Raw genomic sequence first — 72089 nt, 5'->3', positions numbered from 1 at the left:
GGAGACACTTGTAAGATTCTCCTCAGCAGCCATGCCCCAGCGATCTCACAGCCACTGGAGAGCACCATGCAGAAATACTTGAAATTGCAAAGACGTTTCTAAGACAGACAGACAAAGCACAAAAATAGTAATTGATGAAAGATATCTTGTTATTATTTATCCTCACAAAGCACAGAGAATGCTCAAAAATAATTAGTTGACAACTTTAAAGCTTTGCCCTTGAGTGGAAATACGAGACTGTTTGACATGCTGATTTGATTTATTCTGGCATGTGTAATCTGAGCAAGATCCACTTCAATAGGAAGGCAAATTGGGAACTGTGTTACAATGGGGATTTGGGTTTCTCTATATCTATTATTTGTATGCTCTAGTAGTAGATGGGAGGAAAGCATGTATTGTTCATTCCTAATAATCATTAAAGGGATCTCTTCCTAATTTGCTGCAGTGCGTTGAGCATTGCAGATACAGATCATCTCCACTGTAATGAATGAACCAAAGATAAGGGGAAATATAGTTTCAGGTGAAGACGTTCAAGTTGTTTGCTGATGTTAGAGTACCGAAATTAAAGTGGTACAGGTCAAGTTGACAACTTGCAAAGGGGATGGTGCTTTGGTGAGCTGTTTCTGTACATTTGTTAAATGGCAATTATAGCTGGCATTGTTCAGCCTGAAACTGCAATGTAAGCTCAAGTGGCTAATGCAATTTAGCAGATGGATTTTGCTAGATGAGGGAGAGTGTTATTTTGTGGATTTATAGTTGTACACCATGAGGATTCTTTATTAGTCTCTGTTGCTGCACTTTCTATACTATACTCTTGTTATAATTTCATTAATTGATAGAAAAGATCCTGTTATTATTTACAGTATCCTCACAAAAAATTCTGTTCACCACTCTTCAGGTCTAGTAGTTCCTTTCTTTTCAAGCTTGCATTCTACGGACATTGTGCTTCCTTGAGTGTAAGACAGCACTGGCACAGATAATCTCAGTGTGACCGTGAACATGGAAGGCCTGGAAATCCAGTGGTGAAATGAATTGAATTGACTTTATTAATTACATCCTTCGTATACAAGCGGAGTAGAAGTCTTTACGTTACATCTCCGTCTAACTGTCCAATGTGCAATTTATAGAAATTTGTAATAAATAGTATGCACAACAGGACAGTCAATGTAACATCAAAATACAACTGTATCAGCATGAATTAAGCAGTCTGATGGCCTGGTGGAAGAAGCTGCCCCGGAACCTTCTGGTCCTGGTTTTTATGCTGCGGTACCTGGATGGTAGCAGAATGGTTTGTGGTTGGGGTGACTCAGGTCTCCAATGATCCTTTGAGCCCTTTTTACACACCTTTCTTTCTAAATGTCCTGAATAGTGGGATGTTCACATCTACAGATGTGCTGGGCTGTCCGCACCACTCTCTGCAGAGCCCTGCGATTGAGGGAAGTGCAGTTCCCATACCAAGCCCAACCTATACCCAACAAGAAAGCAGCAAGGGAAACAAACTCAAATGAGATGAAGGGAAGTTTCTGAATTGGATTGTTTGTTGAAGTGGCTAATAGGGATGCAATGAGCTCACTGTCACTTATCTTCCCTTTTAATCATAGACATACATCTGGTAAACAGGCACTCCAGCCTGCAAATCCAGACTCCCTTATGCTATTTATTTGCATAATTTCTGCCTCACCCTACAGGGTTAATTCGTGGACCACTACCAATAACCCTGCTCCCCATGCTTCACCTTGCAACTTATCACTGTCACACATTCCTGGGTTAGGTGCCCCTTCACGCTGTCCACCTCTGCTTACATGATCTGCTCGGCTCTATGCCTCTCAGGTCTGTGTGACCGCCATCCTGTCGTTATCCATTCAGGTTTGCCTGAGCTTCACCCAGCAAGGTGGGTTGCCAGATCTACTCTGGATCATCCCATTGTCTCTGCACCAGTGCCTCTCTGGCCTCCGTGATTTGTTCTCCCTTCTCAGGTTGTTTATGTTCCCACTACTCCCACCATATGTGCTGGCTCATCACCCCACTACTCCTCATTTTTGTGGCCCATTTCCAATCCCCTGGCATAATCTCTCACTTGCTGTGTCCACCCCTGATCCCGGTTCACCCTACACCCTTCACCCTCCCGGTTCTGCACCATATTTGCCAGAACCACACTGGATCAGCCTGCTTCCTCTGTGCTTCTGCCTGCTTACCAGCAACCTCACAGTCCTACGTGGGCCACTCTCACATTGCTCTGCCTTGCTGCACCTAACCTGTCAGCCCACACCTCTTCACATTTCACTGTCCGTTATTAATCCCCCTGCGGTGGATCACTACTGTGCATTCCTTAGTCAGTTATCTCTCATTCTGTTCACTATGCACAGTCCTCTAAGCCATCTACCTTCAGGTCCACAGAAATTCCATTCTGCTATGACACGCTAGTGTCAGTATGACACATTTCAGTCCTGCCTGGGCTCCACCTTTCCATCTTCCTTTCAGGTCCACTGGAACACCTCCCTGCTGGGCCCCCAGCCAGTTGATCCACTCGTGACGGTCCTGTTGCCTCTGTGTTTCTCACTGTCGCCTTTGACCTCCGTGTCCTTGGTGGTTCATTTCCACTCTGTTCATCCCTTTCACATTTTATCCCGCATGGTGCACTGGCTCATAACACTGCACCTCCTCACATGTCATGGTCCACTTCCAATGAACCAATCACTGCTGCACATTCTTTGGTTTGTACTCCCTTCACCCTACACGGTCCGCTAGGCCATTAACCTTTCAAGTCCATTTGAATTCCAATTTACATTCATGTCTGCTTCACTTCCCCCATTCATTTTCCTTTTCAGGTCTGCTTGATCCACTGCCTTCCTTTCAGGTCCGGTTGCACTGCACCCGGTTTGCCAGATCCACTTAGGAACATCCTCCGGCTTCTCTGTCCAAGCTTCGCTCTCCCTTCTCAGACTGCTCATGATCCACCCCACCTGGGCTGCTGATCTCTCTGCTCTCCTTACCTCACTGTGCATCAATCACTGTTGCCTATTTCTCTTTAGATTAAAATCCTAACAAACGTTAACATAAACGTAATTAGAATGCTCCATTTTAAAATTTCAAACACTGGCTATGAGTATTTCAATATGCAGTCAGACTGGGAAAATCAGGTTGATGCTCGATTTGAAGAGAAAGATTTGTAGAATGCATTTGAGATGGCTTTTTAGAGCAGCTTGCAGCTGAGCTCGCCAGAGAAGGGGCAATTCTGTAAAGGGTATTGTGTAATGAACCAGATTTGATTAGGGAACTTAAAGTAAAGGAACAATTCAGAGGCAGTGATCATAATATGATAGAATTTACCTTGCAGTTTGAAGCTAAAATCGGATATATCAGTGAAGTAAAAGTAACCTCAGAGGCATGAGAGAGGAGCTGAGCAGGATAAATAGAGTCAGCAAATGATGTTTACTTGGATTTTTAGAAGCCTTTGAAAGAGTGCCACACAACAGGCTGCTAAATGAGATAAGAGCCCATGGTATTACAGGGAAGATACTAACAGGGACAGCAAAGCAACTGATCAGCAGGAGGAAAAAGTGGGCATAAAGAAGGCCTTTTATAGTTGGCTGGCAGTGACTAGTTGTGTTCCGCAGGAGGTGGTGTTGGGCACGCTAATTCTCACCTAATATGTTAATGATCTGGATGACATAATTGATGGCTTTGTAACAATGTTTGTGGATGATCCAAAGTTTGGTAGAGTGGCAGGAAGTGTTGTGGAACCAGGAAGTCTGCAGAAGGACAAGGAAAGTTTAGTAGAATAGGCAAAGAAATGGCAGATGGAATATCACTTTGGGGAAGTGCATGATCAGGCACGTTGGTAGAAGGAATAAAGGCATAGACTATTTCTAAACAGGGAGGAAATTCAGAAATCAGAGGTGCAAAGGAACTTGGGTGTTGTGTAAACTATGTATACCTGTCTGGACACACCCCTCTGCTGACTGCTCCTGTGGCTCCTCCCACAGACCCCTGTATAAAGGCGATTGGGGCACTGCCCATCCCTCAGTCTTTGAGACGTCGTGCTCCCTTTTGCTGTTAATAAAAGCCTATCGTTCACTTCCAGTCTCCGAGAGTTATTGATGGTGCATCAATTTTGTTAACAGCAATTTTAAAACATGGAGAGCATTTTACAACCCGACCGATTGGATCTCGACCCTCAATCCCAGGAAGCCGGTGACGCTTTCGAACTCTGGCTAGCATGCTTCGAATCGTACCTGGAGGAGATTCAACTGACTGAGCCTGCCACGATGCAGAGTTTTCCTCTCCAGGATCAGTCCAAGGATCTACTCCATGATCAGGGACCAAACGAACTACCAGGGCGCGATGGACGCCCTCAAAAGACAATACCTGCAGCCGGTGAACACCGTCTATGCAAGACATCGTTTAACGACACGGCAGCAGCGGGCCGGAGAGTCGAGCGCTGAGTTTGTCCGGGTCCTACAGACACTCGTGCGGGCCTGCGATTGCAGGGGACTGACGGCCGAACAGCATACGGAGCTCCTGGTAAGAGACGCCTTCGTCACGGGGATCAGGTCAGTGTACGTGCGCCAGCGGCTGCTGGAAAACACCAATCTTACCTTACAGTCGGCGATCGAGCTGGCCGACATGCTGGAGGCCACTCTGCACAACGCTGACACGGTCCAGGCGCGCGATCTCCCGCAGGCCCCGTGGACGCCGCAGACCCTGCAACCCACTAGCAAGTCAACCTCGGCTGCTGCCAGTCGCGAATCCGTGAAGTCCCTGCAACCTGCCGGCGAATCGACCACAGCTGCTGCCAGTCTCAAGTCTGCAAAGTGTTACTTCTGTGGACTCAAGAGGCACCGTCGAAAACGCTGCCCAGCCCGAGATGCTACCTGCTCCAGCTGCGGAAAGAAGGGCCACTTTGCCAAGGCCTGTAAGTCCAAACTGCGAGCAGGGTTGAACAGTGTTGCGTGCGAGGCATGCGGGTCGCCATCTTGGTCGCCGCCATCTTGCCTGCCTGCCGTGTGCGAGGCATGGGGCGGCCATCTTGGTTGGCGTCACCTCGCACCGCCTCCGACCCACGGGTGCTTACTGGGCACCAAGACAGCAATTCAACTCTGGCCTCCGTGACCCTCAACCAAAGCACTCCACACCAGCTTGCAAGGTCAATGATGGACATCCTGGTGGAGGGGCACAGGACTAGCTGCCTGTTTGACACGGGCAGCAGTGAGAGTTTTATTCACCCGGACACGGTGCAACGCTGCGGACTCGTGACACGGCCGGTAAGCCAGAGGGTCGTCATGTCTTCTGGGTCGCATACAACAGACATCCGGGGGGTTTGTGTAGTGACACTGGTGGTGCAGGGCACAGAGTATCAGGACTTTGTCTTACTGGTCATGCTGCAACTGTGTGCCCCTGTGCTATTGGGCCTTGACTTCCAGAGCCACCTGAAAAGTGTGACTATGGAGTATGACGGGCCCCTCCCACCAATCACTGTCAGGAACCCTCAGTTTTGTGGGACTTCGTCATATACCCCGCTACTGACCACACACACACACCGACCAACACATCCCACCCGGCACCATGCCGACAGCTGCGCTACTGACACCACTTGCAGCCTCTTCACCCTCAAGATCCCTCCCCCACCGCTGTTCACCAACCTGACCCCTGACTGTAAACCTGTGGCAACTAAAAGCAGGAGGTACAACGCGGGGGACAAGGCCTTCATTCAGTCAGAGGTGCAGCGGCTGCTCAGGGAGGGGATCATTGAGCCAAGCACAAGTCCTTGGAGGGCCCAGGTGGTCGTTGTTCGGACAGGGCAGAAAAATAGGATGGTTGTGGACTATAGTCAGACCATCAATAGGTTCACACAGCTTGACACGTACCCCCTACCCCGCATCGCGGATATGGTCAATCAGATAGCTCAGTACAAGATGTACTCGACCATAGACCTAAAATCTGCTTACCATTAGCTCCCCATCTGCCCTGAGGACCACCCCTACACCACCTTTGAGGCGGGCGGCAGGCTCTATCACTTCCTGTGCGTCCCCTTCAGTGACACGAATGGTGTCTCTGTCTTCCAGAGGGAAATGGACTGGATGGTGGCCAGTGCCAACTGAAGTCCACATTCCCACATCTGGATAACATCACCATCTGCGGTCACAACTGGAAGGATCACAACACCAACCTCCAACAATATTTACAAGCGGCCAAAGCTCTTAACCTTACCTATAACAGGGACAAGTGTGTTCGGAACCACCGGACTTGCTATCCTTGGGTTTGTTGTGGTGAACGGAGTCATTGGCCCTAACCCCGACTGTATGTGCCCCCTGTAGGAATTCCCACTTCCTAACACCCTCAGAGCCCTCAAACGGTGCCTGGGCTTCTTTTCCTATTACGCCCAATGGGACCCTCACTACACAGACAAGGCCCAACCCCTGGTCAAGTCCACCATATTTCCCCTCTCCCCGCGCGGCCTTCAGCCGCATTAAATGGGACATTGCCAAAGCAACAATGCATGCAGTGGACGAGACCAATCCCTTCCAAGTAGAGAGTGACGCCTCCGATTTTGCACTGGCTGCTACCCTCAATCAGACAGGCAGGCCAGTAGCATTCTTTTCTCGTACCCTTCAAGGCCCTGAAATTCAGCACTCTGCGGTGGAGAAAGAAGCCCAGGCCATAGTGGAAGCTATTAGGCACTGGAGGCACTATCTCGCTGGCAAAAGGTTCACCTTGCTGACCGACCAGCGCTCGGTTGCGTTCATGTTCAGCAACCAACAGCGGGGCAAAATCAAAAATGATAAAATTTTGAGGTGGAGAATTGAACTCTCTAGCTACAACTATGATATCCTGTACCGGCCTGGAAGGCTCAATGGGGCCCCCTGATGCTCTATCCCGGGGAGCGTGTGCTAGTGCACAGCTCGACCAGCTATACGCCCTCCATGCACATCTTTGCCATCCGGGGGTCACCCGACTCTACCATTTCATGAAAGCCCGGAACCTGCCTTACTCCCTTGAAGAAATCAGGACGATGACCAGGGACTGCCAAGTCCACGCTGAGCGCAAACCACACTTCTACCGACCTGAAAAGGCGCAACTTATCAAGGCCACCCGCCCCTTTGAGCGACTGAGTGTTGACTTTAAGGGCCCCCTTCCCTCCACCGACCGCAATGTGTACTTTCTTAACATAATTGACGAGTACTCGCGGTTCCCCTTTGCCATCCCCTGCCCTGATACCACTGCCACGTCCGTCATAAAAGCCCTTCCCCAGCTCTTCACTCTGTTCGGATATCCCTGCTATGTCCACAGTGTCGGAGGGTCCTTGTTTATGAGTGACGAGCTGCGCCAGTACCTGCTGGCTAGGGGCATTGCTACTAGTAGGACCACGAGCTATAATCCCCGGGGGAATGGACAGGTGGAGAGGGAGAATGCCACAATGTGGAAGGCCACACTCTTAGCCCTTAGGTCAAAGGGACTGCTGGTCTCTCGCTGGCAGGAGGTCCTCCCTGAGGCGCTTCACTCCATCCGCTCCCTGTTATGTACGTCCACCAATGCCACCCCTCATGAGCAACTCTTTTCTTTTCCCAGGAAGTCTGCCACTGGGACCACCCTACCGGCTTGGCTGACATCCCCAGGGCCAGTGCTGCTCCGGAAACATGTGAGGAGCAATAAACACTTCCCGATGGTCGAGAGGGTTCACCTACTTCATGCGAACCCCCAGTATGCCTACGTGGTCTTACCTGATGGGTGGGAGGACACAGTCTCCGTCCGCGACCTGGTGCCCACAGGAGCACCAGACCCCTACCCCGAACACTCCACGGTGACTATGAACCCCGTACCCACCGATGTATGTACCCATGAGACACCGCACATGCCAAGCCCTACACAGACTCCTCACGACACTCCCATACCAGGCGCCAGGCACACGCATGAGGGGTTACTGATGCCTAACAGGCTGGCACCTCAAGTCAGGCCGGAGCCAGCACAACCACCATCACCGGTGCAATCACCACCGGTGCTACGTAGATCGCAGCAACGGACTTGACAGCCTGATAGACTTGACCTGTAAATATACTTGTAAGAAACTTTGCTCTGTGGGGACTCTCTTTTAAAACAAAAGAGGGGCGAATGTGGTAAACTATGTATACCTGTCTGGACACGCCCCTCTGCTGACTGCTCCTGTGGCTCCTCCCACAGACCCCTGTATAAAGGCGATTGGGGCACTGCTCCTCCCTCAGTCTTCGAGATGTTGTGCTCCCTTTAGTTGTTAATAAAAGCCTATTGTTCACTTCCAGTCTCCGAGAGTTATTCATGGTGCATCAGGTGTCTTAGCGCAGGATTCCCTATAGGTTAACTTGCAGGTTGAGTTGGTAGTAAGAAACGCAAATGCAGTGGAGTGGCAGAGTAGAGCAGCATTTAGTGTGATGCTGTTAGGGTGCCAGCGACCCAGGATCAATTCAACCACTGAGTGCTCCACTTTACTCCCAGATTTTGAAGACATACCAGTTTGTAGGTTAGTTGCTGACATTGGGGTAATTGAGCAGTGTGGGATCATTGGGCCATGAGGGCCTGTTATGATGTTATATCGCTAAATTTTTTAAAAATGTTAGCATTCATTTAGAGAGAACTAGGATATAAGAAAGGATGCAAAGCTAAGAGTTTACAAGGCATTGGTCAGACCACTTTTAGAGTAATGTGAATGGCTTTATAGGTCAAAGTCCATTTTATTGTCAAAATATGTATCCTTTATACAACCTTGAGATTTGTCTCCTTATTGGCTGCCACGAAACAAAAAGCCCCAATCAAACATTGAAAACAAAAGAAGACCATCAAACACCCAGCGTGCAGAGAGAAAAAAAAACACAAATAAAAATTGTTCTAACGATTGAAGTTCACAACACCCGGCATCACTGTAGCTGATTCAGAAGGCCACTAGTTAGATAGATAGATAGATAGATAGATAGATAGATACTTTATTCATCCCCATGGGGAAATTCAACTGTAGTTGCAGACTACAGCCTCAGTCCAGAGTTGAGCAAACAAAGTGGGGCAGCGAGCTGGCCCAGTCCGTCTCTCACCTCTGACCCTGACACCCCGACTATTTCAATTTGGCCCGGCACTTAGATCACCCAGACCCCAGGTCATTCCTCATCCACGGGCTTGGCTCCACTGCCTTGATATAGCCAGAAACCTACCTCTCCAATTCGGCTTGGTTCTTAAATCAATGAAACCTCAGATCTTTCCACACATCGCCTCAGCTGTGCCACATTGAATTGCCTCCATCTACTTCAGCAACTCCAGCCCAAACATACTGCACCACTCCTACACCAGCAAGACTCCAGCCACACCACAAAAATGCCAAATCAAGCATACGATTCAGCTCAAATCTGGTAGGGCAGCCACAGACCACTGTTTGCAGTGATTGTTTACCAGGAAAAATTGTCAATAACAAAGTATTTCAGCCCCATATCTAAGAAAGGATGTGCTAGCATTGGAGAGGATCCAGAAAATGTTTAAGAGAATGATCCCTGGCAAGAAAGTTTTAATGCAAGAGGAGTGTTTGATGGATCCGGATTTGTATTCACTAGAGTTTAGGATGAGGGGAGATCTCATTGAAACTTAGTGAATATTGAAAGGCATAGATAACGTCAACATGGAGAGGATGTTTCTATTAGTGGGAGAGTCAAGGACCAGAGTTCACAGCCTTATAGTAGAAGAATTTTCCTTTAGAATAGAGATGAGGAGGAATTTCTTTAGCCAGAAGCTGTTGAATACGTGGATTTCATTGCACATATGGCTGTGGAGGCCAAATCAATGGGTATATTTAAAGCAGAGATTGATAGGTTCTTGATTAGTAAGGATCATGAGCTTTCGGTGTAGCAGTCTCTACTGCTTCATTAAGCCATTCCACTTTAAAAGATCCAGCAGCTCTTTTGCGTTTCACACCCTTTGCTTCTTTGGAATTCTACATAATGAATCAATAATTTCTTCAATAAAAACAGCACAGATAAGTCTGTTCTAAAATCTGCAGACAAATCATTGCAAACTCCATGTTGTCAACCCTGTCTGCATCAGAAATTGGTAAAGGAAAGGTGATTGTGTATGATCATGAAATATACTTCATATGCCAATGAAGTAGAGGGTGACAACTTTTTTGTGCAGTTGAAAGTCCTTTGTGTGCTAGTAGCAAAAGATGTGTGCATGCACACCTTAAAGGGAACATTGGTAAAGATGTCAGTGATTACAGAGAGAAGGCAGGAGACTGTGGTTGATAGGGATAATAATTCAGCCAGGATTGAATAGTGGAGAAGACTCAATGAGCTGAACTGCCTAATTCTGCTCTTTTGTCTTATGGCCTTATGGACTGTTTCCTGCAGGTTTATGGTTACAAGGAATAAAAAAAATGACAGATGATAGCTTGAAGGAATAATTGCAGCTCTATGTTTCATGTCTTAGGCCCTTAGCTTCAGCAGAGCCTGTATTTGTGTTTTTGAAGTGAATATTTTTGATGAAAATAAACTAAAGTTTTTGTCTTTGAGAAAGGTTTCACATATAGAGAAATAAAATACATTCTCTAATAGCAAATAGAAAAGCTTCATTAAAAAGTGATATTAAAAGAGCAAAGCTTACATAGCTGAAGAACCAATAAGTAAAATGCCTGAATTGCATCAATTAACTGGCCCTAATTTGCTTTGGAGAATACTTTTCCAGAAAAGTATTTATTTTTTAATGACTACTCTAAAGCCTTCAACAGTGTAGACCATAATAAATTGTGGCAAATCCTTAAGTGCGGGTACCCAGACATCTGATCTGCCTTATGAGAAACTTGTATGAAGATCAAGAAGCAACAGTTAGAACTGAACATGGAACAACAAACTGGTTCAAGATTGAGAAAGGAGTACAACAAGTCTGCATACTGTCACCATACTTACTTAATTTATATGCCAAACACATCATGAGGAATGCTGCTCTAGAGGACTCAACTGTTGGAATCAAAATTGCTGGATGAAATATTAACAACCTCACATGTACAGTTGATTCCACTCTAATGGCTGAAAGTGAGGAGGATCTGAGGAAGCTTCTAATCAAAGTGAAAGAAGAGTGAAAAAGCTGGCTTATTGTTCAATGTTAAGAAAACCAAGATTATGTCAACCACCTCTATTAACTCCATGGTAACGAATGGAAAGGAAGTGGAAGCAGTGACGGATTTTGTCTTCCATGGTTCAAAGATTTCTATAGATGGTAACTGTAGCCTCAAAATCAAACGGCACTTACTTCTGGGGAGGGCAGCAATGGCAAATTTAGATAGAATACTGAACAGCAGAAACATAACATTGTCTACAAAGATCCATATAGTCAAGTTGATGGTATTTCCAATTGGTGTGTATGGCTGTGAGAGCTGGACTATTAGTAAGGCTGAATACAAAAGAATCAACGCCTTTGAACTTGGATGCTGAAGGAAAGTGTTAAGAGTTTGTTGGACAGCAAGAAGATCCACCAAGGTAGTACTTGAAGAAATACAGTCAGACTGCTCACTAGAAGGCCTGATTATGAGACAAAAGCTAAAATATTTTGGACACATCATGAGAAGTCAGGTTTCCTTGGAAAAGACTCTCATGTTAGGTAAAGCAGAAGGTAAAAAAAGGGGAAGACGACAGAGGCTACGATGGGTAGATAATATTACTCAGACAATGTGTATGACCTTGGGGGATCTTAGAGAGGCAGATTCAAACAAGAAGGCTTGGTGTACAGGAGTCCATGAGGTCACGAGGAGTCAGACTCAACTTAACGACTGAACAACAATAACTTGCTTAAGTGCTCCATTTTCTTTGCCCACATTTCACACTGGTCTTGGGTGAAATGACAGGTGAAGAAAATGTGACCAAACTGGACTGAGTTCCAAGTTTGGTTGAGATTTTCTACTTAAGCTTAGTACCTGTAATTTAAGGACATTAATAGGGACTGTTTGGACATGGAACAGCACTACATGCCTTGTGGTGACCCACTTTCTGCGCAGGCGACCCGGCTCACAAAATCGCGCACCTGTTGGCAGGGAGGCCAGCCTCAAAATGGCGTTGTGCCTTCTTCTTCACCAGCAAGGGGAGAAAGCCCACGTGTGGGAAGAGACTTTTGTAATGCACCTCTGACATCATTTCCGCCCAGAGAGAGCGGGAACGGGACTGCGTAAAAGCCAGTGCCACAAAGTTTGAAGAAACTAGTCTCGAGTGCAATTTACAGACTGCATGTCGTTATTTCTAGCTCTGTGTGTAGCACATCGCTACATTGGTGACCCCAACGGTCCAAACGGGATCTGGACCAAAGATGATTGACTCTTCATCTGTTCACGCAGTTTTGTTAAAATTGCCAACTTTCTGGATGCTGCAACCACGCGTGTGGTTTAGCCAAGCAGAAGCCCAGTTCCAGATTCAGCAGATATCCTCTGATTCCACGTGTTACTATTACGTGGTGAGCTCCCTTGACCAGGAGACAGCCACCCAGGTTGAGGATTTCATACAGTCACCCCCGGAAGAAGGCAAATATGCAGCATTCAAAGCGTTGTTCATAGGGACCTTTGACCTCTCACGGCGTGAGTGAGGTGCCTGGATGGTTTGGGAGACAGGCCACCATCAGCATTAATGAATGAGATGCTGGCCCTGGCTGAAGGACACAGACCCTGCCTTATGTTTGAGCAGGTGTTCCTAGAGCACCTGCCCGAGGATATACACCTGCTGCTGGCCGACGCAGATTTCAGTGACCCCCGGAAAGTGGCGGCCCGGGCAGATGTGCTGTGGAAAGCCAAGAGGGAGAGCGGGGTGTCCGTTGGACAGATTACCAAGCCACGCACCCAACAGCAGGCCAGACCAGGCCCGGCAACAAAGCGCACACAACCCAGAGGTAGGAATGAGGAGGCCAGTGAACAGTGGTGTTTCTACCACTAGTGATGGGGCACAGAAGCCCGCCATTGTCGCTCGCCCTGCAAGTTCACCAGGACAGCCTCTTGTACGTCTGGGACAAACAGTCGGGATGCCACTTCTTGGTCGACACCAGAGCAGAAATCAGCATCTTGCCCCCGACGGGGTACGACACCCGCAACAGGAAGCCAGGACCCACCCTGAGGGCCACAAATCGCAGCACGATACGGACCTACGGCACCCGCACAGTGCAGCTGCACTGGGACCAGTTCATGTGGGACTTCACACTGGCCGCCATGGCCCAACCACTCCTGGGGGCGGACTTCTTGCAAGCTCACAGCCTGCTGGTCAACTTGCAAGGGAAAAGACTGGTACATGCCGAGACTTTCCAGACGTTCTCCCTGGGTGAAGCCAAGTTGCTGGCCCCACACCTGGACTCCATCATGCTGTCTGACAACAAATTCACCGGAATCCTGGTGGACTTTCCATTGATTCTGGCACCGCAGTTGACGGCAGCCATGCCCAGACACGGGGTACAACACCACATTCCAACCCCGAGACCACCCCTCCACGCCCGCGCACGAAGGCTCCCCTCGGAAAAGCTCTGCCTGGCGAAGGAGGAGTTCAAGAGGATGGAGGAATTGGGGATTGTACGGTGGTCCGACAGCTCATGGGCCTCCCCCCTGCACATGAGCCCAAAGCAGCCGAGGGTTGGAGACCATGCGGCAACTACCACAGACTGAATGAGGCTACAACTCCAGACCACTACCCCATGCCGCACATACAGGACTTTGCAGCAAACCTGCACGGGGCAAGCATCTTTTCCAAAGTAGACCTCATCCAGGGATACCATTAAATCCCGGTGCACCTTGAAGACATCCCCAAAACAGCACTCATCACCCTGTTCATCCTGTTCGAATTCCTCTGAATGCCGTTCGACCTGAACAATGCCGCACAGATGTCCCAGCGGCTAATGGATGTGGTGGGACGCGACCTGGACTTTGCATTAATCTATTTGGACGACATCCTCATAGCCAGCAGTAGTTGTCAGGAGCATCTGTCCCACCTCCGCCAGCTCTACTCCCGCATGATCAACCCCTGGCGTTCTTCAGCAGGCACCTACGGTCACCCGAACTCAAGTACAGTGCTTTTGACCAGGAGCTGTTGGCACTGTATCTGGCAATCCGACATTTCAGGTACTTCTTAGAAGGCAGGCCGTTCACCGCATTCACGGACCACAAGCCGTTGACCTTCGCGTTCACGAAGGTGTCCGATCCCTGATCGGCTTGCCAGCAGTGACATCTGTCCTACATCTCCAAGTACACGACGGGACATCCAGCACGTCTCGGAAAAGGACAATGTCGTGGCGGACGCACTCTCCAGACCAGCTGCCCAGGCCCTGTCCCTGGGGGTGGACTATGCAGCACTGGCGGAGGCGCAGCAGGCAGACGACGAGATGCCCAGCTACAGGACCACAGTCTCGGGTTTGCAGCTGCAAGACTTCCTCGTAGGCTCAGGTGAGAGGACCCTCCTGTGCGATGTGGCTACCGGCCAACCTCGCCCCATCATCCTGGAAGACTGGCGGCGGCGAGTTTTCAACTCCATACACGGTTTGGCGCACCCATCTATCAGGACAACTGTCCGGCTGGTCTCCAGCAAGTTCGCGTGGCACGGACTTCGCAAACAGGTCAGTGAATGGGCCAGAACGTGTGCACAGTGCCAAACAGCCAAGGTGCAGCAGCACACTAAAGCCTCGCCACAGCAGTTCGAACCCACCTGCCGGAGGTTCGACCACATTCATGTGGATATCGTGGGAGCCTTCCAGTGACACGAGGAGTGCAGTACCTCCTAACTATGGTAGACCGGTTCATGAGATGGCCAGAGGTGGTCCCGCTCACCGGAACCACCGCCGATTCCTGCACCTGAGCGCTGATTGCAACCTGGGTAGCACGTTTCAGGGTACCAGCCGACATTACCTTCAACAGAGGCACCCAGTTCACCTCCAGCCTGTGGTCAGCTGTAGCCAGCCTGTTGGGAACACAGCTACACTACACAACTGCCTACCACCCACAGTCAAATGGACTAGTGGAACGTTTCCACCGTCACTTGAAGTCGACTCTCGTGGCCCACCTGAGAGGGCCTAACTGGGTGGACAAGCTTCCCTGGGTCCTGCTTGGAACCCGCACAGCGCCCAAAGAGGATCTGCACGCCTCGTCGGCCGAGTTGGTGTACGGCGCACCCCTGGCTGTCCCAGGAGAGTTCATACCAGCCCCAAGGGGGCAAGAGGAAGAACCTGCAGCAGTCCTGGACAGACTACACGAAAGGCTCGGCAAACTGGCCCCCATACCAACTTCACAGCACGGACAGATCCCCATCTGCGTGCCCAAAGACCTGCAGAACTGTAAGAATGTGTTTGTACAAAAGGGCAGACACTGGGCACCACTACAGCGGCCGTATGAGGGGCTGTTCAAGGTGATCAAGAACAATGGGTCCATGTACATTCTGGACGTTGGGGGGAAAGAGGAGGCTTTCACGGTAGACCGACACAAACAGGCCCATGTGGACTTGGCGCAGCTGGTCGAGGTTTAGGCACCGTGGTGCAGAGGCAGACAGCCCAAACAGAGACTGATCCAGACTGTGGACATTGGGGGGTGTATTGCCGGTTTTGGGGGGAGGTTATGTGGCGACCCACTTTCTGCGCAGGCAAACCGGCTCACAAAATGGCGCGCACATTGGCAGAGAGGCCAGCCCCAAAATGGCGCTGGGACTTCTTCTTCACGAGCAAAGGCAGAAAGCCCACGCGCGGGAAGAGACTTTTGTAACGCACCTCTGATGTCATTTCCACCTGGAGAGGGTGGGAAAGGGACTGCGTAAAAGCCAGTGCCGTGAAGTTTGAATAATCTAGTCTCGAGTGCAACTTACAGACTGCGTGTCGTTATTTCTAGCTCTGCATGTAGCACATCGCTACAGCCTCATTTAAATGCTGCTTGTAAGGATACTAGAAGAGCACATACTATCCTTTAGATGCTCTTCTTAGTGAAAGAACCTGGGCTGAAGATTTAAGCCCATGTAATTGTTTTCCTTCCATGAGCAACAGGTCTCAGCTGGAGACTGGATCATACAATAATAATTATAACATTTCTGGGCTATATGAAGTAATTGACCACCCCTCCCAACATAATCAAGCACACTATCTTCAACACTTCTCCACCTTTTAGATTAAATACTTCTTGTACATTGAAAGCTGTGTAAATTGTTTTGGGTATCAAGCTTTATCTACATCAAGTGCAGGCTTTAATTTCTGAAGGGTCATATGAGGCCTTCTCAATCCAAAGTTCAACCAACCAAGTAGGAAAACCAACTCCTATGACTCATGTTTGAATATTCATTACTAATTGCAAACTCTGATTGTTTTAATAATGTTCCCAGGTGCAGTAAACAGATGCCTTTGGTGACTGCAGGAAGTCAACAGATAAGGAGAAGAAGAACCTGAAGAATGAGAGATTATCATTTTAGTATGAATCACGCAGGTTTAAAATCAACAGTGTTTGTCTTGTTCATGCAATTATCAGTTCTACACAGCTCCAGAATCATCATTTGGCTGCTGCAGCCTTATCAGCAATGGCTAGCTTTGAAATGGTTATGCCATTAAAACATAGTTCAAATGATTTAACTACAATACCCATCATTCAGGCTGCATTGTTACAAAGAGTCAACGAACCTTTATAAAGAAAAAAATCATTTTGGTGGGAAGTAATAGTCAAAATGCCTACATTGAGAAATGCACAAAATACACAAAATGTCAATCTGTTGAAACAGCAGAATACCACCATGTCCAAGGATAGAACATATTAGGAAGATCCAATATTTACTCATCAGTTTCCTTTATGTAAAGGAATACATCAAGGTGGGTTTTAGTAAGATTTGTCTCCTTTAGGAAATTAGACCAATACATAGAAAATAGTAACAAATCTGCAGTATAATGATTAGTCTGAGGGTAAGAAAGCAAATTAGGGAGTGTATTGACTATTGAATACATTAAATATTATCGGGGAGAAGAATTCATGAAAATGTTTTAATAACTTAAAAAGGAATTGACCTGAACTCCATTATTCTATTTAAGAAGTAACAAACAGTTTTCATTTTTCTTCTCTGCTAGTGTTAATTGCATCACATCACTTTGCCTGAGAGCAAAATATTTCAATGGAAAAAGCATCCCAAATTAACACACAAAGAACAACTCAGCAATATGAAGAAATGCTAGAATACATCAGTTCAAAAGTCCAAAGTAAATTTATTATCAAAGTACATGTATGTTACCATACACAGTCTTGAGATTCATTTTCATGTGACCATACTAAGTAAGTCCAAGAAAGGAAAGCAGAAGAAGCCAGAATAAGACAAATTTAATGCATTTTTAAATTTAAACATTATTTGGATTATGTGCATTATATGCCTCTCTATGGCTGTAAATTTCAAGAATGTATTTTTTCCAGACATATTAAAAATGATAGAAAAGTGTCTAGATAGATCATTGGTGGGAGATTCTAAATGATGCCTTTGATTTTAGGACAATTTGTACCTTGTAAGTGAGCCAGCCAACTCATTCTCTTGAATCAAATCATAGCTTTGGGCGATCTTCAGTGCCATTATTAAACATGCTTTTTGAATCAACATTTAAGAACTATATATTGTATAAAAGTTTGAAATCCAGCTTTTTAAGACTTAGTTGGAGATAACACCATTGACAATGTTTTTGACAAAACTCTGCTCTCCACCACGATGGTGTCTGTCTTCTACAGGTCCATCAAGAATGAAGTTAGACAATTTTCAAGTTTGGATTAAAATTTGTAGAATATTGTCCACACAACAGATAACAAGCAAAGTGAGTATAAATAGACAAGGGAATGTAGTCTCGACGGAAATGAGCCAATTTCCCAACGAAAGCTGAAGAGGCTGACCACCAGCATCCCAAAGCTACATAGGATTTAGCAACATCCTGTGCAATTAAATCAAACCATGGGCCCCTGGAGCTTGCATCAAACTCTGGTCCAAAATACATCTTTTCCTTGTTCCGTGAATCTGCAACAGGCAATAGAACTGCATTCCAATTAGAGCAGCACAGCAACAGGCCCTATGGCCCATCGTGTTGTGCAAAACTAATTAAGTTAATGATGTCTAATTAAACTATTCCCTTCTTCATTCACATGGTCCATATCCCTCCAGTCTCTGCATATCCATGTACTATTTACGAGCATCTTAAACAGCTCTATCATATATGCCTGTACTACCATCTCTGGCACTGCATTTCAGGCGTGTACCATTCTGTGCCCCACACATCTCCTTTGAACTTCCCCCTCTCAGCTTAAATGGATGCTCATTACTATAAGAATATAAAACTGAGGAGAATAATTTATTCTTCCTAGGGTTGTGTGTCTTTGGTACAGGTTGCCACAAAGAGTTGTAGAGCTGAGTCCTTTTGGGGCATCTAACAGATAGATAGATTTCCAACCAGCAAAGTAATTGAGGAATACAGTGGAAGGGCAGCAAAATAAACCTGAAGATTATCAGATTAGTTATACTCCTACTGAATGGTAGGACAGGCTGTAGAGGTTAAATTCGCTACTTTTTCTTTTTGTTATTGTTGTTTAGTCTTATTTCTAGTTTATGTACTTAGTTTACTAATGGTGTTTGATCAATTTTAATAATATTTTTAAAAGAGCTCTGGCTGTATTGCTTTGTGACTTTAATTAGTTTTTCCCATCTGGATCTGTTCATGCTGAACTCAGTGCATGTGAAATCCAGCCACAATATGTTCAGAATCAGAAGCCGAGATTTCATGGGGACTTGAAAGATGGATGTTTAAGGAACAGCACAGCTGCTCACATGATCTTCAGTCAATTTCTTTGGGCATGTAGCTGTGACTCTCGAGTCTATTTCCAGTAATATCAGGAAATGTTTCTCCTTGTTGCAAACTGGTACACGTGACAGTCTCATTGAAGTAATTAATAACACTCACCTCAGTTAAAGCAAATTCTCTCCGTGACAAATAAAAGCACTGATAGATTGCAGGAAGTGAAAGATTTCGGGATCAGATAGCTGATGTTAGACAAGCCTTTTGACAAAAAATAGAAAGACATGACCTGATGCAGATTTAATTATGGAATGCTTCTACCCCTTGCTACCAATTTACCAGCCTTCTCTAACAATGTGTTGTAGGTGGAAATGCTGACACCAGATAGTAGACATGAAGCTACTTTCAGCATTAGATCTGAACCAAATTCCCGTGGGATAAGGTTGACTCCAGTCCCATGGGCTTATGTACCACAGGAGAGATCAGTCACCACTCACAATACTGAACTAGTAGAACAGGAAACAAAAGGGCAAATTAACACACACAAAGTTCAGAAAGAGTTAAGTTGGGGTCAGCTTCAGTTCACTTCTGAAGTGCATGTAAAAAGGGCAAAGGTAAATTATTTGCATACTTGTCTCCACATGCAGATTATAATTATTCTACAGAGGGTGAATTAATGTTGCACAATGTTATTATTGGATATTATGTATAAATGCAGATTTATGTAGTGTCAAAAGGGCCTGAAGTGATGTGCAGATACATGCTGGATTGAAGGGTTAGTAATTTGAATGAAGGGCCAATAACACTGGGTGGAAAAAGTAAACAATTAAATAAAAGAGCACTTATGAGTAATTAGATTCAGAATGTCTACACTTGTACACAATCACAAACAAGAGAAAATCTGCAGATGCTGGAAATCTGGGCAACACACACAAAATGCTGAAGGAACTCAGCAGGCCAGGCAGCATCAATGGAAAAAAGTATAGTTGATGTTTCAGGCTGAAACCCTTCAGCAGGATCGGAGAAAAAAAAAGCTGAGGAGTAGATTTGAAAAGTGGGGAGAGGGGAGAGAGAAATGCCAGGCGATAGGTAAAACTTGGAGAGGGAGGGGTGAAGCAAAGAGCTGGGAAGTTGATTGGTGAAAGAGACAGAAGGCCATGAAAGAAAAAAGGGGGAGGTGAGGAGCACCAGAGGGAGGTAACATGAGAGAGGGACAATGGAATGGGAAATGGTGAAGGGGGGAAGGGGGAAGTTTGAGAAATTGATGCTCGTGCCATCAGGTTGGAGGCTACCCAAAAGGAATATGAGATGTTGTTCCTCCAACCTAAGCGTGGCCTTATCCCAGCAGTGGAGGAGGCCATGGATGGACATATCGGAATGGAATGGGAAGTGGAATTAAAATGGGTGGCTAGTGGGAGACCCCGCTTGGTCCAGCGACAGATCGTAGATGCTCGGCGAAGCGGTCTCCCAATCTACATTGGGTCTCACCAATATACAAGAGGCCACACCAGGAGCACAACACGCGGTATATGATCCCAGCAGAGTCACTTGTGAAGTGTTGCCTCACCTGGAAGGACTATTTGGGGCCCTAAATAGTAGTGAGGGAGGAGGTGTAAGGGCAGGTGTAGCACTTGTTCAGCTTGCAAAGGTAAGTGCCAGGAGGGAGATCAGTGGGGAGGGAGGAATGGGCAAGAGAGTCGTATAGGGAGTATTCCCTGGAAAGCAGAAAGTGGGGGAAAGGAAAAATGTGTTTAATGGTGGGATCCAATTGGAGGTGGCAGAAGTTTTGGAGAATTATGTGCTGGACGCAGAGGCTGGTAGGGTGGCAGGTGAGGACAAGAGAAATCTTATCCCTGGTAGCGTGACGGGAGGATGGGGTAGCTCAATCGCCAACATCTTCAATGAGACCATACCAAACAATGAACAAACCTCTACTGCCAGCTATCACCTGGCATTCAAAACTTCCATTTCCTGAAAGGTCAACTCATTAGACAAAATACAATCTCATAGCCAGGAGGCAACATTTCCGTCTGAGTGCTGAACAGAAGGAAATCAAAAGTTCACTTACTTTCTGGAAACATCCTCCATTAACCATTTAAAGAAAGGAGGTTAGTACAGAATGGGAACAGGCACTTCAGCCCAACTGGTCCATGCTGATCACAGCATCCTCCCCGCCACTGTCAACTGACTGTGTTCGGTCTATAAGCCTTTAAGCCCCTCCTTACATGTACCTATCTAAATACCTCTTAAATGTTGCAATTTTCCTGCCTTGACCACTTCCTCTGGCAGCTCATTCCAAGTATTCACTACCTTCTGTGCGAAGAAGTTATCTCTTATATCTCTTTTAAATCTCTCCCCTCTTGTATCTGTACCCTCTAGTTTTGGACTCTCCAAACATGGCGGAGAGACAATGACCCTCCAACTTATCCATACCCCTCGTGATTTTATAAACTTCCTTGAGGTCAGTTCTCATTCTCCTGCACTCCAAGGAATAAAGATCTACTGTGGCCAACCTCTCCCAATAACTCAGGTCCTCTCATCCAGGCAACATTCTTGTAAATCTGATCTGCACTCTCTCCAGCTTGACATTGTTTTTTATTATAACAGGGTTACTAAAACTGTACACAATAACCAAGTTCAATCTCACCAGTGATTTAGATAATTACATCATAATGTCCCTACTCCAGAACACAGTGCCCTGACTGGTGAAGGTCAGCATGTTAAATGCCTTCTTCACCACCTTCAGTGAACTGTGCACTTGCCCTCCCAGGTCCCTCTGTTCCACAACACTCGGCAGTGCCCTGTCATTCATTGTATAGGTCCGACACTGCCTTAACTATTCAAAGTGTGTCACCTCAAACTTAACTAAATTGAAATCCATTTGCCATTTCTTTGCCATCTCCCTAATTGATCAAGACCTCTTACCCTGATTTAATATCTTCTATGTGCCTTGTTCTGAAACATTGACTGTTTATTCCTTTCCATAGATGTGGACCTGCTGTTCACTCAGCTTTTTGTGGTTCACAATCTGTAAAAGTTACTCAAAGTTAGATTTGATGATTCCATAGCATGCAAAGCTGTGCAATCATTCAGTGACATCACTTATCTTGCCCTAGAACAGGATACGACCAAATCTCTTAAGAAAATTTAAGACCCGTTCTATTAATTCATATTATGGAACCATAGTATGCTGGTTCAAAAACAGTTTATAAATACAGCATAAAATTCTAACTTGAAAGAAGGGAAATTCATTAAAATCTCCACAGCTACCATACCAGGTTCAATCACTACACAACCCAGGTAGATCTTGCCAATCCCTTAATTTATGAAGAAACCAATGCTATCTCAAATTCATTAAAAGATCTCACCAAGTGAACATTACATGGATAAGATACCTGTCTACTGCTGCAGGGATGAAAGGAATTGTTCACACACAAAATATCATGACAAGATAATTGATCAATGATTTTCTCTTCTGGTTCTCCAAAGAAGCTGCATGGGAAATGGCAAAGGGTGAATAAAAGGAGCTGTGTAATGACAGGCCTGGAATCCCAAATAGACATTAATCATTTCCTCCATAAGAGTCTGGTCATTTGGGTTTATGGGCAGCTGTTGAAAGTTATAAAATTTTACTTTTCTGTGCAGTTTTATTCCAGTTACATACATAATCATAATACAGTATATAATCTGGTCTTTGACTATTCCTGCATTCTTAGTTTGATCTAGATGAGAATCAAATAATAAATGAAACTATTTGTATTTCCTTATATTTACAAACTATACCCCTATTGCTCATTGACCATGGTTACAGATATAATATTTGCAGGATAAAGTGCATATTAAATTAGGTTGTCCATCTTAAACTACTTCAAGCCATGCCAGTGTCCAAGAAGAATCCACTGCGATGAAGTTCTTTGGGAGGTTGGTCATAAAGCATATCAACTCCTGTCTGAGGAGTGACTTGGATCTGCTCAATTTGCCTTCTGCCTAATGGCAGATGTCATTTCATTAGCTCTTCACTAGTTCTGAAAAGCCCGGACAATGAAGGTACATATATCATAATGTTCTTCATTGACTCCAGCTCACCATTCAACACTATCATCCCCTCAAAACTCATCACTAAGCTCCACTAAGGTCCTTGGTACCTCTCTATGCAAAATGATCCTTGATTTCCTCATTTGCAATTCCCAGTCAGTCTAGATTAGCAACATCTCCTCCATTCTCAACATCAGTACAAGTCCACCACAGCATTGTGTGTCTACCATTCTTCCATACCCACTTCATACTTATGATTGTGTAGCTAAGTACAGCTCCAATGCCATATTTAAATTTGTTGATATCACCATTGCTGTTGGCTGAATCAAAGGTGGTGATGTTTCAGCATATAGGAGCAGAGATTGAAATCTGGTTAAGTGGTGCCACAACAAGTCCCCTCAGTCAATGTCAGTAAAGCCAAAGAGTTGGTTATAGACAATGGAAAGAAGAAGTTTGAAATCCATGTGAAAGAGAGGTGAGAGTGGATAGTGGACTGCTGGCAAAAGGTTCAAGAAGACTGGAAAATTACAAATGTCCACTCTTCAAGAAGAGAGAGAGGCAGAAGAAATGAAACTATAGGCCAGTTTATCTAACCTCAGTGGTTGGAATGATGTTGGAATCAATTATTAAGGATAAGGTCTCAGAATACTTGAAGGTACATGATAAAATAGGTCGGAGTCAGAATGGTTTCCTGAAGGGATAATCCTGTCTGCCAAATCTGTAGGGATTCTTTGAAGAAGTATCAAGCAAGATAGACAAAAGAGAATTAGTTGATATTACGTACTTGGATTTTCAGAAGGTCTTTGACAAGATGCCACACATGAGGCTGCTTTACAAATTATGAGCCCATGGTATTACAGGAAAGATTCTAGCATGAATAAAACAGTGGCTGATTGGCAGGAGCCAAAGAGTGGAAATAAAGGGAGCCTTTTCTGATTGGCAGTCTAGTGGTGTTCTATAAGGGTGTATTTCAGGACTATTTTTTTAATGTTATGCTGTATGCCAATGATCTGGATGATGGAATTGATAGCCTTTTGCAAAGTTTGCAGATGATATGAAGATATGTGGAGGAGTAGGTAGTTTTGAGGAAGTAGGGAAGCTACAGAAGGACCTAAATTAGGAGAGTGGGCAAAGAAATGGCAGATGGAATACAAAGTCCAGAAGTGTATGGTCATGCATTTTGGTAGAAAAAATTAAAGGGTTGACTATGTTCTAAATGGACTATGTTCTAAAAACCAAAGCACTAAGGGACTTGGGAGACAATGAGCAGTATTTCCTAAAAGTTAATTTGCAGGTTGAGTTTGTGGTGAGAAAGGCAAATGCAATGTTTTCAATCACTTCAAGGGGACTAGAATTTAAAAACAAGAATCTAATGTTGATACTTTATAAAGCACTGATGTGGTCTCAGTTGGAGTAGTGTGAGCAGTCTTTGGCCCCTTACCTTAGAAGGATATACGAAAACTGAAGAACTTTCAAAGGAGGTTTATGAAAATTATTCCAGGATTGAATGGCTTGCTATATGAAGAGCATCTGATGGCTCTGGACCTGTATTCACTGGAATTCAGAAGAATAAAGGGTGACTTCATTAACACTTGTTGATTGGTGAAAAGCCTTCATAGAGTGGAGAGGATGTTTCCTATTGTGGAAGAGTCTAAGACCAGAGGACACAGCCTCAGAGTAGAGGGGTGTCCTTTCAGAATGGAGATGAGGAGGAACTACTTTAGACAGACAGTGGTAGTTCTTTGCCACAGGCAGCTTTGGAGGTCAAGTCTTTAAGTATATTTAAGGCAGAGGTTGATAGATTCTAGACTGGCCAGGGCATAAAGGAATACAGGGAGAAGGCATGAAATTGGGGCTTAGAGGAAAATTGGATCAACCATGATGAAATGGCGGAGCAGACTCAATGGGCCAACTGGCCAAATTCTGCTTTTATATTTTATGGTCTTATGGAATCCCTCCTTATTAGGGTATCAGAGCTTTAAGTTCCTAGGTGTTAACATATCAGAGAATTGGTCTTAGGAACAACACGTAAGTGTGATCACAAAGAAGGTTTGACAGTGCCTCTAACTTCTTAGAAGTGTAACGCGCTGTATGGTTTCAGTGCTAATGTAATGGCCTCTCTGTAACGTGTCATTGCTAATGTAATGATTTCTCTGTAACAGCAATATTTAGGTTATGACTAGAGCTAATGGGGGCTTTGGAACGTGTGCCATGCAATGAGAGGCATGTTGTTTCTTTCTTATGAGTCTGAGAGAAGGGACTTGTGGTCTTTTTGCCGGTGAGAGATGAAGAGAGAAGGCGTGAATGGAGAGAGTTGGCCGACCGCCGGACAGAGTGGACTTGGAGTGAGGGTCCGAGGGTTGGCGACGCTCGGAGGAGGTCGATGGGAACAATTGACGGAACCGTGAGTACCAATGTTGTGCATTAGACTGTTTCATGAGACTGGGCGCTTTTCCTTTTTTGGTTTCTTTACTAACCATATAGTCAAATTAAGAGTTATAAAGCTCAGTCATTTAATTGTATATTGTGTACTGTTTGTTATTTTGTGCTACTGATTTGTATCAGGGGAACACATCATGCAGCATCCACCCAAACAAGATTTCTTAAGTTTGGCCAGGCTGGTAGCTGTCTTCCCCAAGATTAAGCTGCTAGCCGAACTTAGGGTTACAATTGTGGGGTTACCGTTCAGGATTGATTTCGTTGGATGCGGTGTGATTACCCTGAGTATTTTACCTGTGGGGTAGACAATCGTACTCCGGTTAAATTGTTAATTCACCTGTTAAGTACTGTTAAAGTTCCGACTGTGGGGCAGAGGTTTGATAAAATGGCGGGTGCAGCTCTCGTTTTAATGCAGACCAGCGCTGACATAGCAGCAGCGGGGTGGGCTGAATCTCAAGTTGAGTTTTCCATAGCTGGGGGTGGAGATTTCAAAGACAGAGTTCTATCGTTTCTGAGGAGTGAGGGGAGTGAGTTGTTGGATTTGGAATGTCTATTTAGGCCCCATCCCCCGGCGAGAGTGAGAGCTCTGAGTTAGTATCCACCCTTACCTCTCCGGAGAATAAATGGAACAATGCCCAGGTTCATAGTCCCTGCTACAGTAGGCTCCACCCATTGTCTGGAATATCGCCCACCCCTGCAGGGGAGGAGGAGTATGAGACTTAGGCGGAGCAGACCTCTCAGTTGTTGGACGAGTGGCAGTGCTCCGATGATGTAAAGTGACAGCGATTGGTTGAGCGTTTGAGTGGGCGGGCTGCTGACGTTGTGAGAGCTGTCAGGTTGCGGATTCCCCTAGCAACTCTGAGTGATTACATGCGAGCACTGAGAAACGCCTTTGGCCTGCCAGGAAGCCCAGTGGAGCTCATGGTGGGGTTTCAGAACATGCATCAGGAGAACGGGGAGAAGCTTTCTGTTTACATATTTTGGCTAGAGAGGCAGCTAAATTGCTTGCATTGCAGAGGGGTCATTCAGGCAGCTGAGGTGGATCAGTTAAGAGTGAACCAGATAACCAAGTTCGCCCAGTCCCAGGACCTGATTGCTTGGGGTCTCCGACAGTCTCATAAGACACACCCCCCTCACTCTTTTGTTGATCAGAGAGGTATGGAGGAGGAAAGCTCATCAGAGGTGTAGGAGGGCTCCGTCATCAGGGTACAGTCCTTGGCAGTGGTCTCCTGCCGTGAAGTGACCATGGATAGCCTGCCCCAGGGAGTGGTAGAGAAGATTGTGGCAAAGTTAAGAACTGAGATGTCTCGGCTGTTATCAGCAGGTGTGACCCCTGCCATATGATGGAACTGTTGGGGGTCAGATACCCCAAGGGGACGAGCACTGCGAAGGGCTGCTGGCAGCAGGTGTGACCCCTGCCATATGATGGAACTGTTGGGGGTCAGATACCCCAAGGGGACGAGCACTGCGGAGGGCTGCTGGCAGCAGGTGTGACCCCTGCCATATGATGGAACTGTTGGGGGTCAGATACCCCAAGGGGACGAGCACTGCGGAGGGCTGCTGGCAGCAGGTGTGACCCCTGCCATATGATGGAACTGTTGGGGGTCAGATACCCCAAGGGGACGAGCACTGCGGAGGGCTGCTGGCAGCAGGTGTGACCCCTGCCATATGATGGAACTGTTGGGGGTCAGATACCCCAAGGGGACGAGCTCTGCGGAGGGCTGCTGGCAGCGGGTGTGACCCCTGCCATATGATGGAACTGTTGGGGGTCAGATACCCCAAGGGGACGAGCACTGCGGAGGGCTGCTGGCAGCAGGTGTGACCCCTGCCATATGATGGAACTGTTGGGGGTCAGATACCCCAAGGGGACGAGCACTGCGGAGGGCTGCTGGCAGCAGGTGTGACCCCTGCCATATGATGGAACTGTTGGGGGTCAGATACCCCAAGGGGACGAGCACTGCGGAGGGCTGCTGGCAGGAGGTGTCACGCCAGAACGGGAGTGAGCCCCCGGGTTCCTCAGCAGGTAGAGTCGTTGGAAAACTTAGAGGAGACCCAGTGAGGGAATGGCCTGGTGTTTCTGGGGGAACACATTCCCAGCAATGTACCAAGGAACTCCTGAAAGCAAAGGACCCTATTCCTGAAGGTTTAGTGGGACCATGCTCCAGTGTGTTGCTACGGATAGAGGGTATATATGCTAAAGCCATACTCCACACTGAGTTGCAGATCACATTGTTGTACCATTCATTTTACAACTGAAGCATTTACCATTGACACCATTCAGGGCATCAGTGCTGGTTATTATCCATACGATGGTTATTTGTCAGTGAAGCTGGAGTTCTCAGAGGCTGATGTGGGAGTGTCTGAGGTTCTTGATACAGTGGTGCTGGTTTGTCCGGACCCTGCTGAGAAGGGCCGTGTTTCAATTCTGGTGGGGACCAACACCCCTCTTGTCAGGAGGTTCATAGGGGCCTGCAAGGCGAAGGCTAGTGAGAGCTTTTTGGCAACATTGTCCGTGCACCCAGTGTTTCAAGTTGCTCTTGAGGAAGTTTGTGGCTACATTGGGTTGGATAGCGAATTTAGATGAGGGACTGTGTGGTTCACCTAGTTGAGGCCAATGGTGGTACAGCCCCGGGAAATATTGACAGTGATGGGGACCCCCAAATTTCCTGGAGTGACTGAAGGTGGACATTCCAGAAAACCACCAGGAGGAGTCGGGAATTCCTGTTGGGGTACTGGTGAGGCCCAAACTGCAGAAGCCCTCGGTTGTACAGGAACCAGTGCAGACTGGCAGTGATTGTCAGGGACACTACGAAGAGGGAGGTCACCTTCAAGCGGGGGATGCCCTGGTGCATCTGTTCCCAGTGATGTTAATGGCTAGTGTCCCTGTGAGACAAGCCGGGGAGAAACTATTGGAAAAAGGGGGAAAGTTGACAGCTTTCAGGGACTCACCAGTTCCTATGGGTTGGAAGAGGAGGTTGGTAGAGAAGTTGTGGAAGCTGCAAGGTGTCTTTTCCACTGCTGAGTTTGATGTAGGTTGTTCCAAGAGCATGCGTCACACTATCCAGGTGACCGAGGACACCCGTTTACAGAGGGGTTGCGGAGACTGGCCTCTGCAGAAGTAGAAGATATTTGGCAGTATTTGTGTAAGTTGAAGGAAGCTGGGATCATCACCGAGTCCTGAAGCCCCTATGCATCCCCAATATTAGAAGAATGGGAAGGTACGGCTGTGTGTGGACTATAGGACTCTGAACAGGCATACTGTCCCTGACCAGCACACAGTCCCAAGGATTGTCTAAGTGGCGAGAATTGGTTCAGTGTGTTGGATTTGAGGAGTGGATATTACCAGATCCACATGAGTGAGGCCGACAAAGAGAAAACGGCATTTATATGTCCCCTGGGATTCTTCCAGTTCGAAAGGATGCCCAGGGCATAGCGGGAACCCCTGCAAACTTCCAGTGGGTCATGGAGAAGATGGTGGGGAATATGAACTTGTTTGAGGTATTGGGGTATCTGGATGACCTCATAGTGTTTGGATCCACCTTGGAAGAACATGAAGCAAGCTGCTGAGTCTCCTGAAAGCTAAATGGTTAAAACTTTCCTTGGACAAGTGCCAGTTCTGCAAAATGTCTGTTAGCTATGTTGGGAGCATAGTCTCATGGGATGGGGTAGCTACCGATCCGGCTAAGATAGAGGCCGTGACCACTTGGCCAAGACCTCAGACTGTGAACACTCTGCGTTCATTCCTCAGGTTCTGTGGTTACCATTGGAGGTTTGTGAAAGGCTACGCGAAAGTGAGTCACCCATTGAATCAGTTTCCGTGTGGTTACCCTCCCTTGGGGAAGAAAGGAAGAAAAACAGGAAGGTAGTGAGTACCTTAACTCGTCAGAGCCCTTTGGACCGAGGTGGGCTGCAAAACGTGAGGAGGCCTTTCAGTCGCTGAAGGAGCTGCTGACCCAGGCGCCGGTGCTGGCTTTTGCAGACCCTCGATTGCTTTATGTACTGCACGCAGTTGCAAGCGAGAGGGCTTAGGGGGTGTCCTGTTTCAGGATCAGGACACCGGGTTGAGACTCGTTGTGTTTGTCAACCAAAGTCCATCGTCCTCTGAGAAAAACTATCCCTCACAGAAGTTAGAATTTCTGGCGTTGAAATGGGAAGTGGTGGATAAGCTGAGTGACTACCTCTATGGGGTCAAGTTTGAGGTGCAAACGGACAACAATCCTTTAACTTATATCCTGACCTTGGCGAAACTGAATGCCACAGGCCATCGGTGGTTGGCGGTGTTGTCTGCCTATGATTTCAGCGTGAAGTACCGGCCGGGAAGCAAGAATATTGATGCTGATGCTTTGTCCTAACCGGCGCATGAGGGACTGGACAGGGACGGGAAGTGGAAGAGTGTTACTGCCCTGGGAGTGAAGGTCCTGTGTCACCATCCCCCAAGTTTACTGTAACCTGACTGCTCTGAAGACAAATCAGTTACCAAAATTTAAGTTCTAGTTAAGTGGCAGCTGCTCAGCGAGATGACCCGGGCATTGCTACCATCTGGTCAGCAGTCAAAAAAGGAGACATGGCTCAGGCAGAGAAGACAAAATGCAATAGCAGTGCCTCCATTACTGAGAGAATGGCCTCGATTGGAGTTGTGGAACCAGATCCTATATCGGGTCACATCACCCCTGAACTGACCTCGGCATCGCCAGCTGGTTCTGCTGCAGAAGTATTGGAAGATTGCATTGAAGTCACTTCATGATGATTCTGGTCATTTGGGGGTGGAAAAGACCTATGGATTGCTCAGAGACCGGTTTTACTGGCCCCGAATGAAGTTGGAGGTCAAAGAGTACTGCAAGTTGTGCATTCGATACAGGCATCTTCCTTGTCCCTCTGGCAGAGTGTGGGGCCCCTGGACCTGGTGTGTATGGATTTCCTGTCAATAGAACCTGATGCCAGCAACACAGCAAATGTTGTCATCACAGACCACAACACCAAATATGCTCAGGCTTTTCCTACCAAGGACCACAGGGTGTCCACGGTGGCCAAAGTATTATGGGAGAAGTATTTAATTTATCACTATTTATTAATAGTGATCAGGGATGGGATTTGGGGAGCAGACTCATCCATGAGTTACTGGGTATGATTGGAGTCCAGCAGTCGAGGACCACGCCGTATCATCCGCAGAGTGATTCCCAGCCAGAGAGGTTTAATCAGACTTTGCTAGACATGCTTTGGACCTTGGAGATCAGCAAGAGCAGGTGGAGTCAACATATTGGACATCTGGTCCACAGTTACAACAGTACCCAAAATGAAGCTAATGGGCCCTTGCCATACTATCTGATGTTTGGGCACAAGGCGAGGTTGCCCATTGACCTTTGTTTTGGGACTGACGAGGGTGACTTACCACCGAAAACTTATCTGAAGTATGTGTCTGATATGAGAAGGGAACTGAAAAGGGCTTATGAATTAGCTGGGGTCGCAGCTGCCAAGCAGAATCAAGGAAATAAGAGGAGGTATGATCAAGCGGTGAGATTCTGCCAACTCCTGAAGGGAGACTGAGTCCTCATAAGGAATTTGGGGCTACCTGGGAAGCATAAGTTGGCTGACCGCTGGGTGGCTATGCCCTAAGTGGTGGAGAGCCAGATGCCAAACCTACCAGTTTTCTGGGTGAAACCAAAGGATGGGAATGGGCCTGTCAAGATTCTCCATCGGAACCACCCGCTGCCCCTGGGACAAGAGGCGCAGGTAGACCCAGAGCCCAACCTGGAGCCTACACCTAGTAAGAGGACTCTGCAAAAACGTGGGGTGACTGCAGGGCCAACAACAGGAGAGGTTAAGTCAGCCCCTACCCCTGAAAGGGATACTGATTTGAAGGATGAGGACCTGGATGTGTGGTATATGCTGGTGAAATTGGGGGTGCTATCTGTGGACACCCTGGGTTGCAGTTGGACCCTGCAAGGGATGAAGCGAGGACTGGCCACGGGGCAGAATGGTCCAAGTTGCTGGTGGGCATGAGTGATAGGCCGGGGGAGGCTTTGCCAGGTAGACCAGAATTATCCGCAGTTGTATCGGAACCTGAAGAATTAGGTGAGGGGGAACGGAGGTCACAGAGAATTAGGAGACCACTGGATAGGCTGGCCTACGTAGCACCGGTGGAATAGTATGTGATCCCTATCATGTTGGGGAGCTATGTCAATGCCTTTTACACCTGGGTTGGACTTTGTGCTTTGTAGGAAGAGTTGGCAAATTATCTCAGCTTCATGAGGACATGACTAAATTTGGTGGGGGGAGAGTGTAACGTGCTGTAAGGTTTCACTGCTAATGTTATGGGGTCTCTGTAATTTTTCACTGCTAATGTAATGCTTTCTCTGTAGTAGCAATGTTTGGGTTATGGCTAGAGATAACGGGGGCTTTGGAATGTGTGCCGTCCAATGAGAGGCATCTTGTATCTTGTGGGTCTGAGAGAAAGGATTCGCAGTCTTTATGTCGGTGAGAGATAAAGAGAGAAGACACGAATGGTGAGAGTTGGTAGACCGCCTGATGGAGTGGACTTGAAGCAAGGGTCTGAGGGTTGGGTACACTCGAAGGAGGTCGATGGGGAATGAATGGACGGGACTGTGAGCTCCAACTGTTTCATGTTAGACAACTTAGACTGTTTCATGAGAATGAGTCCTTTTCCTTTTTTGTTTCTTTACTAACCATATAGTCAAATTAAGAATTATAAAGCTCAATCGTTCAATTGCATATTGTGCACTGTTTGTTATTTCATGGTACTGATCTGTAACAGAGGAACACATCACGTAGCATCCACCCAAACAAGATTTCTTAAGTTTGTCCGGTCCGGGGGCTGTCTTCCCCTAGATTAAGCTGCTAGCAGAGCCAAGGGTTACAGAGGCTTGTGTAGATTCAGCATATCAGCAAACAACTTTGAGAAACTTCTGTAGATGCAGGGTGGTTTCATGGTGGCCTGGCATGAAAATATCAATAGCCAGCATTGGAAAAGGCTCAAGAAAATGGTGGTACAGTCAACTTCATCACAGATGAAGCCCTCCCCACGATTGAGTGTACTTACAAAGAGCACTGCCACAAGAAGCAGCATCCATCATGAAATCAGAATCAGAATCAGAGCCAGATTTATTATCAGTGGCATGCAGTATGCGGTGAAATCTGTTGTTTTTGGGCAGTGTACACTGCAGTACAAAATAATAAAAAATATCAGTTACAATAAATTAAATAAGTAGTGCAAAAAGAGTGGGAAAATAGTGAGTTAGCGTTTGTCGGTTCATTGTCCAATCAGAAACCTGATGGTGAGGGGAGAACTGTTCCTGAAATGTTGAGTATGTGGCTTCAACTTCTCAGAGTAGTTCATTACAGCTGAAGTTTATGCTACTGTGTGACAGCTGTGAAGGCAGCTCACACTGCTCTTCCTGGGCACGGGTATGATTGTCTCCAGATGGGAACCTCCGACCACAGCAGTGAGAGACTGAAGGTGTCCTTGAACACAGGTTGGCAGGGGTTTTGAGAGCCCTACCTGGTACACCATCAGGACCTGATGTCTTGCAAGAATTCACCATCTTGAAAGATGTTCTGACGTCAGCCCCCAAGAAACAGATTGCAGGGATTCACACAGGTATTCCCCCTTTCAAAGCATGCATAAAAGCCATTGAGCTCATCTGGGAGTGAAGCATCACAGCCATTCATGATGTTAGATTTCATCTTGCTGGAAGTAATAGCTGCAAACTCTGCCAGAGCTGACATCCATCCAAATTGTTTTTATTTCACCTTCCATACATTGTACAAGGTCTTCTTGTAAAGTTCTGAGTCACCATTCTCGAATGCTACAGATCTAGCCCTCAGCAGACTATGATTCTCCCACTACCAACCAGGCATGCCTCTTCTCACTATTATTTTTGCAGGAGGTACAAAGAGCTGAGGACCCACACCACTAGTTATTACCCTACAGCTATCAAGTTCCCAAACCAGCAGTGGTAACTTCAATCACCACACTCTGAATTGAGTTTACAACCTACAGTCTCACTTTCAATGACTGTTTATAGCTCATGTTTTCCGTACTTTTTTTATTTGCATATTTTGCTTTTTTGCACATTGGTTGTTAGTCTTTTTTTTAAGTTCTATTGTATTTTCTTTTTTCATGCAAATACCTGCAAGAAAATCAATCTCAAGGTAGTACATGGAAACACATACATGCACTTTGATAATAAATTTGAACTATGAACTTATAACTTAATCTTGTTTGATATAGAAATTTTTCATGTTCTGCCTGCTGTACTTATGTCTCTGACAGCAGAGATCAAACACAGCTGCAAGTCTTCTTGACTGATGCGGTAGAAAATAAAAATAGCATTTTACTTCCTGAGTGACGTAGGAAGTATTTGCACTGTTCGTGTTAATTGGTTTAAAGGTAGAATTTCAAAAACTGCAATGATAGAACTAACCATTAAATGTTCTCTCATATAGTCTTTTGAAATTCATAAAATATGTTTCGGAGAAAAGATTCTAATTAGAATGTCAAATCAGCTAAATATGGACCAGTGTTTTAGCATATTTTGAACTGAAACTAAAAAAAAGTATCACTGTCATTAAAAACAATGTGTCATATATTTTAATATATGAAACATGCTTGATTAAATTCTTCTCTTCTGATTGTATTTAGGTGGAATTTAAATTGCCTCTAATGTAATATTTTCTTCAAGAATGTTCATCAGGCAAGTGGAATGAATCCAGCGTAGCTCCTCTTGGAGAAAGAAGAAATTCTGGAGAATTTTTTGGAAGTTCTGCAGTAACCCAACAATACCTTTATTTGTATGTTCAAAACAGCAACAGTCTTGTGGGATTATTAGAGGCCAGAGGGTTTGCAGATTCTCTAACTCAACTCTGCACATCTATAGGTTCAAAAGGGGAAAGCAAATGGGAGGAATATTGGGCACTGAAGCCAAGATATGAGGATGATTGACTGCTTGAAGGAAGAACGCAGAAGCAGTTAATGCTACACCCATCACTCTAAGAGTTATTGTTCCTTGCTACAAGGCAACCATTCACCTTTAGAGGTAAATCCAGATGCTCATTGCATGTGTTTCCTTGGATTGGTTTAGATTACCTGACGGAATCAATGAAGAGTGTTCCAGAGAATTTTCTTTCCTGGGCTCTGCATTTTTGCTACTTAGGTTATCTGCCCCAAAATACATTGTGGTTGATGTTTATGGGTGGGAGAGGATTAGGTAAATTAGAGGATTGAGATCTTTAACCAAGATGCTTCAATGATCATGATGTGGAGCACATAAACAATCTTTTCTGTCTCTCACTTCTGCACATTGACATGATGCCAATCTACATCAACTACCACTCATATCAAATTTGACCTCCTCCTGACCTATTTAGAACATCACTGTAGTAAACCCTGTGGACATTATCCCAGGCAAAACTACCTTTGATTTCACAAATAATTTTACTTTCATCATAATGGCAAATGCAGATATTTTCAATCTTGATTGTTATTATTTGTTTCCATTCTTTTGATACAGAAATAATTTGTGCCCATGTACCATGCTTATGCATGGCCTGATAAGCATTAAGAAACATTTATGTCTCACAAGAGCCAGGCAATCTGCAAATAAAACAGAATCTGTGAATAAAAGGATCATTCTCTGGTTGGTAAGTGGAATAGCACAAGGATTAGTATCCTAGTCTTCCTTTATCCATGTTAATGAACTAGCTGGGAGGACCAAATTACATGCAGAACTGTGCAAAAGTCTTAGACACATGTGTATGACTAGAGTGCTAAGACCTTTGCACAGTACTGTATGTGTCAACATGGATGTTGAGAATGGTGCGTGTGGAGCATCAAGGGAGGGAAGTGGACAGGCAGCAGAGAAGGATTGCCAGTCTGAGAAACCGGGCAAGGTAATTTGATTCCAAACAATTGGTTTATTGATCATTACAGAATGACTCTCTGGTGCTTCCTTCACCCTCCACTCTCCCTTTCTCTTTTCCCAACCGAGATTCCCTTCTCCCTGTCCCCTACCCACTCTCAGTCCACAATAGAGACCCATATCAGAATCAGGTTTATCATTACTCACATACGTCATGATTTTTTTGGTGCGGCAGTGGCACGTGCAATAATAAAACATCTTGGCCCGAAACGTCAAATGTACTTTATTCCACAGATGTTGCCTGGCTGCCTCCAGTATTTTGTGTGTGCTGACTGTATTTCCAAGTTTGCTGACAATACAAAACCAGAGCTTGGCGTGTGGCATGGGCTCTGAGGGTGGAGGATTTGAGGGTAGTTTTAATATAGCTATATAAAGAGTAAATCAAAATATTAGGTAGTGGGTTAGAATATGGTAGATAGAATATACTTTGCCCTGAAATTTACCTGGTCCATTTCCGACACCTTCCTCCCTTTTCTTGATCTTTTTGCCTCCATCTCTGGAGACAGCTTATCTGCTGATATCTACTATAAGCCTACAGACTCTCATAGCTACCTGGACTATTCCTCTTCATACCCTGTCTCTTGCAAAAATGCCATCCCCTTCTTGCAATTCCTCCATCTCCGCCGCATCTGCTCTCAGGATGAGGCTTTTCATTCCAGGACAAAGGAGGTGTCTTCCTTTTATAAAGAAAGGGGCTTCCCTTCCTCCACCATCAACTCTGCTCTCAAACGCATCTCTCCAATTTCACACACATCTGCTTTCACCCCGTCCTCCCGCCACCCCTCTTGGGATAGGGTTCCCCTTGTCCTTGCCTACCACCCCACCAGCCTCTGGGTCCAACATGTAATTCTCCATAACTTCCACCAACTCCAATGAGATCCCACTACCAAGCACATCTTTCCCTCCCCCCTCTTTCTGCCTTCCGCAGGGATCGCTCCCTATGCGACAACCTTGTCCACTCGTCCCCCCCATCCCTTCCCACTGATCTCCCTCCTGGCACTTATCCTTGTAAACGGAACAAGTGCTACACCTGCCCTTACACTTCCTCCCTCGCCACCATTCAGAGTCCCAGACAGTCCTTTCAGGTGAGGCGACACTTCACCTGTGAGTCAGCTGGTGTGGTATACTGTGTCCGGTGCTCCCGGTGTGGCCTTTTATATATTGGTGAGACCCGACACAGACTGGGAGACTGTTTTGCTGAACACCTACGCTCTTTCCGCCAGAGACAGCAGGATCTCCCAGTGGCCACACATTTTACTTCCATGTCCCATTCCCATTCTGATATGTCTATTAATGGCCTTCTCTACTGTCAAGATGAAGCCACACTCAGGTTGGAGGAACAACACCTTATATACCGTCTGGGTAGCCTCCAACCTGATGGCATGAACATTGATTTCTCTAACTTCCATTAATGCCCCTGCTCCCCTTCTTACTCCACCCCTTATTTATTTATTTATCTGTTTGTTTGTTTGTTTGTTTATCTATCTATCTATCTATCTATCTATCTATCTATCTATTTATTATTCTCTCTTCCCCCCCCCTTTTTCTCTCTTTTTTTCTCTCTCTGCCCCCTCACAAACACTCCTTGCCTGTTTTCCATCTCCTTCTGGTGCTCCCCTCCCCCTTTCTTTTTCCCTAGGCCTCCCATCCCATGATCCTTTCTTTTCTTCAGCTCTGTATCCCTTTTGCCAATCACCTTTCCAGCTCTTAGCTCTATCCCCCCCCTTCTGTCTTCACCTATCATTTCTGATCTCCCCCTCCCCCTCGCACTTTCAAATCTCTTACTAGCTTTTCTTTCAGTTAGTCCTGACAAAGGGTCTCGGCCCGAAATGTCGACTGTACTTCTTCTAATGATACTTCTATAGATGCTGTGTTCCACCAGCATTTTGTGTGTAACTATGTCTTAAGGTCTTTGTGTACAAAGAAACCAATTGATCTCTGCATATTGAGGGGTTCAGTGATTATGAGGGTAAAGACCAAAAATGGTGTTGATGTAGAAAATCATGAATCATCCCAGGCTTGAAAGGTCGATGGCCTACTCCTGTTCTTATTTCAAACAAGGGAAATTCTGCTAATGCTTAAAATCAAAGAGGTCCACACAAAATGCTGGAGGAACTCAGCAGACCAGGCAGCATCTATGAAAAAGAATAAACAGTTGAAGTTTCGACCCAAAACCCTTCATCAGGACTAGAAACAAAGAGCTGAGATCTTAGTGTAAGAAGGTGGGGGTAGTAGGTGATAGAGGAAATTGGGAGAAGGGGACGGGTGAAGTGAAGAACTGTGAAATCGATTGATGAAAGAGATAAAGTTCTGGAGAAGGGAGGATCTGATAGGAGAGGACAAAGAGATATGGAAGAAAGGGAAGGCAGAGGAGCACCAAAGGGAGGTGATGAGCAGGTACGGAGATGACGTGAGAGAGGGAAATGGAAATGGGGAATGGTGAAGAAGAGAAGGGTGGACAATTACCAGAAGTTCCAGAAATCAAGTCAAGTTAAGTCAAGTCAAGTCACTTTTTATTGTCACTTCAACCATAACTGCTATGTACAGTACATAGTAAAATTGAGACAACGTTTTTCAGGACCATGGTGTTACATGACACAGTACAAAAACTAGACTGAACTACGTAAAAAACAATACAGAGAAAAAAAACAACTACATTAAACTACAGACCTACCCAAAACTGCATAAAGTGCACAAAACAGTGCAGGCATTTCAATAAATAATTAACAGGACAATAGGGCAGTAAGGTGTCAGTCCAGGCTCTGGGTATTGATGTGTCTGATAGCTTGGGGGAAGAAACTGTTACATAGTCTGGTCGTGAGAGCCCGAATGCTTTCCCAGATGGCAGGAGGGAGAAGAGTTTGTATGAAGGGTGGGTGGGGTCCTTCATATTGCTGTTTGCTTTGCGGATGCAGCATGTAGTGTAAATGTCTGTGATGGCGGGAAGAGACACCCCAATGATCTTCTCAGCTGACCTCACTATCCGCTGCAGGGTCTTGCGATCCGAGATGGTGCAATTTCTGAACCAGGCAGTGATACAGCTGCTCAGGATGCTCTCAATACAACCCCTGCAGAATGTGATGAGGATGGGGGTTGGGAGATGGACTTTCCTCAGCCTTCGCAGAAAGTAGAGACGCTGCTGGGCTTTCTTTGCTATGGAACTGGTGTTGACGGACCAGGTGAGATTCTCCGCCAGGTGAACACCAAGAAATTTGGTGCTCTTAACGATCTCTACTGAGGAGTCGTCGATGTTCAGCAGGGAGTGGTTGCTCCATGCCCACCTGAAGTCAACAACCATCCCTTTTGTTTTGTTCACATTCAGAGACAGGTTGTTGGCTCTGCACCAGTCTGTTAGCCGCTGCACCTTCTTTCTATAAGCTGACTTGTCGTTCTTGCTGATGAGACCCACCACGGTCGTGTCATCGGCGAACTTGATGATGTGGTTCGAGCTGTGTGTTGCAGCACAGTCATGGGTCAGCAGAGTGAACAGCAGTGGACTGAGCACACAGCCCTGGGGAGTCCCCGTGCTCAGTGTGATGGTGTTGGAGATGCTGCTCCCGATCTGGACTGACTGAGGTCTCCCAGTCAGGAAGACTAGAATGCAGTTGCAGAGGGAGGTATTCAGGCCCAGTAGGCTCAGCTTTCCAATCAGTTTCTGAGGAATGATTGTGTTGAATTCTGAACTGAAGTCTATGAACAGCATCCAAACGTATGTGTCTTTTTTGTCCAGGTGGGTTAGGGCCAGATGGAGGGTGATGGCAATGGCATCGTCTGTTGAGTGGTTGGGACGGTACGCAAACTGCAGGGGGTCCAGTGAGGGGGGCAGCAGGGTCTTGATATGTCTCATGATGATGGATGTGAGTGCAACAGGACAGTAGTCATTTAGGCAGGACACTGAAGACTTCTTCGGCACGGGGACGATGGTGGCAGCCTTGAAGCACATTGGAACGGCGGCGCTGCTCAGGGAGATGTTGAAGATGTCAGTGAGAACATCTGCTAGCTGGTCTGCACATCCTCTGCACGCTCTACAAGGAATGTTGTCTGGTCCAGCAGCCTTCCGTGGGTTGACCCTGCACAGGGTTCTTCTCACATCGGCCACAGTGAGACACAGCACCTGGTCATTTGTAGTGGGGGTCGATTTCCGCACCGCAACATCATTTTCCGCCTTTTTTCAATGATCATGCCACCAGATGCAATATAGAGTCTTGTTCCTACAATTTGAGTGTGGCCTCATTGTGGCAGCCCAGGAAGCCATGGACTGATATATTGGAATGGGAATCCGAATGTATGTTGGGTCTCACCGATACACAGCATATTTTCTTAAGTGATTGCTCAGCTCACCAAGGCTTCATTGACAGCAGTTCCAAAGTCTATAAACTCAGAGACCGAGAGTTGGCAGTTAAATGGAAAGCACCATCACCTGTAAGTACTTTTTGAAGTTATATACCATCCTGAGTTGGAATACAATTACACTGATTTACTTTTACCATTACCTGTGGGAGGACTGTATTGCTCTGAAATTTCTCCTGTATCATCTAAGTGTTTCCAGGATGCTCTTTTCAATTTTCAGTTTTATGTAACTTGTTAACTCACATGTTTGTCTTTAAGGACTTCTGCTCTACTGTACCCACACCAGTGATAGAGATGCAACACCCCAGTTTTCATCATCATGGTGTATATATTTATATAATAATTTATTTTAACACCTGTACAGTAAGTGAGGTTGGTGTTACTATAAGGGCATGGGGGCCTCAATCATCAAAAAGCACTTACAGAACACATATATTTAATATGCAACCATTTAAGTCCCCATCCAGTATGCAATCAAATTAAAATGCTTGAGTGCACTTCCATTCCTCACCCCCTTCAAAGGACAAGTCGCCTGTCATCCCATGAGAAGAAAACATTTCTGCCAGAACCACTTGCAGCAGATTGAGATCTTGCAGCTGGATTGTACTTTCAATTGCAAATGGATTGAATATGAGACATAAGCAACAAATGTCATTTATGTAAAATTTAAATCCATGACAAAATTATTCAACGCTGCTGGAATCTTATACTTCTGATGATATTTTCAGATAGGTTGTTTGATGATATTACAAGTCAATTACAGACATACTGAGTAAAAAGATGACAGGAAATAGCTTATCAGTCATTTGGGAATGCTCCTGTTGCACCCCTGCACTGCCCTATCTTCTTAGTGGAGACCTCATGGGGAGTGATACATTTTCTTCATCCTTGTAAATACGTAGTATACATTAAACATTACTCCGGTAACTTACTGAAAATTAAACACATGGGTCCCAGAGCCAGTAAGACACTGGATATCCTGTGATTTATCATCCTAGTTGATTTTCTTGTGATTGCAAGGCTCTTTTGGACACTGTTGGTGTGGATAGCTGTAAGTTCAATCATTGGTTTACTGTCGGACAGAGAGGGCAGATGGCCGGGGAGCTGTGTGGCTTTGGGTGTAGTGTAGACTAGACCTCAAGCCAAGGTGTCGCCTATTTGCAGCCACCCAAGGAGAGGTGGCAGAGTCAGGCACTCCACCAGAGTGCTTGAAGCTGTGCGGCACAGGGTCCATGCTGGAATCCCAGTATTCCCTCAGGGGAAGACAAGCTTTATTGTGCTCGACTGCAGACTACTGCAACCTTTATGGACTCAGGGACTCGGAATACATTTTTTGTTTGATTGTACTCTACTACGGTCCTACATGTGCTGTATGTGCCTTGTACTGTGTATGACAGTTGTTACTGTATTTTTCACCTTGGCCTCAGAGTAACAATGTTTTCTACTGTGTATGACAGTTGTTACTGTGTTTTTCACCTTGGCCTCAGAGTAACAATGTTTTCTACTGTGTATGACGGTTGTTACTGTGTTTTTCACCTTGGCCTCAGAGTAACAATGTTTTCTACTGTGTATGACGGTTGTTACTGTGTTTTTCACCTTGGCCTCAGAGTAACAATGTTTTCTACTGTGTATGACTGTTGTTACTGTGTTTTTCACCTTGGCCTCAGAGTAACAATGTTTTCTACTGTGTATGACGGTTGTTACTGTGTTTTTCACCTTGGCTTCAGAGTAACAATGTTTTCTACTGTGTATGACAGTTGTTACTGTGTTTTTCACCTTGGCTGCAGAGTAACAATGTTTTGTACTGTGTATGACGGTTGTTACTGTGTTTTTCACCTTGGCCTCAGAGTAACAATGTTTTCTTCTGTGTATGACTGTTGTTACTGTGTTTTTCACCTTGGCCTCAGAGTAACAATGTTTTGTACTGTGTATGACAGTTGTTACTGTGTTTTTCACCTTGGCCTCAGAGTAACAATGTTTTGTACTGTGTATGACAGTTGTTACTGTGTTTTTCACCTTGGCCTCAGAGTAACAATGTTTTGTACTGTGCATGACTGTTGTTACTGTGTTTTTCACCTTGGCTTCAGAGTAACAATGTTTTCTACTGTTATGAACCCCATAATTGGGTCACTTACCAGCAAAGATAGAGAGGTCCGCTGAAGTCTGATGGTACTATTTTTAAACGTTTTTATTTATAAAGGGGCACAAAAGTAAGGTTAATACAAACATTCAGATAATATACGTTGTCAATACTCAATCTAAAGCGCGGGTATAGTAGTTATCAACAATAAGAAGTAGCTCTATCGTTTGTCTAGGGGTAAAACTATTGTCCGATGGAAATATAAAAGTCTCGCCAGTTCATGAAGGCTTAGATAGATAGATAGATAGAAAGATAGATAGATAGATAGATAGATAGATAGATAGATAGATAGATAGATAGATAGATAGATAGATAGATAGATAGATAGATAGATACTTTATTCATCCCCATGGGGAAATTCAACTTTTTTCCAATGTCCCATACACTTGTTGTAGCAAAACTAATTACATACAATACTTAACTCAGTAAAAAATATGATATGCATCTAAATCACTATCTCAAAAAGCATTAATATTAGCTTTTAAAAAGTTCTTAAGTCCTGGCGGTAGAATTGTAAAGCCTAATGGCATTGGGGAGTATTGACCTCTTCATCCTGTCTGAGGAGCATTGCATCGATAGTAACCTGTCGCTGAAACTGCTTCTCTGTCTCTGGATGGTGCTATGTAGAGGATGTTCAGAGTTATCCATAATTGACCGTAGCCTACTCAGCGCCCTTCGCTCAGCTACCGATGTTAAACTCTCCAGTACTTTGCCCACGACAGAGCCCGCCTTCCTTACCAGCTTATTAAGACGTGAGGCGTCCCTCTTCTTAATGCTTCCTCCCCAACACGCCACCACAAAGAAGAGGGCGCTCTCCACAACTGACCTATAGAACATCTTCAGCATCTCACTACAGACATTGAATGACGCCAACCTTCTTAGGAAGTACAGTCGACTCTGTACCTTCCTGCACAAGGCATCTGTGTTGGCTTTTAGCCATTTCAGGGACCGCTGGGTGTTCATGGGTTGGAGAGAGAAAATAAACTTGCCAGACTTTTGGACCCAAAGCGTTGAATCGGGAACGTGAGTTCCCCGTTGTCAGTTTGGAATCCTTTTCAGGGTTATCAGCCACGGGTGTCCCATGCTAGGGGAACCAAATCACACGTGACTCCCGAACAGCTTCCCGCCCTTACGGGAGCGATGAGCGATGGTGGCTCCGTCTGGTGCGTCGCTGGGGTACCACCTCCTGCAGTCTCCTTTTTATCATGGCTGGCAGATTTGAAAATGTCAATCAAGGTAGGGTGATACAATCCCCACCCCACATTGCCCGAGGGTGTCCATGTCCCTGATAGCTGGCACGTACTATAGAGTTGCAATTCACACAGGTGCCTCTAAGAACAATGGTCAAATCCGTTGCATTGTCTCTCATTTCCTGGGTCCAAGACCCGAATTAATAGCGATCTTGTGATTCTCCAGAAGGAGGGGGCTGGTCCCGCACCCTTTGGCCCCTCAGAGCTGTGGTACATTCATAACACTACTGTGTATGACGTTTGTTACTGTGTTTTTCACCTTGGCCTCAGAGTAACAATGTTTTGTACTGTGTATGACTGTTGTTACTGTGTTTTTCACCCTGGCCTCAGAATAACAATGTTTTGTACTGTGTATGACAGTTGTTACTGTGTTTTTCACCTTGGCCTCAGAGTAACAATGTTTTCTTCTGTGTATGACTGTTGTTACTGTGTTTTTCACCTTGACCTCAGAGTAACAATGTTTTGTACTGTGTATGACAGTTGTTACTGTGTTTTTCACCTTGGCCTCAGAGTAACAATGTTTTGTACTGTGTATGACTGTTGTTACTGTGTTTTTCACCCTGGCCTCAGAGTAACAATGTTTTGTACTGTGTATGACTGTTGTTACTGTGTTTTTCACCTTGGCCTCAGAGTAACAATGTTTTCTTCTGTGTATGACTGTTGTTACTGTGTTTTTCACCGTGACCTCAGAGTAACAATGTTTTGTACTGTGTATGACGGTTGTTACTGTGTTTTTCACCTTGGCCTCAGAGTAACAATGTTTTCTTCTGTGTATGACTGTTGTTACTGTGTTTTTCACCTTGACCTCAGAGTAACAATGTTTTGTACTGTGTATGATGGTTGTTACTGTGTTTTTCACCTTGGCCTCAGAGTAACAATGTTTTGTACTGTGTATGACTGTTGTTACTGTGTTTTTCACCCTGGCCTCAGAGTAACAATGTTTTGTACTGTGTATGACGGTTGTTACTGTGTTTTTCACCTTGGCCTCAGAGTAACAATGTTTTCTTCTGTGTATGACTGTTGTTACTGTGTTTTTCACCTTGACCTCAGAGTAACAATGTTTTGTACTGTGTATGATGGTTGTTACTGTGTTTTTCACCTTGGCCTCAGAGTAACAATGTTTTCTTCTGTGTATGACTGTTGTTACTGTGTTTTTCACCTTGACCTCAGAGTAACAATGTTTTGTACTGTGTATGACGGTTGTTACTGTGTTTTTCACCTTGGCCTCAGAGTAACAATGTTTTCTTCTGTGTATGACTGTTGTTACTGTGTTTTTCACCTTGACTTCAGAGTAACAATGTTTTGTACTGTGTATGACGGTTGTTACTGTGTTTTTCACCTTGGCCTCAGAGTAACAATGTTTTCTTCTGTGTATGACTGTTGTTACTGTGTTTTTCACCTTGACCTCAGAGTAACAATGTTTTGTACTGTGTATGATGGTTGTTACTGTGTTTTTCACCCTGGCCTCAGAGTAACAATGTTTTGTACTGTGTATGATGGTTGTTACTGTGTTTTTCACCTTGGCCTCAGAGTAACAATGTTTTCTACTGTGTATGACTGTTGTTACTGTGTTTTTCACCCTTGCCTCAGAGTAACAATGTTTTGTACTGTGTATGACGGTTGTTACTGTGTTTTTCACCTTGGCCTCAGAGTAACAATGTTTTCTTCTGTGTATGACTGTTGTTACTGTGTTTTTCACCTTGACCTCAGAGTAACAATGTTTTGTACTGTGTATGATGGTTGTTACTGTGTTTTTCACCTTGGCCTCAGAGTAACAATGTTTTCTTCTGTGTATGACTGTTGTTACTGTGTTTTTCACCTTGACCTCAGAGTAACAATGTTTTGTACTGTGTATGACGGTTGTTACTGTGTTTTTCACCTTGGCCTCAGAGTAACAATGTTTTCTTCTGTGTATGACTGTTGTTACTGTGTTTTTCACCTTGACTTCAGAGTAACAATGTTTTGTACTGTGTATGACGGTTGTTACTGTGTTTTTCACCTTGGCCTCAGAGTAACAATGTTTTCTTCTGTGTATGACTGTTGTTACTGTGTTTTTCACCTTGACCTCAGAGTAACAATGTTTTGTACTGTGTATGACTGTTGTTACTGTGTTTTTCACCCTGGCCTCAGAGTAACAATGTTTTGTATTGTGTATGACTGTTGTTACTGTGTTTTTGACCTTGGCCTCAGAGTAACAATGTTTTGCTTGGGTGCATTCACGTATGGTTGAATGACAATTAAATTTGAACTTGAACTTGACTCACTTCCTGAGACTTCATTCACCCTGCATGATCTATGAGGCATAATTTAAGAGTATGACAGAAAGCTCACCACTTGCTTGATGGGTGCAGCACCAACAACTCTCAAAGAGCTCGACAACATCCAGGGCAAAACCGTCAGCCAACTGACAACCCATCAACTACTCCAATCACTTATTCCATCCATCACTGGTACACTCATTTACTGCGCATTACACCGCTGGCATTTGGGGTAGCAATGAAGGTCCTCCATTTCTGGTGGTGTTCAGAACTTCCTTCATCATGTCAATGGCTTCTTCTTGATTGCCACTGCTGTCAGTCATACAAGTTCCGGGAGGAGAATCAGGAATACCATCACGCTCAAATGTAGAATAAGCTTCTTCATTACTGTTTCCATTAACAATTTTGTTTTACCTGTCAGGGTTGTTGGCCCTGAGCTGAACACGCAAACCTGCAGGAATAGTGGACACTCTTAGTCTGGCCTCTACCCTTTGACCTGTTTGTCATGGGTGACCCTACCAAGACTCAAAGCATAAAGTCCTGACTCCAGCCAACATAGCTCTCTGGATTATTAAGGCACGTAAGCCTCCAAACCCAACGGCAAGGTTGTGGTCCTTTTGGAGGACTGGTACACAAAGGCCGTAACTATTACCATCCACAGAATACTCTGTGGTTGTTCATCCAGGACACTCAAATTTCTCTCACTCAACAGGAACTCACATATCAAGCTGCTGTTCATTGACCACACATCTATGATCAACAACATCATCATCATGGGCATCTGTGCATTTCTCTACAACTGGTTCCTGATTTCCTCATTGGCAGACCACGATCAGTGAGAACAGCAACAGTATCTCTTCCTCGCTGACCATCAACACAGGCACTCTTCAAGGTTGTGTGCATAGCTTCCTGCTCCATTCTCTATACACACTTGATTGTGCGGTTAAGTACAGTTCAAATGCCATCTGTATACTTGCTAATGACACTATTGTTCTTGGATGAATCACAGATAGTAATGAGGCAGCCTACCAGAGTAAGAGGGGACACCTAATTGAGGGGTGCCGTAACAACAAACTCTAGCTTAATGTCAGTAAAACTGAAGAGCTTATTGTTGATTTCAGGAAGGGGAAGTTTACTTAGGGGGATCAGAAAGGTCAGGAGCTTCAAATTCATGAATGTTAACATTGTGTAAAGAAACATGAAGATTTCTTGACACAATATGTAGATAAGCCTACACAAGGAGAGGCTATACTTGATCTGGTATTTGGAAATGAACCTGGTCAGGTGACAGATCTCTCAGTGGGACAGCATTTTGGAGATAGTGTACAAAGGCTGTCATAAATCTGGTCAAGAAGAATTTATGAAAGGTTCAAAAAGCTAGGTAATGATAGAGAATTATAAGATTATAAGGCTAGCAGGAGGGAGCTCAAGAAAGAAATTAGGAGAGCCAAAAGGGGCCATGAGAATACCTTGGCAGACAGGATTAAGGAAAACCCCAAGGTACTCTGCAAGTATATTAAGAGCAAAAGGATAAGATGTGAGAGAATAGGACCAATCAAGTGTGACAGTGGAAAAGTGTGTATGGAACTGGAGGAGATAGCAGAGGTACTTATTGTTTACTTTGCTTCAGTATTCACTACGGAAAAGGCTCTTGGTGATTGTGAAGGAGATACAAGGATGTTGCCTGGATTGAGGAGCATGCCTTATGAGAATAGGTTGAGTGAACTCGGCCTTTTTTCCTTGGAGTGACAGAGGATGAGAGGTAACCTGTATAAGATGATGAGAGGTATTGATCGTGTGGATAGTCAGAGGCTTTTTCCCAGGGCTGAAATGGCTAATATGAAAGGCCACCGTTTTAAGGTGCTTGGAAGTAGGTACAGAGGAGATATCAGGAGTAAGTTTTCTATGCAGAGAGTGGTGAGTGTGTGAAATGGGCTGCTGGTGACAGTGGTGGAAGTGGACATGATAGGGTCTTTTAAGAGACTCCTGAACAGGTATATGGAGCTCAGAAAAATATAGGCCTATGGGTAACCCTAGGTAATTTCTCAGGTAAGGAAATGTTCGGCACTGCTTTGTGGGCTGAAGGCCCTGTACTGTACTGTAGGTTTTCTATGTTTCTATTTCAGTGACCAGTCTTGGGCCCAGCACATTGATACAATTCATGATCACAAGGAACAGTAAGGACACACTAAGAAACTTCTACAGATGTACTGTTGTAAATATTTTGGCTGATTATATTATGATTTTGAATGGCAATCTGAATGCATTGGAACAAAAGAAACTGCAGAAAGTGGTGGAGTCAGATCTCATCCCTCCCCACCATCAGTAGTATCTACAGGAGGTCTTGCATCAAGATAACATCCATTATCGAAGATACCCTCTATCCAGGCCATGTCATCTTCTTGCATCTTACACAAAGAGGTACAGAAGCCTAAAGTCCTACACCACCAGGTTCAAGCACACCTGCTTCCCTTCAACTATTCAGTTCTTGAACCAATCAGCACGTCAAATCATCACAGTTTAGCAACACCATTGTAGGTTTTTGTAAGTAAAGCAGTGGAGGTGTTTTATGTTTAAGGGAAAATGTAACAACGCTTTTAATCTTAACCAAACACAGAACATAAAGCATGGTAAATAAAAACTGCACATGATTACAACATCATGTCAGACCACCTCTTAAAGTGAGCACCAAGTTAATATCAGTGGCTGTGAATTATGCATGTTTCCACCCCTTACATTACCCTGCACAGGTCCCCCCAGAATCCACCAAAACTAGCTTTGTAAGTCTGTCTGGAGCTCAGACAAGCTTGGATAAGGTCCGATGTTCCATGGGTGGAGTAACAACAGATGCCCCTGGCTCATCCAAGGGAGTATTGACATGCTCATGGTCATGACTTGATGTCAGGGGCATGATAATGGAATCCTCCATTCCTCAATGGAATGGTGTCGGTAGGATGGTTTAAGACAATCTATAGCAATGCTTTCAGGTATGTCCCTCCTATCTATGTGTACATTGTACTGTGTATGTTAATCAAAATGGCTTCTTTGTTTTGTTAAGAATAGGAATGCTTCTTTGTATGATAAGTGCTTTCTCTCGCAGTTGTTTAGCTGTAGACTTGCTGATATCGGGATTGTATTCATTTGTTGACCAATGGGGAATGTTATTTTGTCTTGTGGGTCCGGGAGCGGGGGTTTTGCGGTCTTTTCAGGGGAGTCAGGAAGAAGACGCCGAGGAAGGTGGCCGTGCGCCGCACTGCTCGGTCGACCACCCAGGTGGTCCCAGATGCGAGGACGTGGAGGTCGGAGGAAAGTGACGAGGGGTCGAATGGTTCGATGGTTGAGCTCCAACGATGTGCACTAAACTGACTGAACTTTGATAAGTTGGCGCCTTTTACTTTATTTTATTTTCCTTCATATATATTGTATTGCATAGTACTCTTTTAGTTTTAGTAAAATCTTTAAAGTGTATTCCATAACGGTATCTGGTGTGAGTTTGATATGGTGTGTGTGCGCGCGGCATAAACTTGATTCTGACAGCACCTGCATGTACGGAAGGTGGGGTTGGTGAGTGGCTGGATCTCCTTTTCCCCTAGACATATACCAGCCTGTTTGGTAAGTGTTACATTTGTGGGGGCTCATCCGGGATTGGATTGTCAGGGGCTGTGGAATCGTGCAGGCAGCAGTGCGGAGATGGACAGAGATAAGATTGTTAGCTGGTGCGAGTTGGAAGATGTACCGGTGCAGTATGCCTGTGTAGTGAGTGGAGTGGATTTTCACGTTTCGGGAGATGCGTTAGTGCGGGGGTTAAGTTTGGTAAAAGGTATGGGGCAGGTAGAATTTGTAGCCAGACAGTGTGGTAAAGAGGTAGAGTCTAGTTGGGTGTTGGTTAGTACGAGTGCTGACGTCTTGACATTGGAACTGCCAGTGACGGTCAGTGTTCCGGGGGAGGCAGGGCCGTGGGGGCTCCACACCCTCTCTGAGGATGAGGATGATGAGACACCGGAGGAGGAGCTAGAATTAGAGGTGGCTCCCAGAGAGGTGCCCGTCACTAGTAAAGGGAGGTCGGAGGAGGGAGGCGTGACTAGGCACCGCACCCCCCAGGGACAGTGGAGACCTCGGAGCTGGCAGCCACATTTAGCTCCCTGGTGGGAGTGGCCGAGAGGCCACAGTTGAAGCTGGGGGTGTTCTCAGGAGCCAAGTCTACACCGGACAGGGAGGTGGACTATGAGACCTGGATCGAGCATACGTCCTTGATGTTAGACGAGTGGCCAGGCTGGGAGGAGGAGAAAAGGCAGCGATTGGTGGGAAGTTCGAGGGGTTCGGCAGCCAAAACAGTCTGGGAGTTGAAAGCTGAAAAGCCTGGGGCTTCAGTGGAGGAATGCGTGCAAGATTTGTAGGGAGCATTTGGGTTGTCAGGGGAACCCTGGCTGCTTTTAGCAGAGTTCCAATGCCTGGAACAATGGAGAGGGGAAAAGCTCTCCGAGTACATATTTCGGATGGAGGAGATGCTTATGGGGTTGCGGCACCGGGGGGTAGTGAAGGCGCCTGACGTGGCTAGCGTGAGGATGAGTCAGATATTCAGTGGCTCTCTGGAGGAGGACAAGGTAGCGTGGACTATCCAGCAGGCTTACAGAAAGGGCCCCCCCTCCATCATTCGGGCAACTGATTAGAGAGGTGTGGGAGGAAGAGAGAGCATTGGGGCGGAAAAGGGGCTCGGGCCACCGGGAGCAATCCTCAGCGATACAGGAAGTGGTGGCTGGGTGGAGGACTGAAAACCCCCAAGGGAGTAAGGACCCCTCTCTGGAGGAGAAGAACAGGGAAGGTACCCACTCCCGGGGGCAGCCCGTGCAGTGGGTAGGGAGCGGGGGCCATCCTGGGAGAGGAGGGGCGGCAGGCAGCATGTGCTTTAACTGTGGGAAAGAGGGGCATTTCAGGCGGGACTGTGGGCAGCCGAGGGTGTGCTATAGCTGTGGAGAGGAGGGACACTTTAGGTGGGATTGTGAGAGACAAGGAGTCCCGCGGAGGGCAAGCCCCCCTGCGACTAAGAAGGGAGAGGTGTTGGGAAGCTTAGGAGAGGCTCAGTGTGGGAACGGACTGGAGCCTCTGGAGGAACACATTCCCAGAGATCAGCCAGGGGACCACCGGGTGCCCATGCCTTTATTCCGGATGGGCTGGTAGGACCCCATGCCAGTGTGTGTCTATGGATAGAGTGAGTTTACGCAAAAGCCGTTCTTGATACAGGTTCACAGGTGACCTTATTGTACCGGTCGTTCTACAACCAATATCTAAAGCATTTGCCCATAACTCCATTTGACGCCCTGCAGATTTGGGGTGTGAGCGAGGGTGACTACTCGTACGATGGGTACCTATCGGTGAGATTGGAGTTCCCGGATGGCGATGTGGGAGTGTCCGAAGCTATTGAGACGTTGGTGTTGGTGTGTCCTGACCCGGTGGAAACCGGTGGTGCTGCCCTCCTGGTGGGGACTAACTCCCCCGTTATGCGACGGCCTCCTGGGAGCTTGTAAGGAGAAGGTGGGGGAGAACTTTCTGGAGACCCTCTCAGTGCATCCAGTGTTTCGAGCAGTATTCGAAGAAGGGGTTGCCCCCCAAGGGCTGGACCCGGAGTGTAAATGAGGGACAGTGTGGTGTACGCAGGTGAAGCCCAAGGTGATCCAACCCGGGGAGGTAGCACTCGTGATGGGGACCCCTAGATTCCCAGGAGTGCCAACAGGCGAAGCCATGTTAGTAGACGCCCCGGACGATCTTGAAGGGGAAACACGATTTCCGGCGGGGGCGCTGGTGAGGCCCGAAGTGCAGAGACCAGGGGTGGTACATGTGAGGCGTATAGCCGTAAGTGTCAGGAACACTACGGCAAGAGAAATCATCTTTAAGAGGGGAATGCCGCTGCCACATCTGTTACCGGTGACGGTAATGTCTAGCGCCCCAGTGAGGACCCTTAACGGGGAGGGGTTGGAGCATCGAGGGGAGCTGACCACTGAAGCCTTTAACTTCGGGGATTCTCCTGTGTCGCCGGAGTGGAAACACAGGCTAGTGGAGAAGATGCTGAAGATGGAAGCTGTTTTTTCTCGGGGCAGGTTTGATGTTGGCTGCTCCAAAAGCACTCGCCACACCATCCGGGTGACGGAGGACACCCCATTCCAAGAGAGATCCCGACGGCTGGCCCCGGCAGATGTCGAGGATGTGCCGCAGCGCTTGTGCAAGTGGAAGGAAGCCGGAATCATAGCTGAGTCCCGAAGTCCCAATGCGTCCCCAATAGTGGTGGCACGGAAGAAGAATGGGAGGGTGTGCATGTGTGTTGACTATAGGACTTTGAATTGGCAAACTGTCCCTGATCAATATATCGTCCCGAGGGTCGAGGACGCGTTGGCCTGCCTGAGCGGAGCGAAGTGGTTCAGTGTGCTGGACTTAAGAAGTGGGTATTACCAGATCCCGATGAGTGAGAACAACAAAGAGAAGACGGCCTTTATCTGCCCGCTAGAGTTCTTTCAGTTCGAACGAATGCCCCAGGGGATATCAGGGGCCCCAGCCACCTTTCAGAGGCTCATGGAGAGAACTGTGGGGGATATGAATCTGCTGGAGGTGCTGGTGTACCTGGATGATTTGATAGTGTTTGGATCGACTTTGGAGGAACATGAAGAGCGGCTGTTAAAGGTATTAAGCCGGTTTAAGGAGGAAGGGCTGAAGCTTTCCCTGGACAAATGCCAGTTTTGCAAGTCGTCGGTCAGCTACGTTGGCCATATCATTTCGCAAGAGGGAGTGGCTACTGATCCAACCAAGATAGAGGCCGTGACCACCTGGCCGAGACCCCAGAACGTGAGTGCTCTGCGCTCATTTTTGGGGTTCTGTGGGTATTACTGCTGATTTGTGAAAGGATATGCTAAAATGTGTCACCCATTGACTCAGCTGTTGTGTAGCTATCTGCCGGTGGGGAAGAAAAGGAAGGGGGACTGGAGGCAAGACACTGGAGGATACTGGAACCCAGTGGAACCTTTCGGCTCGAGATGGGATGATCGATGTGAAGAGGCATTCCAATCTCTGAAAAGGGCACTGACCCAGGCCCGGTGTTGGCTTTTGCCGATCCCCAGAAGCCATATGTGCTGCACACGGATGCCAGCCGAGAGGGTCTCGGGGCTGTTCTGTACCAGAAGCATGGCAAAACATTGAGGCCGGTAGCCTTTGTCAGTCGAAGCTTGTCGCCATCTGAGAGGAACTATCCCACTCACAAGTTGGAGTTCCTGGCGCTGAAATGGGTGGTGGTGGACAAGTTGAACGATTACCTGTATGGAGCCAAGTTTGAGGTGAGAACGGATAACAATCCTCACACTTATATTCTGACTTCGGCTAAACTGGATGCTACAGGACATCGGTGGCTGGCAGCCTTGTTGGTATATGATTTCAGCCTGAAGTAACGCCCAGGAAGCAAGAATGTCGATGCGGATGCTTTGTCACGTCGGGAGCCGGGGGAACCGGAGAGGGACGAGGAGTGGGAGAGTGTCCCTACCCTTGGAGTGAAGGACATGTGTCAGTTTGCTATCACCATGAAGGCCGAGGGAAGAGGAAGGCTGGAGCGAGCCATGGACCATTTGGGGGTTTTTGATGATGCCATACCCCTAGCTTACTGTGACCTGACCGCACTGCGGACTAAACAGTTGCCGGAACTGAGTCCGGGGGAAGTGGCAGATATGCAGCAAAATGACCCGGGTCTTGGCACTGTGTGGAGAGCAGTAGAGAAGGGGGATGTGGCGTTGGCTGAGAAGGCGAAACACCCGTCCATGCCTCTGTTATTGAAGGAGTGGCCTTGGTTAAAATTAAAGAACCAAGTCTTGTACCGGGTCACGGCGCCTCTGGACCAACCCCGCCATTGGCAACTGGTCCTGCCGGAGGAGTATCGACAGGCTGTACTCCAGGCCTTGCATGATGATTCCGGACACTTGGGGGTGGAAAAGACCTATGGATTACTCAAAGACCGGTTCTACTGGCCCCGGATGAGGGGGGAAGTAGAAGAATACTGTAGGGGATGCAGTCGTTGCATCCGGAGGAAGACCCTGCCCGTGTTGGCGGCTCCACTGTCGCACTTGCAGAGTGCGGGACCTCTGGACCTGGTATGTATGGATTTCCTGTCGATTGAGCCTAACACCAGCAACACCGCGAATGTCTTAGTCATCACCGATCATTACACTTGCTATGCTCAGGCATTTCCCACTAAGGATCAGAAGGCAACGACAGTGGCGAAGGTGTTATGGGAGAAGTATTTTGTTCATTATGGCCTTCCCAGATGGATCCATAGTGATCAGGGGCGGGACTTTGAGAGCCGGCTTATCCATGAGTTACTGACTATGCTTGGGATTGAGAAATCCAGGACTACCCCTTATCACACACAGAGTGATTCTCAACCTGAGAGGTTCAACAGGACCCTGTTGGACATGCTCGGGATGCTGGAGATTGGGCAGAAAAATAAGTGGAGTCGTCATATTGGACAATTGGTTCACTGTTACAATTGTACTCGCAATAATGCTACAGGGTACTCGCCCTATTATCTGATGTTCGGGCGGGAAGCGAGGTTGCCCATTGACTTGTGTTTTGGGGCTGAAGTGGGTGAATTACCCGGGAAGTCCTATCTAAAGTATGTGTCCGACATGAAGAGGGAGTTACAGAGGACGTACGAGCTGGCCGAGGCGGCGGCTACCAAACAAAATCAGAGGAATAAGATGAGGTATGACCGAAAGGTGAAGTTTGCTTAATTATCGCCAGGCGACCGGGTCCTTTTACGGAATTTGGGACTCCCTGGTAAGCACAAGTTGGCCGATCGATGGGCAGCCACCCCTTATGTAATAGAGAGCCAGATGCCGAATCTACCAGTTTACCGGGTGAAACCTGAGGATGGGAATGAGCCTATCAAGGTGCTCCATCGGAATCACCTGCTGCCCCTGGGTCAAGCGGTGCAGGTGGACAAGGAGCCAGAGTGGGAGGTTGCGCCTAGTACAAGGACTCTGCGAGGGAGGAGGCCGCTGCTGAAGAGCGGGGACAGGTCCCTAACCCGGGAATGGATACCGATTCGGAAGATGACGACTCAGATGAGTGGCCCCTGTTCCCATTCGCTGGCGCTCCAGTACCAGAAGAGGAGGCTCCTGGCCCTTCCCATACTGAGTTGGGTGAGAGGAGGGAAGGTGTTGAGGGTCAGATAAAGAGGCAGCCAACGTTGGGGGGAGAGAGGGTGAAACCCGAGCATGAGCCGGAGGGTTCTCAGGCGAGGGGGGAACCCCGTGGGGAAGGGGGTGAGGGTCTGACAGGTAGACCTGGGGTGTCCGAGGCAGAGGGTTCGCAGGTGAAGAGGGAGCCCAGTGAGGGGGAGGATGAGGGTCCGACAGGAGTGTTCCCTGCGGGGTCTGAGGTGGACGGGTCAGCAGAATGGGTACGGAGATCTCAGGGAAATAGGCGCCACCCCCCCCCCCCCCCCCGGAGCGGTTGACATATGTGGTGCCAGGAGAACCGAGTGTGATTTCTACTGCTCTGGGTGGTTACGTCGCTGCTTTCTGCACCTGGGTTGGGTTTTGTGTGTTGCAAGAAGCATTGGGGAACTCTGGTAATGCCATGAGGGCATGACATTTGCTGGTGGGGGGAGAATGTACAATGTACTGTGTATGTTAATCAAAATGGCTTCTTTGTTTTGTTAAGAGTAGGAATGCTTCTTTGTATGATAAGTGCTGTCTCTTGCAGTTGTTTAGCTGTAGACTTGCTGATATCGGGATTGTATTCATTTGTTGACCAATGGGGAATGTTATTTCGTCTTGTAGATCTGGGAGCAGGGGTTTCGCGGTCTTTTCAGGGGAGTTGGGAAGAAGACACCGAGGAAGGTGGACGTGCGCCACACTGCTCGGTCGACCACCCGGGTGGTCCCAGATGCGAGGACGTGGAGGTCGGAGGAAAGTGACGAGTGGTCGAATGGTTCAATGGTTGAGCTCCAACGATGGGCACTAAACTGACTGAACTTTGATAAGTTGGCGCCTTTTACTTTATTTTCTTTTTCTTCATATATATTGTATTGCATAGTACTCTTTTAGTTTTAGTAAAATCTTTAAAGTGTATTCCATAACGGTATCTGGTGTGAGTTTGATATTGTGTGTGTGCGCGCGGCATAAACTTAATTCTCACAGCACCTGCGTGTACGGGAGGTGGGGTTGGTGAGTGGCTGGATCTCCTTTTCCCCTAGACATATACCAGCCTGTTGGGTAAGTGTTACATATGAAAAAAGTCTTTTCTCTCTTTTCCAAAACACAGAACACGACATTGTAAGGGGATCTAAGGGAATGCTGGTGCTATATGCCACGATGGAAGTTAAAGGTAAAAAGGAATTGAGTTCACTAAGGAGGGTGGAACGCTGTTAAGAGGCTGACCAGGCAGTAGCGGCACCTGGAATAAAATCAACTGGCACTCGCAACAGTTGAGTGTATACCATCTCAGCTGCAGATGACTACAGGTCCTCTCTAGGAGCCATTCTGAGCTCCAGCAGGACCCACAGGAGAGAACCATGCCAATGCTTATCCATAGGGAACACTCAGCCCGCAGCGCAGCCTTTAAGGAGTGGTGAAACCACTCGTATAGGCCATTGTGGGTGAAAAGCCATGATATGATGTAGCCTAACGCTTACGTTCTGTACCATCACAGTTCAGAGGTCTGATATGAATTGAGGATCACAGTCAGAGGAAATATCAGATGGGGTACCAAACTGAGCAATCCTGGTGCTGATAAACGCCCAAGCTACATCAGCAGTTGTTGTCGATGCCAGAGCGACAACATCTGGCCACCTGCTGGTATGGTCCACCATCGTGGGGAAGTGCATGGAGTTGCAGGGGTGGGGGGGGGAAGACCAATAAGGTCCACATTAGCATGGTCAAACCATTGCTCAGTGATCTCAAAAGGTGCAATGATGCCGGAACACGATGGTTTATTTTTACCCGCTGGCACTCAACACAGGCTACAGTCCAATCATGCACGTCCTTTCTAAGGCCATGCCATAAAAACTTCAGTGCAATCAGTTTCAGTGACGCCTGCTGGCCCACTGCAAGAGGCCGTGAATGGAGTTAAAAACAGGACACTTCCAGTTTGAAGGCACTATGATGTGAAGGTGACCAGTTGAGGTATTGCACAGGAGAGAAACCACAGCTTCCCTGAACTTAATGTCAGCCAACCGCAGGCCTGTGGCTACTGCTCAGTAACCCTGGACCGCTGGGTCAGTTGTTTGGTTGGCTGCTGAGATGTGTATGGGCTCAGCTCTAGCCATCAGTCATTGTACTATTTTCCCCTTGATGTGTGGTATGTCAGCTGTGAACTCTGATATGTAGGCCAGGTGGCATTGCTGTGTGCAGACCAAGGATCTGACATTTTGACCATGGAGTACATGAGGGGTTTGTGGTCAATGAACGCTGTGAATTGGTGACCCTGTAGTTAAAAAACGAAAATGGCAGACAGCGAAATAAAGACTGAGAGGCTTGTGGTCAAGCATGCTGTACTTCCAAACTGATGGAGCTGCTGGCTGAAGAAGGCAAGTGGTTGCCATACATCTCCAACCAACTGTTCATGTACAGCACCCATAGCATAGTCTGAAGTGGCAGTAGCAATTGGGGACTGGGTGTGCCTGTAGGGTCATGTTGGAAAGAGTTCATTTGATGTCATCAAATGTTTTGGTCAGGTCCACTGACCACTCAAGCATGCGATTAGGGCACTACACAGGGGGAGCATAAGTTCAGTAGAATGAAGCAGTGATAGAAATTCACCATATCTAAAAATTCCTGTGGTTTTTAGCAGTTTGGGGTGGTGGGAAATCTATTATTGTGGTGACTTTGGGGTTCCCGTGGCTTCTGCGGAGATGTGAGGGCCAAAAAAGTCAACAGTTGCCAACCCAAACTGGCCTTTAGACGAATAATAATCAACCCATGATGGTGTAGGCACTCAAAAAGTGTGCGGAGATGTGATACGTGTTGTGTTTGTCATCCAGGCAAACAAAAGAAATCGAAGTATTGTAATACAGAGTTTATCAGCTGTAATCACTACATTGTAAGAAACCTCCACTGAATTTAGAGATCACATGGAAGGGTGAAGCCCAGGGGCTATTTGACCGGCATACAGTACCAAGCCTTTACCAGCTTTTCTAGGTCCAGTCTATGTGCGTGGGCATGACCTGGCAGGCCAGTTGTGGAAATATGGTTTTCGTCCCCATGGACAATCTGGGCTTGGTGAGGTTTGCAAATTCACTCAGCAGTTGAGTGAACTCACATCCAATGGTGCCAGCATTTGACGGAGTCATTGTTGGGAACTTAATGGGGGAGCAGGGTACTGACCCAAAGTCCCTGACATCTACAAGCCTGAAGTTCTTAAGATCGACTAACGGTCTTTGAGCACACAAAACACAAGTGCATTGGCAAGGGCTTTGCAAACTTGATCGGACATTTGCTGCATGAGGAGTCCTTTAACATTAAAACAAGGATGTTGATTTCCCAGGAGAGACAGCTATGGTCGATTATCTCCAAATAACTAGTATTCCCCAGGCCAGGCAAGAAGAGCGACTGGCGCACTCAGAGTCCAATAGTCAAAAATGTTTGTAAAAGCTGAGTTTTCAGCACGCCATATTTTTCATATTCAAGCGGGTGTTCAAGCAGACTCATCAGTTCTGCTGTCGTGCAACTACTGACCAATGCTATTATGTAGTAATATCTGGTGTCGTCCATGGAGATTTCTCGCAGGGCAAATTGGGCCTCGGCTTCTACAAACCAAGCAATAGCAGTTTGCTGCCAGAACTCCAGCAATTTTAAAGAGACTGTTGGCCAACATGTTTAATAAATCTGGAATCGTCAGAGAGCAGCGGGGTTACCAATATACAGTAGATTTTCGTCGATGGCAGAGATGTTTTACATTTAAGGGAAATTGTAGCAATTAGTTTATTCTCAGTCAAAGAACATAAAACATGGTAAAAAAAAAACTTAATGTCATTGTGTCATCATGTCTCATCAGACTCTTAAAGGGAACCCCAACTTAATGTTGGTGTTTATGAATTATGCATATGTTTCCAGCTCTGACATTATCCTACACCATGATTATTTCAATCACATTTCACTAAAATGGGACCATTCTTTTTTGTTCTAATTGTATTCTTTCTTAAAGATACATTTAAATATACATTTAATTCATGTTTTTTCTGTCAATGTTGCTTATATGATGCTGATGCATCAAGTTTCATATAACACCTATGCAAACATGCACTTGTGCAAATGATAATCAGCTCCACTTTAACTTTGACTTTCCAAACTTGTCACTTTTACTTCCAAAAAGGACAATGGCAGCACCTGCAGGTTTTCCCTCCAAGTCACATCTTATCCTGGCTTTAAACTATATTGCTGGTCCATAATCATCATTGCGCCTAAATCTTGTAACTTGCTCCCAGCAGGGGTGTCAAACTCATTTTAGGTCACGGGCCGGATTGAGCAAAATGCAGCTTCATGCGGGCCGGATCAGTCGGACGCGTGCGAACGCAGCTTTCGTTGCCTCCGTTTTTTCAGCCTGCTCTCATGTGTCTGTCTCTGCTATAACTACAAAGTGTTTCACTTTACAAATTCCGTTTCTTATGAAGAAGACTGCCAAGCAAGACTGCCGAATAAACACTAAAAACCCTGAAAACCTGGTACCTGAATAAACTCAGCATTAGCCATATCATGCGCCATAGGCGCTTCAATTACTGGGGCCAGCTTTAATAGTAATTAGATATTATCTCGCGGGCCAAAGATAATTCCACCGCGGGCCGGATTTGGCCTGCGGGCCTTGAGTTTGACATATATGGTATACAGTTATTCAAGAAGAAATTTCATGACATCACCTTCCCAAGGGAAACAAATACTGGCCTTACCAGTGATACACAGATGCTGAAAATTATTTTCTTATTAACTACTTCAGTATATGTACATCGCTGTTAAGGGCAGTATTTATTCCTCATAGTGGCCACATTCCTGGACTGCTATGGTTTTTCTGGTGTATGTTCTTGTGCAATATATACAAGAATATATACAACATATATACAAGAATATATGTTCTTGTGGTGTTTGTTCTGGTGGGGATTTCCAGAATTTAGTTTCAATGTCAACAAAGGAACAGCAAAATATTTGAAAGTCAATGCTAAATGCAGCTTGAAGGTGATGTTCCCATGCAACCACTGTTTTGTCTTGCATGGAAAAGGCCAGGGGGTCTGTCAGGTGCTGTTGAAGTAGCTTCAATTAGTACCTATCATGTAATCTGCAGTGCAAGTGTAGTGCAATCTTGGATCCAGGTTCTCTTTGAAGGTGACTTTTAAATTTTACTATTTTTATCAGTTAGTAGACTCTAAATCCTAATCTTTGATTGCATAAATTATCTCATTTCCCTTTGTTCTTTCTGTGAATCAATTTAAATCTGTGCATCTAAGGATCAAGTATGTCATTTGGACATAGAATCAACAATTGGAAATTATCTCCAATCTTCACAATTTTGATCACTTCTATCAAATCTTTATATAAACTTGCTCTTTGGGGTAAAATCAAATATTTCCAGTTTGTAAATGTAAATGGAATTGCTCAAACTTCAAAAAACCCAAGGAAATCTTTTTTGGTGCACTCTCAAAGCCATATTAAACAATATAAAATAGGAAGTCCAAAGCTCTAGAGTCCAGTTGTAGTTCCCATTCCTAATGAATTTTCTCAACCCAAAGTGTTGACCATTTATCCTCCTCCATGCTGTCTTAGCTTCTGTGTTCCACCAGGATTTTGTGTTTGTTATTCTGGAGATCTAGCATCTGCAGAATCCCTCATGTCTCTAAAGTCCAAAGTTGTGTTTTTTTTAATCATATACATGAGCACAATGAAAAACCTACTTGCAGAGATCACTGCCACGCAGCATCATGTACAAGCAGCATTCACAAGAAAAACATAAATTATACACATTTTTAAAAGAACAAAAAGCATCAAAGTCCATTTTAGTACAAAGTGATCAAAGTGGTCATAGTATCGCTAAACTGAAGTGAATCAATTTTTACTCAAACCCCGTGTTCAACACATCAAATTACACTTCAGCTCTCATGCTGTGTTTAACCATAATTGAGTACCAACTGCTTTCAAAGGAAATTTCAAGCATATTTGTCACATAGCACGAAATATAGCTTCTAAATGTTTTCCAAATCTACAAACTTTTCACTGGTCTCCAAAAACAGGAAGTGGGCTGCCTTGTTGTCCATTAAAAAAGAAATTTGGCACATAAACGCTTAAAGTTGCTGCTACACTTCTTCCCTTGTCTCTGTCTAATTAGAGTTTATACCAAATTGAAGCCCAGCTTAACACCTGTATAGCACTGGTTCTATCTCAATAGACAATAGACAATAAGTGCAGGAGTAGGCCATATGACCCATTAAGCCAGTACCACCATTCACTGTGACCATGGCTGATCATCCACAATCAGTACCCCGTTCCTGCCTTCTCCCCATATCTCTTGACTCCGCTATCTTTAAGAGCTCTATCTAACTCTTTCTTGAAAGCATCCAGAGAATTGGCCTCCACTGCCTTCTGAGGCAGAGCATTCCACAGATCCACAACTCTCCGGGTGAAAAAGTTTTTCCTCAACTCCGTTCTAAATGGCCTACCCCTTATTCTTAAACTGTGGCCTCTGGTTCTGGACTCCCCCAACATCTAGAGTGTCCAATCCCTTAATAATCTTATATGTTTCAATCAGATCCCCTCTCATCCTTCAAAATTCCAACATATACAAGCTCAGTCGCTCCAATCTTTCAACATAAGACAGTCCCGCCATCCTGGGAATTAACCTCGTGAACCTATGTTGCACTCCCTCAATAGCAAGTATGTCCTTCCTCAAATTTGAAGACCAAAACTGAACACAATACTCCAGGTGTGGTCTCACCAGGGCCCTGTACAACTGCAGAAGGACCTCTTTGCTCCTATACTCAACTTCCCTTGTTATGAAGGCCAACATGCCATTAGCTTTCTTCACTGCCTGCAGTACCTGCATGCTTACTTTCAGTGACTGATAAACAAGGACACCTAGATCTCAATATATTTCTCCTTTTCCTAACTTGACACCATTCAGATGGTAATCTCATGTGACTGGTCGCCGCACTCTTTATGAGAAAATCAAATTACCTGGTACTACACTAGGTGCTACTAGGTCATCAGAAGCTCTAAATATTGGAAGGAGGCAGTGAGTAGAAAACATACTTCTGAATGTAAGTTTTGTTTATAAATAAAAGCAAGATACAGGCAGTCCCTGGGTTACGAATGAGATCCGTTCCTAAGTCTGTCTTTAAGTTGAATTTGTAGGTAAGTCGGAACAGGTACATACGGTTCTTATTTAGCGTCAGTTAGTCAAATGTTTGTCTTAGTGTATAGTATATATTTTACCTTTCTAAGCAGAGCTTTTCTTTTTCTCGTCATAAGTGGCCTTGTAGCAGCTGAGGCCCTCGAAAACTGTACGGTAAACTTTGGTGAACCTCTCTGTATTAGGATCTTTCTCCTCTAAATTTGCCATCCCTGCTTCAATAAGGCTTCAACTAACTCTTTCGTCAAAAACTTTTTCGGTTCTGGAGTTTTTAGGTCCCAGACTTCTTCCTCAAATGCTATCATCACTTTATCCTTTAAAATTGTTCTAATTGTTGACCGACTGTAGCCTAATGCTTTTCCAATGACCGATGGCGTTTCACCTCTTTCTGATTGCTTTAATATTTCCACTTTATTTTCAAACGTGATCGTTCTCCTTTTCTTTGATGCATCACCAGCACTTGCATCGGATTTACGCTTTGGAGGCATGGTTATGAGGGTAAATAAGAGAAAAATTTAAGCCAAATACAAAGTCATACACTCAACACAGTGTTAACGGCAACGTGATCTGACTTAAAATGGCGGACGGCGTTCTCCTTCCACGAGCTGATGAACCGCTGAAGCCGCACAATGTTTTCATGAGCATCACAAAGTAGTGCATGTGTTCGTTATTACGGACCATTGTATTTAACTCAAATTTTTAATATAATAGGCTTTATGGCAAACACGAGGAAATCTGCAGATGCTGGAAATTCAAACAACACACACAAAATGCTGGTGGAACACAGCAGGCCAGGCAGCATCTATAGGGAGAAGCACTGTCGACGTTTCGGGCCGAGACCCTTCGTCAGGACTAACCGAAAGGAAAGATACTAAGAGATTTGAAAGTAGTGGGGGGAGGAGGAAATGAGAAATGATAGGAGAAGACCGGAGGGGGTGGGATGAAGCTAAGAGCTGGAAAGGTGATAGGCAAAAGTGATACAGAGCTGGAGAAGGGGAAGGATCATGGGACGGGAGGCCTCGGGAAAAAAAGTGGAGGGGGGGAGCACCAGAGGGAGATGGAGAACAGGCAAACAACTAAATATGTCAGGGATGGGGTAAGAAGGGGAGGAGGGGCATTAATGGGTTAGAGAAGTCAATGTTCATGCCATTAGGTTGGAGGCTACCCAGCCGGTATATAAAGTGTTGTTTCTCCAACCTGAGTGTGGCTTCATCTTGACAGTAGAGGAGGCTATGGATAGACATATCAGAATCACCTTTCCTGCTCTTAGCTTCATCCCATCCCCTCCGGTCTTCTCCTATCATTTCACATTTCCCCCTCCCCCCACTACTTTCAAATCTCTTAGTATCTTTCCTTTCAGTTAGTCCTGACGAAGGGTCTCGGCCCGAAACGTCGACAGTGCTTCTCCTTATAGATACTGCCTGGCCTGCTGTGTTCCGCCAGCATTTTGTGTGTGTTGAGGCTTTATGGCAGTCCATTTGTAAGTATGAATTGTCCGTAAGTCAGATGTTCGGAACCCGGGGACTGCCTGTATACAAAATATTTACATGAGTAAGAACAATTCAAAATTCCAACATTCTGTTCAGGTTCCAAATCTCAGATACTAAACAAAAAACAAATTCCTGTTTAGTTAGAATCAGTGAAATTCGTTAGAACACCTTTGTTACTCCATTTTCCCTGACTGGAGCTAGTATTTTTCCCTAATTAAAGGTTTATAGACTAGCACTTTCCTTTCTATTTTTCCTTGTTAGTTAGAGAACTAATTGAATTCCTATTCTTATTATGGTTAACTTCAGTTTCAGTTCAAGTCATTATATCTACAAATTCAAATTGAAATTCTAAATATATATGTATGTGTATATGTATATATGTGTGTGTTTGTATAGATAAACAGCTTAATTCCTTTTACCACAATTCGCTAATATCACGACTTTTAAACAACATAAATCTCATTCAGTAACTTATCAAAGTCTTTGCAAAAATAATCTTTTCTTGCAGAAAATCAAATGCAGTTCCTTCAACTGAAAAAAAACTTATACATCCAACTGTATTAATTCCTCTACGTATTTAAACATTTCATTCCCATGCTGGTTCTTCAAACTTGGGTGCCTCGCCATCTTGTTTCTTGGTCCTTTGGATGATCATCCACAGGAAGATGATTCACAATACCTCCACAAATTAAAACCTGACCTGTATACAACAGGATTATAATCTGTAAATTCTTATACACATCTAATTTTCTATTTCAAAATAATTCAATATCACATTGTCATTTCCAAACATTTCTCAGTTACACTACTGAACATATTTCACACACAAATTTATACACTTGGAACAACACAAGTCTAAACTCAACAAATCCCTTGGTATGATTTAACAGCACTAATTACCGGTTACCCAGTAGAGTAGCAGACACTGGTCTCTGCTGATATTGTCTCGTTATAGCTGCTATTTGTTATAGCTGTAGCTTCAACAGATAATTTTTGAGTCCAACATGGAACTTCCTCAATATTACTTGTCATCTGCACTTGCACAGTTATGGGGCAAATTTGTGTGGTAATATTTGGACAGAGTAGCTGGGAGCATCCATATTCTGTGAACAATTAAATCAAATTAGATGGTATTATAAATTGCTCAGAGGGATTGCGATGATTTTTCATGTCACATTGTCTCTCCTCCAGCCGTTTCACTCTGAGGATTTCCAGTAAGAAGGGTAGAGATATTCACTACTAATTCCACTTTTAACAGTTTATATCTTTAGTTTCTAATGGTTTGCTGTGTTGCTCTCATTTTCCCGCACCTGCGTTAGCCATTCCTCGTTAGCGCATGGCATCTTTATTCCAAGCTCTCTTTTTTTAAAATTTGGAAAACCTCATTTTCATCCCTCCACAGGTGGAGCTTTCTAGTATTACATCCTTGGGTTCAATTAACCTGGGTTACACCAGTCTTTGACTTTGACATCAGCCTCCAATAGAAAACTTAGCATGGGTATTGAAAGATACAAAATGCTCTTATATTTAGCAGATATAATCTTCTGTACAATTCCAGTACCCTTCAAATCATTCTTACAAGAGCCAGCTTGGTAGAAAATTGAAAGGCGTTTGTAAAATCATTTTCTGTGGTTCTATTAGATTGGTCTTTTCCTTTAAATTACAGACGTTTTTGATCGCACATGTTTGTTTAGTTGTGCTTGAAATTGTTACGGGCCTGTTTTCCAAGGGAAGTTTAGTTGTTAAGTGACTCAGACGGCATACCAGGGATGGAATTACTCAAGTCAGTACAATTGATTGTATATGAGCTCCACTATAATCTTCACAGTTGTTTTGCAGTTAAATTATGCTGTTGTGATGAGGCTGATTGGAATGCTGGGTGCATTATTTTCAAGTGTTCTTATTGCCTCATCTCTGGAATTTTGTCTTCGCACTCTCTGTATGCAAGGTGTAGGAATTTGCTACCTCCCAAGGTGTGAATAATTTGGCTGTGTCTAAAAATTGAACAAACACTGCTAAATTATATGTCTATGCATAAATGATGTAATCAATGTGTCCTGTGAATGTTTCATAATTCACACAGCCAAATCATCAAAAGAGTCCCATAATGTCATTTCATCATATTTGAAAAGGTAGTTTAGCATTGCAGTGAAAAATGCTTGTCAGACAAAGCAATCTCATACTTCTCGTTAGTGAATCTCCATATGGTATAGCCCCAAGTGCAGTATCAATGTGACATGAAAATCATTGCAATCCCTCTGAGCAATTTATAATACCATCTAATTTGATTTAATTGTTCACAGAATATGGATGATCCCAGTTACTCTGTCCAAATATTACTACACAAATTTGCCCCATAACTGTGCAAGTGCAGATGACAAGTAGTATTGAGGGAGTTCCATGTCAGACTCAAAAATGAGAGAACATCCATTATTTTTTTAAATGGTGTACGCACAGTCAAAACTGAGTTTGTTAAATTCCATTTAATATTTAGAATTTGCCAAAATAATAAGATGAAAACAAAAGTCACTACTCTTTGGAATGTACACAGTGCTAATTTATTAATTTAAAGCAACACTTAATCAAGCAATCACGTTTAACATTCTACAAAAGCAGAGCGAAGCAATGGTTGGAGGTAATTTTTCTAGGTTACAAATTGAATGTAACAATTGCTTCCAGGCATTTTTAAATAATCTGTTTAGTTCATAATCTTTCAAAGCCCTTTGTGACCCAAAAAATTTGGTCTTCTCTGTCACATCAGGCTACAAATTCTATGATATTGCATGCTCCATTTAACAAAATGTGAGCTTCAAAGGTTTCCAAAATGGAATGAGACACTTGTACATAATTACTTATTTCTAATGAAATACTGAATATCTCAACTGCTGCTGACAGAACATGAAGAAAATGCATTTTATATGTAAAAACAATACATTTAGCTTTAAAAATGAAGCACTTTCTTTATTGATTTTTTTTCTTTCTCAGTCATCTTTTTCTCAAACATTTTATTTGAACTATCATAATAATAAATTTTGGATGGCGAGAAGGGCTGTTCCACTGTAAGGAATCCATTTGACACTACATGCAAACTTATTTTAAATAATATCTGTTCATTGGCTTGTACCCTGCAGATGAGTATTATTACCTTTTACAATAACCCTGTGGTGACTATTATTGCTAGTCTGCAATTCCCCACTATCTTAACTCTCTTTTGAGATATGAATAAATAATGTGATACTTTTAATATGTAAATTAATGTTTTACTATCATTCGAAAATATTCTATGAATGTCTATTAGGAAATGAAAGTTTATAAAATGAGGGTAAAATTCCTCAAAGCTCACAATGCCTTTAGCAATGATCAATGTTCACAGAGGAAGGTCACTCTTCAAAGGACTTCTTTAAAAAAAAAAGTCAAATATAGAGTAAAATATCCCTGGTGAGACAGCCCTTTGTTGCATTTAATTAGGCTGCTAGTCTTTTCATTAAATTTTCTTGATGATGTCCTCTATTTAATCCATGTTAATTAAGGCAAAGTTTGCTTTGTATGTAAATCTAATTTTGGGATGAATCTTCAGCATATAGCAAATGAAATTGGTTTAGGCTTGCAGAGCTCGAAGTATTTAAATATTATTTTCAACATTAATTTGGAATTTTCTTTGGTCTGTCCAATAACATATATAATAATAATAATATAGCCGATAGTAATAATAACACTGGGCAACAACTTTTTTCAGAAGTGTTGCTACCTCAGATTTTTTTTTGTTTATGATAGACTGCTTGAAGATGAACACAAATATAATTTCAGAAAACATGTATCATGTAGGAATTTGGAGAAGCAACAAATTAACTTTTATTGAAAATAATGTATTTAATTGCATAATGGTGCTGATGCTTTGCAATAGTTCAACTAAGTTAAAAAATATTTTGTTAATGATTTTCATTTGTAGTCAGTGTCTGAGGCTTCTCGCTTAAGTGTCCAACAATAATTTGCCAGCATTGATGGATTCCAGTTGCCCTGGCATCTTTTCTCCATGACCACAATGTCCTGCTGAAACCTTTCACCATGCTTGTCACTAACAGAACCAAGATTTGGAGGGAAGAAGTCTAAATGGGAATGCAGAAAATGAATCTTTAGTGACATGTTGCATTTCATGGTTTCATATGCTTGAAGCATGCTTTCAACCAGCTGCGTGTAGTTTGGTGCTCTGTTGATGCCGAGAAAAATTTCAACAACTTCCTTGGATGCCTTCCATGTGATTTTCTCCAGTCCCACTAGAAATTCTTTAAGTTGCCTGTCTGATTTGTGGACCAACAAAAAATGCTTTCCTTAATCTTGGCATCAGTTATTCAGGGAAGCATCCGTCTCAAATATCAAAATCCTTCATAGAAATCTTTGTGCCTGGTGATAGCAAATTCCATCCTTACATCCTGAACCCAATAATTATTACTAAAACCTGTCCTGCCATGTGGCAGCTGTGCCGCCTAAGCATGCCCAAGCATGCCTGGACAAGATAGGAAACTTTCCAGCTTACATTGTAGGTGACATTTTAATTGATTTGAATTATGAATTGAAATAATAAACATGTTTATTTAGAAAATGGTGTGTGATAGGGAAATTTCATGGTGATTTTCATGATCAGTAGCCCAAAATTCATAAGGTACACCTAAAGGTATCCAGGAAGCAAAATCTTTGACTCCAGTGTAATAGTAACTATTAGGCATAACCAATTTGAAAAAATTATTGTCACTATCAATAAAGCAAACTACAATTCACACATTTAAACTTGGGAAATAACTCAGAAAACTTCAATCATTAGAGGAAATTCTAAATCATACTATTGGAGCTGTGTGCTAACAAGTCCTTGGCGACTGATGAACTTCATTCCAATTCTTAAAAAAGAGGCTTGAGATGGAGTTTGCTTTAATTTCCCACAACTCCCTAGATTTAGGTAAGGTTCTATCAGGTTGTAAAATACTGGACGGAATTTCTTTACAAAAATGTGGCAGAAGCAGAAAGCAGTCAACTATAGGCCAGTAAAAGGAAAATGTAGAATCTGCTATTATTAAAGACATTAAAACAATTCAATTCAAGTTTACTTGTCAATTAACCAAACATGAATATGCATGAATATAGCCTAACAAAGCAGCATTACTATGGGTTCAAGGTGTAAGTCACCGTACAGCACAAAGCGCACATTAGATACACACAAAAAATAGTATTACAATCATGCAATAAAAGAATCAGGAAAGCCTCACGCTATCAATCCACAGTCAACTACAACAGAGCCTGACTCTTCTAGCCTGTATATTGCCACACTCCACACCTTCCCCCCCCACTCCGCCGGGCCAGGCACTGCAGCATGAGGACCAGTCCGTGAACATACAAGACTACAAGTCATATAGAATATCAAATAAAAAGAGATACAACAACACAAAATGCCCATCGCAAACTTTAGTCAACCACAATACCCTCAGTGAAGCGCAGTGGCCCCGACCCCCAGCCTCATGCAGTACCATGGATGGTGACCCTGTCCTCACAAATGCAAGATAACAAGCCATATAGAATATCAATTAAAATACAACCACCGCACCAAAATATACATGTATATTGTTACGTACCCGTGACACGTGACAGTGGTACCCTTGTCACGTGACTGGGGTTGAAGCTATACTGGACTTGAGGTAATGGTCTTGTGATGGTGGAGTGACGTCATTTTCCCGCCAGTAGAGGTCATGTGACAGGTTTTTTTTACAGGTTATAAAAGGAAGACCCACCCTGTCAGGTGGGGCAGTTCATGGCTGGATTTGCCAAGCTGACTTCATGCATTGCGTGATTTAATGTGATGACGCAGTTTAGTTGAAAAATGAAGTTTTATATAATGCCTAAAGTTTAAAAGGTCATTGCCAACAGTGTCTTTGCTGGTGGAGAGTGAAGATAAGAATTTGAAAGATAAAAATCGAGGAGAATCGATTTTCGACGGTGGATTGGTTACGACCTTAATTGATCCTCATTCGGAGGGATTTCGTTGACTGTTCTCGTGTTAATCTCCGCTGGGATAGTGGGAGATTGAGGACAGAGTGTGGAAGAAGAGGTTAGTGCCATTAAACCATTACGTTTCATAAAAATTCGACGTGAGGAAAGTTCGACGCCGGGGATAGAAGGACAACGACGTGGAAGAGAATTTGAATCGCCTTAAAAAGTCTTTCCTTTTAAATGGACTGTGAGCTTTTGAACTTTCGGCATACCGCTTTAAAGAACCGTTTTTTTTTCCAATACCGCTTTAAGAACTGTTTGAACTGCAACGCTATTAAAAACTGTGAATCTGCCGCACAGCAGCTGAATTCTGGTTAAGCTAGTGTTTGTTTACTTTCGGGGGGTTTGTTTTCAGTGTTTAATAAACGTGTTATTTGTTATAAAAACCCTTGCCTAACTCATATATATTTATTGTTGCCTGAATACGTAACAATATAGTCTGGAGCCTTAGTCCATTGAAATCTTCAGTCAACCACATGAGCTTGCCTTTAGCTGTGTGAACACTATGGGGTTAAGCCCTGACTCCAGCCCCTAGAGGAGTGCACCAGATGCCTCTCTCCTGGGCTCTTAAAGAAAAATGTATCAAGATATTCGGGGCAAAGTCAACATGGTTTTGTGAAAGGGAAATCATTTTTGTCAAATAAAGGAATAATAAGCACTTTGGATACATAGATGTAACATACTCAGCTTTCAAGAAGGCATTTGATAAAATGTTTCAGAAAGTGTAAACTTATTGTAGAAGTGATAACATGTCGGTGTAGATTGAAGATTGTTTGCCCAACTGAAAGGAAAGAGTGGACATATTTGGGATTTTATCTGGCTGGTAATATGTAATGAATGTGACACAGGGATCTGTGCAATTCATCATCATCAAATGCCTGTTAAGCCGCCAGCATTTAGGGCAGCAACAAAGGTCCTCCATCTTTGGCTGTCCTTAGCTATCTTCTCTATTGTGTCCCTAAGTGGTTCAGGGTTCTCATAGCTGCCTCTACAGCCTCAGGTTGCCTTTGGTCTCCCACATTCCCTCCGCCCTTCAGCGGTCCAGTACAATGCTGTCCTGATGATGGAGTTGGCCTCTCTTCTCATCACGTACCTAATTCATTTCCAGTGTTTTCTCATGATGATGTGGCCATGTGCTCTTGCTGACACTGAAGGAGGAGGATGTGGCTCGAGATTTTGCTTGGGAAGATCGATCTCTGACATGTGCCAGAATTCTGACCTGTACAAGAGTGTGGGCAGAACACAACTCTGGTACAGCTTCACCATGGTGTTCATGCTGTTCTTGGTTGATCCCCATATTTGCTTATTGATCTGAAGTTGTTTCTAGCTTTGCAGGGTCGCACTGAATGTCGTGCATGGCTCCACCATCATGTCAAATGATGTTGCCTAAGTAGGTGAATCTGTAGGTGCTGGGTAAGTCATTGCCATATACCTTGATGGGAGGAGGAGACTTTACATTGAGGTTCATGGTCTCAGTCTTTCTCTAGCTGACTCTGAGTCTAGCCGGTGCACCAATCGTACCCAGGCACTGAGTTTTCCCTTACATGTGCTGGTGTGTATGTAATAGTAATGTGAGGTCACTTTCAAACTCAAAGTTTTCTGAAGTAGGGAATAAAGTCTGCCTAATGCCTCCCTGCTTATCTTTCATTGTTTGCATCATAACCCAGTCAATCACCAGGTTAAACAATATCACCAACATCACAGAGTCTTTCCTACCTCCTGTCTTGACTTCAAAACTCAAATTGTGGTCCCCTACGGTACAGGTGAAGTTAGCACAGAGACTCTGGATAAGCTGGACAATCTTGCAAGAGAATCTGTATGATCTGAGAATTTGCCAGAGGCTGTCCCTGTGGATGCTATTAAAAGGTTTTTCAATGTCCGCAAAATTCAGATACAGTTGTCTCTGCCACTCAATGCTCTGTTCTGTGATGTTATGCTGCAGGAAGATCTGCTCGACACAGTTTCTGTTTCTCCTGAAGCCAGCTTGTTCTTTCCTCAAGCACACATTGTCCATCTGTGATTCAATGGACAATGACTTTGTTGAGAATCACTGACAGAAGTGTGATGTCACTCCAGTTGTTGCAATCACTTAGCGCTCCTTTCTTGGGGATCTGAACATTAATTCCATTTGTTCAGTTCTTGGGTATTTGCCCCCATTCCCAGATTACAGTAAACAGTGGTCACAGGATGGCTGCTGCTGCTTTTGGTTCAACTTTGAATAGCTTGCTGTTCAATCTCACAGCAACAATCTTGTCTTTCATGGGTGGATTTGTGTTGATGTTGAGTTCCTCGGAAGCCTCTTGTATGTCAGCTTCTTCAGTTGCTGGTGGACTAATCAGTAATTCTCTGAAACACTCTGTCCATCGTGTTTTTTACTCTTCCTCATTTGTCAATCTTAGTCAAGGCATCAATATGATACAATTGGTTTGAATGAATTTAGAGAAGGTTTTGTCACTAATTTGATGATACAAAATAGATAAGAACATAACTTGTGATGAGATCATAACACAACCACAAAGGATATGCATATGTTAAACAAGTGACAAAAACTGTTTATATTAGGAGGAAAATAAAGAAACAGCATATTAAAAAAGTGAGGGACTATATGGCTCTGAGATTCAGAGGGATCTGGGTGCCCTAGTTCAAGAATTCACAAAAGTCTAGTGTGCAGCAAATAATTAGAAAAACTCACAAAAAGTTATGGTTTATTGTTAATATGTTATTATGTGTGCATTATAAAGAACTTCATTTCCCAGTGGGCAATGCAGGCAGTTCACATGGACATGGAAGCTTCCATGGTGATCTGGTTGCATGTGGTCAGTGTTCAACAGAAGTTCAATAAGTAAACCCACACCAAGTTTGTCTTTATTAAGAACAAAAAACGTGGTCTCAGAAGTCGGCGTGCGGTCTAAGCAGAGATTAAATAAATGAGAAAAAGATGCTAGTTTTGACAGAGAACAGGCTAACAAGAGAGCACATTGTTCCAGATGTTGAGAAGTTCACTGGATTCACTAAGAGATTCATGAGAGAGGCTAAAAATTCCT

The sequence above is a fragment of the Hemitrygon akajei genome, chromosome 3 (assembly GCF_048418815.1).
Source record: "Hemitrygon akajei chromosome 3, sHemAka1.3, whole genome shotgun sequence".
NCBI classification, from domain to species: domain Eukaryota; kingdom Metazoa; phylum Chordata; class Chondrichthyes; order Myliobatiformes; family Dasyatidae; genus Hemitrygon; species Hemitrygon akajei.
The sequence above is the reverse complement of the archived record's forward strand: the minus strand, read 5'-3'. Positions refer to the sequence as shown.